Source organism: Arachis hypogaea, chromosome 20 (genome assembly GCF_003086295.3).
Source record: "Arachis hypogaea cultivar Tifrunner chromosome 20, arahy.Tifrunner.gnm2.J5K5, whole genome shotgun sequence".
Lineage (NCBI taxonomy): Eukaryota > Viridiplantae > Streptophyta > Magnoliopsida > Fabales > Fabaceae > Arachis > Arachis hypogaea.
In genome coordinates, this window is record NC_092055.1 from 16,476,802 (window position 1) to 16,548,890 (window position 72,089).

The 72,089-nt window shown below is 35.3% G+C and overlaps 5 protein-coding genes and 1 non-coding gene across 7 annotated transcripts; 3 read left to right on the forward strand and 3 right to left on the reverse strand.

Moving 5' to 3' along the window:
* Nucleotides 1–2,289: 2,289 nt before the first annotated feature.
* LOC140182973 (serine/threonine-protein phosphatase 7 long form homolog) lies at nucleotides 2,290–4,392 on the reverse strand. Its single transcript, XM_072230959.1, has 5 exons — nucleotides 4,324–4,392; nucleotides 3,121–3,816; nucleotides 2,939–3,025; nucleotides 2,597–2,893; nucleotides 2,290–2,295 (listed from the first exon to the last, which is right to left on the reverse strand). Exons 1-5 carry the CDS (start codon nucleotides 4,390–4,392, stop codon nucleotides 2,290–2,292), a joined length of 1,155 nt encoding a protein of 384 aa, XP_072087060.1.
* A 1,143-nt stretch (nucleotides 4,393–5,535) lies between these two features.
* Nucleotides 5,536–15,219, forward strand: LOC112783958 (probable pectate lyase 5). Of its 2 annotated transcripts, none has more exons than XM_072229729.1 (4): nucleotides 5,536–5,738; nucleotides 5,911–6,651; nucleotides 8,454–8,592; nucleotides 14,998–15,219. In XM_072229729.1, the coding sequence occupies exons 1-4, from the start codon at nucleotides 5,623–5,625 to the stop codon at nucleotides 15,217–15,219; spliced, it is 1,218 nt and encodes a 405-aa protein (XP_072085830.1). In that variant the 5' UTR covers nucleotides 5,536–5,622. The 2 variants fall into 2 exon arrangements, with proteins under 2 accessions (XP_072085830.1, XP_025682832.1); XM_025827047.2 differs by having other exon boundaries at nucleotides 5,536–5,729.
* Nucleotides 15,220–19,764: 4,545 nt separating this feature from the next.
* Nucleotides 19,765–20,319, forward strand: LOC140182974 (uncharacterized mitochondrial protein AtMg00860-like). Its single transcript, XM_072230960.1, has one exon. The coding sequence runs from the start codon at nucleotides 19,765–19,767 to the stop codon at nucleotides 20,317–20,319; it is 555 nt and encodes a 184-aa protein (XP_072087061.1).
* A 9,865-nt stretch (nucleotides 20,320–30,184) lies between these two features.
* Nucleotides 30,185–30,291, forward strand: LOC112787788 (small nucleolar RNA R71). Its single transcript, XR_003195180.1, has one exon. It is a non-coding gene; the product is annotated as a small nucleolar RNA R71 (small nucleolar RNA).
* Nucleotides 30,292–51,612: 21,321 nt separating this feature from the next.
* LOC112782377 (T-complex protein 1 subunit epsilon) lies at nucleotides 51,613–55,695 on the reverse strand. Its single transcript, XM_025824734.2, has 9 exons — nucleotides 55,237–55,695; nucleotides 54,225–54,543; nucleotides 53,730–54,078; nucleotides 53,378–53,510; nucleotides 53,112–53,164; nucleotides 52,770–52,872; nucleotides 52,385–52,551; nucleotides 52,086–52,199; nucleotides 51,613–51,987 (listed from the first exon to the last, which is right to left on the reverse strand). Exons 1-9 carry the CDS (start codon nucleotides 55,433–55,435, stop codon nucleotides 51,817–51,819), a joined length of 1,608 nt encoding a protein of 535 aa, XP_025680519.1. The 5' UTR covers nucleotides 55,436–55,695; the 3' UTR covers nucleotides 51,613–51,816.
* Nucleotides 55,696–61,550: 5,855 nt separating this feature from the next.
* On the reverse strand, nucleotides 61,551–62,433 carry LOC140182975 (zinc finger BED domain-containing protein RICESLEEPER 2-like). The gene is made up of 3 exons (XM_072230961.1): nucleotides 62,146–62,433; nucleotides 61,747–62,065; nucleotides 61,551–61,654 (listed from the first exon to the last, which is right to left on the reverse strand). Exons 1-3 carry the CDS (start codon nucleotides 62,431–62,433, stop codon nucleotides 61,551–61,553), a joined length of 711 nt encoding a protein of 236 aa, XP_072087062.1.
* Between the last annotated feature and the right edge of the window lie 9,656 nt (nucleotides 62,434–72,089).

Consider the following 72,089-nt stretch of genomic DNA (forward strand, 5'->3'; position numbering starts at 1 on the left):
AAAGAAGAATGTGATGAGTAGAGGTAGAGTGAGACAAGTTGAATGAGTCTTGCTTCGTATTTATAGGTGGGACTCTTGATTAAAATATTTTTTTTACAAAAAATGCAATCTGTGTTTTTAGTTTTTCAAAAAAAAAAAAAAAGCTGACAGCACATAAAATACAACCTACATTTTATATCTTCTAAAAAAAAGCTGCCACAAAAGAGCAAAACATACTATGCGTTTTGTTATTTCAAAAAAAAAAAATTTACTGCCCATAGCTAAACGCAGGCTGCGTTTAGGCTTAAACGGAATAAAAAAAATCAAAAACTTTGAAAAAAATAAAACTCGTAGACTGCGTTTATTTATTTCCCTAAAAAAAAAAGTAAAATATAACCTACGTTTTGGACAGACACTATAGCAGTGTAAATTTTATTCATATGTCCATTTCATTGCACAACATCAATACTTTTTCCATAACCAAAAAAATCAGCGGTAAGTGTATATCACCCTTATTATTTACGAGCCATAAAGGATACACAAAAGTTTCCTATGGCTCTTAAGTGTTTTGAGAGTGAAAGATGTGAAATGCTGCACCAAATGATTAAGGATTATCAAGAAAGGACATGTTGATGGTAGAATATGTTGCCGTCTCTCTGGTCCATAGGTACCTCTTGAGCTCATAAAATAACACATTAACACCACAAAACTCATTGTGGTTGAAATATTCTAATTCATTTTGTAAAGAACGTTTGATAGTGTATTTTGGTTTTAAATATATTATAATTATCAAATCAGTCGTTTACTATTCATTTCGTTACAAATCAATTTTTATGTCAAATTTTCTGGTCAGAAGTTAATAAATTTAATTGAATCCATTCCTATTATTATTTAAAAAATACATAACTAAGAAAAAATTAAGAACTAATTCAACAACTAAATTTTGTTTTAAATATTAAAGCGTCTCACATGTTTTAAGAACTAATTTGGATACAAAAATACTATTTATACATAAAAAATCAGTTACTAAATTAATTATCATATATTTATATATAATTATATATATAATTTATTTTATTTTAATATATTTTATATTTTAATATATATTTTATATTAGTGATTAATTTTACTATATATTTAGTAGGTCGGATATTATTCCTTATTTATTTGGTTTAATTACACCAAATAATAATAATAATAATAATAATAATAATAATAATAATAATGCATGAATAAAAGGTGGAGACCAAGTATGACAACTATAAATTATTAGAATATGAATATTTCTAGTAATTCCTACTTTTGTTCTACTTTCATGGAATGAAACTTGAAGTAACATCTATCCTTATTCCTGCAAGAAAAATTAAAAAGATAATGTCAAGTAACTAATGATTTTTTTGCACAATATAAAGAATAAATTTTAAAATTGGCTCAATTTAAATAAAACACACTACATTCTAAATTATTCATTTAAATTTTAATATTAGAATAATCATTCACACATTTAATAAATTAAACATCTGATATATCTATTATTCATATTTTTTAATATTTTTTATCGTTTACCTATACTTTTCCAAATTAAAATTAGTTGCTAAGCGTAGCGACTTTATTATTAAAGTAATGTTCTTTTAACAAGCTCCCTCATAGTGTCTGAATTTTGGCTTGAAAGAAGAACCATAGATTCCCCTTAGAGGCAAGCATCTCAGGGCTCATTATTAAATTGCTAATTAAATCCACAAATGAGGGGCATAGTAGTCAACACAGTTTGTTTCAAGAAATGAGAATCTTTCCTGGTTTATACCAAAAGCAAAGCAAAGTTTTGACAACCAAGTCAGTTATTAAATTGATGAAATTAGAAGGGCAATTTATATAAATAAAATGAATGAGAGAAAGTGTTACACAAATACAATATTCTAAAAAGCCAGACGTAAATACAATAAATCTAATTATATGTAATTTGCAACACTCTAATACGGAATTTGAATACACATAATCCGTTATACTCTGTCGCAGATTACGTTAAAAAGCTACAAACACATAAATCGCTACACCCTGTAGTGGTTTATGAACAGATGGGCCCAAAGCGTATTCCACGAGATCCTGTAGTGGATTATAAAGAGAGTGGAACTTTGGAACAAATTCATAAATATCAGTATAATAGTAACAACCCATGATGCAAAATGTACAGGTCATACAAATATACTCGTCATAAGTAATAAGTCGTACAAATATAATAGCCACCAGGTATTAACACTAACACAAAATAAATTACTACATAAGTCATACAAATATAATAGTCACAAGTCATTAACACTAACAGATAATAAATAAGTCATAATTCATACAAATATAACGGTCGGAACTAACATAAGGGGCGCTACTGCTGGTCACCATCATCATCATGCCTCCAAATGGACCAAGTAGGTGCGAGCCTGTGCCACATCGAGTCGGACGCCTAACTCTGGTCACTTGCCGATCTCCGGGTGGAGCATCTTGTAGACCCACTCCCGATCAGTGGCACGTGTACCAATGCGTCGTCTCCACTCCACGCGTCTGTTATCGGGCATATCCGACGCTGGAACTCTAATGGGCGCCTGCGACGACCTCTAAGTACAGCATCCTCCGGAACCTCAACTGGCCTGGGATCTGCGAATGTAATCCCCGGTGACAGAATCCTATGTGCAACACGGTACCACCAGTCCAGGAACTCAGCGGATGGACCAGGATCAGCCACTCTCTGAATACTCAACACAGAGCGAACTCGCTCGTCCCAATGCTCATGCCATGTCCTATAGTAAGTGGAGAACCATCTATCTCCACCCCTGCCGTCCTTATTATGAAGATACTCTATGTTCAGGGTTGGCTCAGGCAGATGTTGTATTCCCCCTAGCTGTGGAAAGATCCTGTCTACCTGATACTACTTAATCACTGCAAAGTATATCAGACTAGTAATTGCCCGCCATAACCGACTGTGCTCCTCAGTTAGTATCTCTGGATGAATGACTGCAAGTACGTCTAGCGAACCATAAGGCTCCCACACAATCTGATAGTGAGGAGACCAGTCAGCATTGTAACAATGTATACAAATAAGTGGGAGAAGAATTAATAAAATATTGAAAATAAAAACAAATGACTTACATCTCGATCACCCAGTCGATCTAATGCCAAGCGATACTGAATAATCTGTTGTTCCTTCCCATCAGACGTGGGTAAATATGTGGCCCATTTGAATGATAGAAATATCACATAAATTTGTAATTTCATATGTAGAACGTTAATAACTTGAAAGAATACGTGTATTAATGAATACCTGGATGCCAACGGAAAAGAAAAAGCGTTAAACCCCTGCGGTCTCAGTGTGGAAAACCGCCAAAAGATCCATGACTGTAGCAACTGTAGGGGCCCGGCTAAGTTGGTGATGTTTCTATTTGCCACCCTACACATGCATCGGTACAACCATGCCAACGCAGCTGTGCCCCAGCTATAGCTGCCTATGTCGTCAAATCTCGCCACAAATGGCAACCACCAAAGGTGGACCCGATTACCACTCTTGTCCATGAACAGTTGTGTCAACAGAAGCATCATAATATATCCATGTGCATATATGCGCACGGTCTCCTCGGAAGCATCAGCCGGTAACACCCTGAACCTCTTATGGAACCATGTGAAGTGGACCGTGTATAACTTTCTCTTATCCGGTGGCGGAAGCTCACCAAATAACTCCTGGAACCACTCCCACGCCGGTCTGGCCCCCTCGATGTGCAGGTGAAAGTCAGTCATGCACCCAGAAACTGGTTGGCCATCCACGGGTAGCCCCAGCTGATATGCCACATCCTAGAGCGTGATAGTACACTCTCCGAACGGCATATGGAAAGTATGGGTCTCAGACCGCCACCTTTCGATAAATGCGTTGACTAGAGGCTCATCCAACCAGAACCAATACGCGTTCAGCCTAGCCAGATGGTACAACCTAGCCCTCTCCAATTAAGGTATGATCCTATCATATAACGGCATATTCTGTTGCCTATGAACGTTATAAATATATCGGGTTGGCGGCATATTCAGAAATAAAGAACACCTGATTAATTTCTAACACTGATATCACCAAACCATAATTTATGTTTCAAGACATAAACTACCTAGGTTTTAAAATTACAAATTTACCATCTACAATTTAAATTTCAAATTCTCTACATTTAAAGTTAAATTTTAAATTTCAAAATTTAATTTTCAAAACCTAAACTAAACTAAGGTTCTATTTTTTTAATTAATAAATAACTTCCTTAAGATTAAATAAAATATACAGATATCATCCAATTGAAAGAGAATAAAGAGACTTACCTCTTCATTGATGGTTCTGGCTACGTGAGCAACGCCGTTGAGCCGGTACAACCGCCTTTCATCTTCCATTGTTCCGCTTAATGGAACTGCTCCAAGAATATCCTCTGCCTTCTCTCTACTTTCTCTCTCTAAGTCCCTATCAAAACTCAACAAATGAAATTCGCTACACCCTCATGCGGTTTTTATAGTGAGCCACTCTCTTCATAATCCGCTACAGGGTCTCGCGGAATACGCTTTGGGCTCATCTGTTCATAAACCGCTTATAGGGTGTAGCAGTTTATGTGTATTTGTAGCTTCTCAATGTAATCCGTGACAGGATGTAGCGAATTACGTGTATTCAGAATCCGCGTTAGAGTGCCGCGGATTACATATAATTAGATTTGTTGCTTTGCGTCTGGTTTTTCAAAATGTTGTATTTGTGTAACACTTTCTCCAATTTATTTTATTTATGTGAATTATCGAAATTTAAAGACTAACTAAATTGAATAATATAATATGTAATAAAATGATATATTTTTTTATAAAATATATCTTTAAAAAAATTAAGTTTTTGAACCGGCTTTTCGAATAGGAAAAAATATCAAATTCAAAAGATCAATTATTGGTTAATTTAGTTGAACCAGTTCAGTCGAGTTCTCAAAATGTTTTTAAATGAATTTTTGTATTTGAAATTAATGATATAAAATAAGAATTAATTTAATTTAAAAAATAATATATAATTTTATTTTATTTTTTTATTTTTTATTTATCATCTAATTTTTTATTACTACCAATACCTGGACCAATGTCATCTGCTCGTTTTGGGCAACCAAAGTTATATTAATATTTAAAGAATAAAAATAACATTTTATATTTCAAGACATCAAATTATTTTAAGAATGGAGATATTTGAGTTTAGTTATAATGTGAATACACGATATTTATAAATAAATTTAATTTTTTTTTTTTATCTATTTCAAACAAAGGATTTGATTTTCAAATTAAATCAATTCCAATTTTATGGGATTCGAAACCCACCTTAAAAAATAATTCCAAAAAATAAAAATAACAAAAGAAAGTATTCAAAAAATTTTAAAAATTGATAACAAGTGACAAATTAAATCGTCAAAAATAGAAAAGCTGAGATAAAATACACAAATTTTATGTGACAAAACGTTTCACCAATTGTATTCGTCCAGTAATAATACTTTCGGGTATTTTATTTTATTTTATTTTTAACTTTGCCCTTTATTTATACTAACTATATAATCTAAACTACTCACTAGCATTCCTCATATTATCATTCCCACGTACACCAATATGGCAGATTGGTTTCTTCTTATGTTCCAGTTCTTGCTTCTTGGCCCAGCTTTAACATCTTCTTCTCCAGTTCAAGATCCTGAATCCGTTGTGCACGAACTACACAAGTATGTTACGCAGTAACTATTCTTTATATTCAACCATTTCACCACATAAACTTATATACCATTCACTTAATTACAATAATAATGGGTTGTTAATTAGTGTATGTGAAACATGAAGCAACATATATAATTTGTTAATATAATGTTAATTTCTTTAATTAATTAATTAATTTTCTCCTTGTAGGATTACCAATGATTCCAGGAGAAATTTGGCATACTTTTCTTGCAGCACAGGTAACCCAATCGACGATTGTTGGAGGTGTGATCCCAATTGGGAAAGAAACCGGAAGCGCCTCGCCGACTGCGCCATTGGCTTCGGGAGGCGCGCAATCGGAGGTAGGGATGGAAAATATTACGTGGTCACTAATCCTAGTGACCACGCAATGGACCCCAAGGCAGGTACTCTAAGACATGCTGTGATCCAAGAAGAGCCCTTATGGATAATCTTCAAGCATGACATGTTTATAAAACTAAAAATGGACCTAATTGTAAATTCTCACAAAACAATTGATGGCAGAGGAGCAAATATTCACATTGGTAGAGGACCCTGCATTGAAATAAGGAATAAGTCCAACATCATAATTCATGGCATACATATCCATGATTGTGTGAGAGGTGGTAGTGGCTATGTTAGGGACTCAAATAGTCATTTCTTTTGGAGATCAAGATCTGATGGAGATGGGGTTTTGATATATGGGAGTAGTTATGTTTGGGTGGACCATTGCTCATTTTCAAATTGCTATGATGGGCTTATTGATGTTGTTCATGGGTCAACGGCTGTTACAATTTCAAATAATTATATGACACACCATAATAAAGTTATGCTTTTAGGACACAGTGATTCCAATGAAGAAGAGGACAAGAATATGCAAGTAACTGTGGCATTCAACCATTTTGGAGAAGGGCTTGGAGGAAGAATGCCAAGGTAATTAATTTAAGTTTGAGTTACGTTGTTACTATATATATATATGCCCGGATTATTTACCATAACTCTACAAAGTCTATGATCTTATCCATTAATATAAAATTACAAATATGTATGTAGATATTATAAAAAGAATAGGACAAGATGATGCTATGTAGAGCATTCATGATGAACTTGAGCCCATAATAATAACGCAACTCCTTAATTTTGTCACACCAAAAGTTTTTTATTTTAACTGCTTAAATTATTTTTTTAGTTTTTATAATTTTTTTATTTATAATTAATTTTTTAAATTTAAAAATTTTAATTAAGTCTCTACATCACTTTTTAATTTATAATTAAATCTTTTTAACAATAAAATTATAAAAATTAACCGAAAATAATTTAACTTTTTAAGTACTACCACTTGTTTTTTTTATTACCTTTCTTGTTTCAATTTAATTATAAAACTATCATATCGTTTTAACTTTAGTAATTTCAACTTTCAAGATTTTCAGAAAGAAAAATAAAACTATAGTGGATATAAACTTTGTGTTATCGTCATACAGTGTTTGCGGCAAAAAATTTTCTTAACTCAGTTCACGCAAGATATTTTCGTAGGTAAATCACACAAACAAATTAAATAAAAATTAATATTATATTAATTTTTTAAAATAAAATATATTATATGCATGTCTTAAGTCTTAATATGAGTTTAATGTAAATTGAATTAATTAAATTTAATTTATGCTCTTTTAACGTACATTCGATTTACTATAGATGCTATATGAATAGTAAATTGAATCTAGTTTATTTAATCTATTATTTTTATAGCATATACATATAAACTAAATTTAGCTGATTTGATTTAGTACTAATACAGATTATTAATTTTAAAACATAAATATTAATAAAAAATATTTTCTATTTAAATTCAAATAAAATATCAAAAATACTAAAACAAATAAATAGTAAATATCAATAATTTATATCAATACTAAATCGAATCAGATAAATTTAATTTATATGTATATGTTGCAAAAATAGTAAATTGAATTAACAAAATTCGATTTATTATTCATATAGTATATATATAGTAAATTGAATCAAATTAATTCGATTTACTAGTATTCCATATAAATCGAATTAGATAGATTCAATTTATATAAAATTAAATATGAATTCAGACATGCATGTAACCATTCTTCATTTAGGATAATTGTATAATATTGAACTACATTTATTTTATCTATGTATTTTATCCTATTTTTGACTTTTTGTATCATTGACATTTTCAATTAATTAAAAATACATGTAACAATATTATAACAATGCGACAGTTTTATTATTAATAATTTTGAAGGAAAAAAAAAACAAAGAAAGCCGGCTAATTGTATGTAATTCGATGTAATAGTTAATTAGTGTGTTTTTTTTTTTATATAAATTTAAAGGTCTGCCGTTAGCCAATGGGTTGCTGCATGCACAAAGCAAGATTCGAACCCCAATACTTGCTTAAGCGGACGAGTGAGCTAACCACTTGACTAACCCAAGTTGGTTGCTGTAAAACAAATTGAAAAATCCAATTTACACATCTAAAAAAATTTTTAATACTAAAATACAAATTTAAGAGCCAAATTTATATATTTAAAGTAAAAAAATAAATTTAACCATTAAATTTGTGATTTTTATATAAAAGAAATACACCATTGGTGGAAAATATTATTAACAACACCAAAATTAAAAAGCGGTTCAACCCCAAACATGTCATATATACTTTGCATTGTAAAAAGAGTCAAAAGTTACCTTGAGGCACAAATTTGCAGGTGCAGGTTTGGGTACTTTCATGTGGTGAATAATTATTATACCCATTGGCAACAGTATGCAATAGGAGGAAGTTCCTCCCCAACTATTTTTAGCCAAGGGAACAGATTTGTTGCTCCTCATGATGTTGATCACAAAGAGGTTAGAGACCATAAACATTGAAGCTGATGTCATTGTTTTATATACAACAGAAGAAATAGTTATTTTTTATTATAAAAGATTTAAGTGTTGACAAAACTAATTATGCATAATTTAAATAAACGATGTGTCCATGAATGATTATATCAATTTAACAGTTCTAACCAAAAGTTAATCTGTAAGATACACCGTTAGTTTTCAATCCTAGCTGGCTATTACTCTTCTTGTGGCAATAATTATCTTTTTGGTAAAATATATTTTTGTTTTTAAAATTTGTTAAAAATTTTAAAAATACTTATAAATTTTATTTGTATTAAATATACTTCTAACAGTTAAATTGTCAAAAAATTTAGGATTAATTCAATAATAATATATGACAACTACTATATCTAGTTTACTTGTGTTAAAGGTTGTTCTTATAAAATTATTATTAAATTAGTTCTAAATTTTTTGAAAAAATTAGTCATTAGAGATATATATTTGATATAAATAAAAAAATTTTGGAACAAAATTAAAACAAAATAAAATTTAAAGATATTTTTAAAACTTTTAACAAACTTCAAAAATAAAAAATATACTTTATCTTTCTATTTATTTTAAAAATTAAAATATTAATAAGTGAAATACAGATCAAACAAACGTTTAGTTATCATTTTTTTTTGAAAGAAAAGCTCAACACATAAAGTGTAGCAAAGAAGACAACAACAAGGATAATCCAAAACAAACAAAGGAATTATAAATAAAGCAAACAAACAATAGTAGATATTTTCTTGTCATTTCCGACATTATCATCAACAACAAAAGAGGTCCGCACCTAACCACTTCTTATACTTGAGAGATGACATGTTTATAATCTTCTCAACCCCTTTTCCTTTATTCTAAAAAATCTTTTTGTTTTTTTCTAATCGGATGTTTCAAATAATCGCACAAAAGTACACCATTCATCTCTTAATCCTCCTTCCTATCTGATATCTCAGTCCAACTTTAAAAATGTTCGTTTAATGTACCTGAACAAGATCATTGTCTACCAACATATGATATTCATGCATTGATGTCCACCATATCTGCCAAAAAAAGTTACAGTCAAGAAATAAGTGGTGAGCATAGTTAATATTTTTGTTACATAAAACACATACAATATCTTCCTGGTTAATAACCCCAAACTGACTCAGTCTCTCTTTTGTATTGACCTTGCCAGTCAAGACAAATCAGACAAACAACTCCACTCTTGATGGAACTAGCCCTTTTCAAATAGTCCTAGTAAAACTGTAGCTTGTTACATCATCCATAATCATTTTCGCCTGCAACACCTGCACAAATGAGTTAGTAGGAAAAAAATACCTTAGTTATCATATTTCCACACAACTCTATCATCTCTGCCATATGCAAGTTTGACCAGCTTTAACGTATCGTGTAACTGGTTCACTAGATCCAACTCCCATTGGAATAGTTTGCGCCTCCATTAGAAGTTCTATATCCAATCTAACCCATCCTAAAACCTACAATCCCCTATGACAGATCTTCTTTAGTTTGTAACTGAGAAGAACCTTGAAAATCGATCTTTGAAAGAACCACCAAGAAGTCAGACATCCTCCAAAAAACGAGTTCTTCTCCCATTACCAACCTTCATAGACAACCCAGTAATCATCTTCTGTCTAACTTGTAGATTCATGAATTGTAATCCTTCCACGGACTCCCGAGCAGGTAATTCCTGAGTGGACAGAAACTCATTTGGATTCAGTTTAGAGGAGTGCTAGGGGGCCAGTAACTTTTGTGTTTTGTAACCATCAATTGGCCATCAATAGTCTTTTTAATGGTGTGAGATTACATCCAATGGTGGGAGATCACTCACTTTTCTTTTGATAGTTAAGTGCTGGTTAGAAAACACAAAAGTTGCTGGCCCCTAGACTTTTTCTTCAGGTTATTATATTAGCAGACCACCTTCTTTCATAATAGATACTCTTCCTTTGAAAAGCGCTACCACCACTGTGTTGCGAACCATTGCATCCTCTACTCCCAACATGCCTATCTTTTTAAGAGCTTGCACCATTTTCCACTTAATTAAAGCCATACTATTTCTCCCATCTTCCTTACCCCTTTCTTTCTTTCAAAAGATTAGAGTGAGAGTGAGTGTGGATTTCACGTGAAGAAGAAAGTGATGAACAAAATAGCTATTTGCAGTCGCTGCTAATCTCAGTGTCTCGAGATTGTTCCCACACCTTCATCATGCGCGAATTTGGACGTCGCTCACTATCACAAGTGCAATCTTGAACTATGGCAGTATCACCACGGAGGAGAAAGACCCAGTGCGATATATTAGCGATTCAATTCTGAAAGGTAAGCACTTGCATAAACTTAGATATTTGAATATTATGGTATGATTCATTATATATGCTGGTTCATTGCTATTTTGAGACTACAGAGTTAAGGTTTGTGTTGTCACTTTTTACAATTCTTTTGATAGTTTTTAAACTATTTTTTTTTTTCTTTTCCCTTTTTCGGTTCAACTAGGTATCCTTTAAAAATCGTACAATATTCAGCCTTTTATTACAATAATTAAAAAAATTAAAACAAACACAACTAAAAATTATGAATAGATTTATTGTCTTTTTAAAATTAAATACACATTCAAAATACAATCTAAAAAAACTAAAATTTAAAATTTAAATTTTAAATTTTTGTTTCAGATTTAATATATTTAATTATTAATATATTATAATTTAAATACATATCTAAAAATCAAATTATTCAAAATTCAAAATTTTGATTTTAAAAATATAAAATAAACCTTAAACTATCAAATTATTAATTAAACTCGTACAAAACACTCAAAGAAGTAGAGAAGTAGATGTGTTACAATTATTTTTTAATGTTTAAATTTAGATTTTAGATTTATGATTTTGGATGTGTTTCAAAAATATTTTCTGTATAACTTCATAATTTTAGATGTGTTACAATTATTTTTTAATGTTTAAATTTAGATTTTAGATTTATGATTTTATATTTTCTGTATAACTTCATAATTTTAGATGTGTTATAATTATTTTTTAATGTTTAAATTTAAATTTTAGATTTATGATTTTGGATGTGTTTTAAAAATATTTTTTGTATAACTTAATATTTTAGATGTGTTACAATTGAAAAAGAAACTACAATTGAAAATATTTTAGTTTATGTATATAATTATATTCGACCATTCATAATTGTATTATTAACATTTATATTGTATTATTAAAGTTGACTGATTTTAGATGTGTTTTAAAAATATTTTGTATAAAATATCATACTATCAGATGTATTATAATCGAAAAATAACAACACAATTTTAAATTAATTGTTGATTATATACTTTATTTGCACAACTTTATTAATAAAATTAAATAAGATCAACCTTGTTCCAATTAAATCAGCAGAGTGTTTTTATATTTAAATTAAAATATAATTAAAAATATTGAACATGATATTTCTTAACAAATTACATAAACACATGTGTGGAAAATAATGATACCTTTCACCAATGCAAAATGAAAGAGTGCTTCAGCTAGAAGGTGGTGATGGTCTTCACCAATGAAGACGAGATGGAGAATTCAGCTGGCAGCGTCCTTTTTGGTTTGGGATTCACTAATGCGTGTGAATATCCCGTAGAATAAGGAATTTAAAAAACTGTATCTGTTACGTGAAGTTACGAAAGTAAAGTAAAGTCACCGTAACTACCAATGAAGTGGGTGGGTTTTAAAATTTAAATTTAAATTAAAATCTAATTATAGATATGTATCTACAAAATAGGAATATATTACACTAAAAAATAATTAAATATTATTTAAATCTGATTAAAGACTGATTAAAGGCTGATTAATATTGTACAACTAGCATTTCTATTTTTTCTTGTGTTGTCACTATGTTCTTTTTTTTTTTTCGCTTTGTCAACGTTTTTTGCATTGAAACTATTTTATTTTTCTATTTGTGTTGTCACTGTTTGAGAGATTAAAAGCTAACAATTTTGTCATTGCTGCGTTGAGACTATATGGGGGGTTTGTGTTGTCACAGTTAGGCTTATTAGGATTAGATGAGATTGTACCAATTAAAAACTAAAAATTGTTATTTATGTGTAGATGGCAACTACTCATATTATCAGGGGCGAAAGTAAGTGTTGGGCAAGGGGGCAATGGCTCCTCAAATTAAAAATTTTAATGTATAAAGATTATTAATTTTTATATTAATCTCCTTTTAATTTTAATTTTTTCTTCTTTTAAAATTATACTTTTATGTTGGCTCCCTCCTAAAAATTACTCTAGCTCCGCCCGTGCATATTATACTTTGTCTCCGTAGGAATATTGGATACACTCTTATCTGTGAGTGTTATGGTCACATATGAGAGTTTACTGTCACGTAGGATTAAAAGCTAACAGCATATCTCACATATTAAGGTTTGGTTAGAATGGTTAAATGGATATAATTATTCATGTATATAATATTTATTTAAAGTATTTTAGTCAATTTTGTTAATATTTAAATTTTTTATAATAAAAAATGACTATTTACTTGATATAGTATCTTTATCTGATTAATAACAATTAATTGCATTTGTCATTATTATATTTTAGCTATTAATTAATTTTTCAATAAAATTATTAGTCATATAAAATATACATTAAAATATTAAATACACATTAAAAATAAATAAAAATATATCTTATATTTTTTATATACACATAATATTTTTTTTTAATTTTTAAAGCGTGTAAATTGATTACTTTATCTTTCTCAAATATAAAGATCGATCATACTCGTAACATTTCATCAATTGTGATGAAAAACCACACCTGCTTCACAAAATTTAAGATATTACAGTTCATATTTAAAGAACTTGTGGAGACAATTTTATTAGCAGGTAATTTTTTTAGAAAAATGATTTTTTTTTTACAAAAATACTATTTGTACACTAAAATTAACCACTAAAATCAGTCACCAATATATATTTGCGTATAAATATATGTGTAGTTTAATTTATTTTCAATGTGTATTTGTATTCTAACATGTATTTTATGCTGATAGCTGATTTTAGTGGCTGATTTTAGTATACACGTAGCATAATTTTTTTCTTTTTTATTGTTTGTAAGACTCTTGACCACTTAAAAAAGGCGAGAGAAAAGAGTTTACAGCCTTTCAACTAATACAAAACAAAAACTCAAGACAAGTATAAAATCCAAAAGTATTAACAACATAAAAACAAAAAGCTAAGCTTAAAACCAGACCAATCGCAAGTAAAACCTCAGAAACACAAAGGGAAAGGGAAACTAATACAATTTGAGTCAGCAGCAAAAAGTCTCCATCTGTAAAGGTAGCAAAACTCTCTTTGTGTCACTAGTTGAAGTCTTATAGGACCCACTTGCTGAAGCAAATTTGTCAATTTATTTCTCTGGAAGTTCAATCTCCATAAGTTGTCCCCACACTTCTTATACCAATTTAGTTTTAATCACCAGTTGGTCTAAAGATGTCAAAGATTCTTCAAGCACAATTTGTATAAGCATCTCCGGTTCATTGACAAGAGCCTTTAACTCTTTAACATGTATCATGAAATTCACATGCAGCGCCAATAGAATATTTTCAGAATTTAAAATATATCCCAACTGTCATACAAAATCCTTTGTTGTTGAGGCACTCCCATTCTTTTCAGGGAAATAAAATCTCCTTCCAAGCCTCATCCACTAAGGTTATCTAATTTTGAATAATAATCTTTTGATTTCTAACTTTTTAAGTTATATATTCAAATGATTGCCATTTTCTTTTACCACATTTGACATTTTCATGGTCACACCAAAATTCAAAGAACTCTCACTCCCCTCGGATTCACCCACTTAAAAAGTTTTAAACCACAAGATAGAAACATAATCACAATGTAAAAACAAATGATTCCCGTCCTCCTCCTCTAAGCCACACAACGTAAGGTTATTTGATTTCCAGCCAAAATATTTATACTGACAAATCTCTTCATAGTGTTCAACTTGTCTAGAACCACCAAGTCATGTGTCTTCCCAAAAATTGTATTAAAGAAATTATCTTTTTGAATATTTTTTATGCGTTTCTTTAATAAAATTTTTTTATGGTATAAAAGATAATTTTTTTTTTATCTTTTCTCCATTCTTATTATCACTTTTAATACTAAAGGTACAAGATATGATGTGTCTACAAAAGTGGTGTATATAATAACATTACTCGTTTGCATATAAGCCGAAGTTTAATGATAAATTGTGCTAGTTTTGAAAAAAAAAATCACCATCATGAATATTCAAATGATAGATTGAAACATTTTTTAAAAGGATTTTGTTCACATGGTAAAATTTGGGGACTAGAGTGCAATTAACGCATTGATAAAAGAACTGAATGTGCATATATGAATGATTTCAGGTTACGAAACACTTTGGTTCATCAAAAGATGAGTGGAAGAGATGGAATTGGAGATCTGAAGGGGATTTAATGTTGAATGGTGCCTTCTTCACAGAATCTGGAGATGGAGCACCTTTCTTTTATGAGAAGGCATCAAGCATGGAAGGAAGACCAGCCATGTTAGTGACTTTAATGACAGCAGGAGCTGGAGCACTTGCTTGCAAAAATGGACAACTCTGCTAGATTGCTATGTTGTTGCTTTTTTGGGCACTTAGGAACTGTTGTGAAATTAAGAACAGTAACTGTAAAATGAATACTAAGGAACATCTAAAATAGTTAATTTTGGGCACTTAGGTAATTCAACTACTTCCTATTAGAGTATTCGCAGTGTAGTGCGGTTTGATTCGGTTTAAAAAAAAAAAAAAACTTATCTGATCCCATTAAAAAAATTTAACAAAAATGCTATACAATTAATTTTTTTAATTAAGTTCAATTAAATCAAATTTATGTCCCTTGGTATGTTCTCCCTCTTCTTCTACTTTCTTTATCATCATTATTATCGTCGTCATTATCATTCCCTTCTTTTATTTTCTTCTCTTCCTCCTTCTTTTTTTTTTCATTTGATTTTTTTTCTTTTTTCTTTTTCTTTCTCCTCATTCTTCATTATCAACATCACCATCATCTTCTTTTTCTTCCTTTTCTTAATTGAATATCACACAATTAGTTTAACAATAACAAAAGTACATCATTTAATTATAAATGATACATGAATTTTGTTTGAATGACAGAAAAAATCTTCGAAGTACTACAAATCTAGAATCTTGACTCACTCAACCAACAAAATACATTGAAATATATTTTAGATTCAAAAGACACATCAAATTATTACAAATGATACAAGAATAGCTAGATCTCTCATATATAGTTCAATATCATGCCATCAATTCAATGATAACAAAAACATATCATTTTGTTAGGAATGACACAAGAATTTTTTATAAATAACATAAGAAGTCTCTAAAGAACCACAAGTCTAAAATCTTAACTCACTCAACGAACAAAATACATTCAAACGTCTTTTGGAACAGAAAAATAAATCAATTTATTACAAATGACACAAGAATACTAGACTACCTCTTATATGTGACTTCGATATCATTCAATTAATTTAATGATAAGAAAAAACACATCATTTAGTAGGAAATGAAACATGAATTTTTGGTGAATGATACAAAAGTCGTCAAATTAAAAGACCACAAGTTAAGAAATATTCTGATAACTTTTAATTAGTTAAAAAATTTAATATGTCATAGTTAAATTTTTTTTGTGTCACATTCAAGAAATTTTGATGCTATTTTTATTTTTGATAACTTCTAATTAGTTAAGAAATTCCTTGTGTCATGTTTAAGAAGTTCATGTGTCAAAATTAAGAAGGTTCATGTGTCACGATGATGAAACTTGGATCAGAAACTATGAAAGCCTTGAGAAAGAGCTTGAATAATACTTCTGTATGCATTGTGCATGAATCAGAAGAAGAGAGCTACAAGAATGAGCAAAATCTTGCACAATAGTTCTGACTCTTACAAAACTCCAAAATAGTGAAAAGTTAGTTATATATACTGCAACTAAAGCTAACTAACCCAAACTCTGTTTTATTGAATGTATGCCTCCTATTTACATATATACAAGTAACATTCCCCCTTTAAGTTGTTAGTTCGGAATAAAATTAGCAACTTACATTGATCAACCTGGAGACTTCCAATCCCTAAGCATGCATTCATCTTACAAACGATACTGACACATGAATTTATATTATTCTAATTAACAACTTTCTATTATTTACAAAGAAAGAAAAGAAATCCCTTTAAGTATACTAATCTCCCAATGAGTCTTCTGTAGGTTGAAATATCTGCGAAAGCTGGTGCTGAATCCTTAGCCAACTTTGCTGCATAGTCCATTGGGGTCGTGGCTGGTTTACACTCTAACATCTTGAACTCAGTGAGCAAATCTAAGACATATTTGCGCTGATGAGCTGAGATGCCATGACTAGCTCTGGCTATTTCAAGTCCCCAATATCTTTTATTTTGAATGCATCATGTAGTTGTTGTTTGGTGGAATTGATTTTGGATACATAATCTCTAGTGAGAATAAGATCATCGACATACACAAGAATAGCTGGGAACTTTCCATGATTAGATTTGGTGAACAAAGAATAGTCGTGCCTTGATTGACACGATCCCAAATTCAAAAATATAGAGGTAAGTTTGACATTCCATTGGTTGCTCGCTCGTTTGAGAAGCTAAGGCCCTTAGGTAAAGTCATGTACACTTCCTCGTCCAAATCCAAATCACCATGAAGAAATATAGTGTTTGCATCAAGTTGTTTAAGGAACCATCCTTTCGATGCTGCCAAGGCAAGAAGGATTCGAAGTGTGGCCATTTTTGCCACTGTGCTGTATGTGTCGAAGAAGTCAAATCCTTTGTCTCTGGTTGTATCCCTTTGCTACCAACCTTGCCTTATGTCTTTCAACACTACCATCAAGCTTGAGCTTCAATTTGAAAATCCATTTACAGCCTATTGGTTTCTTTCCAAGAGGTAAGTCAGTGACTATCCAGCTCTTATTTGCATTTAAGGCTTCGAGCTTAGTTGAGATAGCATATCTCCAACAAGATTCGGTCACTGCTTCTTCATAATGATGTGGCTCAATTGATGATGCAATACTCACAGATAATGCTTTATGTGCAGTTGACAGACTATGATATGACAAATGTTTTGAAATAGGATACCTACAATTGGGTGATGTTGTTGTCTCATTAGAGGTTTGCATGCAATAGAAATTGTCTAAGTAAGCTGGTTTTCTCTTGATCCTTTCTGATCTTCTGAGGTGTTGATATTGTGTGGTGTAGTGGTGTGTGAGGGTGTAATTTTAGTGTTAGAGTGAGGATCTAGGAAAGTATGTGAGGGTTGAAAGTTAGGTACATTATGAGTGTGATTCTGTGATAGGGTATTGTAGTGTGTGAAAATGTTATTAAATATGTATGGTGCATTACAATGTTGAGTGATGTGTGTAGATGGGGATGAATGTGAAACTGCAAATGTAATTTCTTTAAAGGAAAATATATTTTCATAAAATGTATCTCTTGAGACAATTATTTTGTTGGTAAGAATGTCAAGTAAAAGATACCCTTTTGCGCCTTCTTTGAATCCAAGAAAGACACATTTTCTAGCTCTTGCATCAAGCTTTGACCTATGTGTTATCAAAGTGGAAGTGAATGTTAAGCAACCAAAAACTTTGAAATTTTCAAAATCTGAAACCTTGTGATATATAACTTCAAATGGACTTTTGTTATTTATCAAATTGCTAGGAATTTTGTTAATGATATGAGTAGCATGAGCTACTGCTAAATCCCAATAACAATGAGGGACATAAGATTGAAATAATTAAGATAGCCCTTGTGACTTGGAGAAGATGTTGATGCTTTCTTTGCACAATTCTCTTTTGTTGAAGAGTCTACACATAAAGTTTGGTGTAGGATGCCTTGGGTTTTAAAAAAATTTTGGAGTTGAAATTCTTTGTTATTATCGGATCTTATGCATTTGATTTGTTTTTTAAATTAGGTCAAAACAAATTTTGTGAATTACTGCAACAAATCAGCCATTTCAAATTTTTGTGTCATAGGAAAAGTCCATGTGTATCCGAGGGAACTGGTATCTGAGCTTGAGGATCCCGTTGGTGAATGGTGCAATCGAGATCGAGAAAAATGGAGACACGATTTGACACAATCGAGTCACGTATGGAGATGTTCCTATCGATGCAGGAGACGCTGCAGCGCTTTGATTCCAGAATGAAATCGTTCGAAAATCGTGTGCCTAATCGGAACGAGTGTGGTTCACCGAGATCGCACCTGGACACAGGCTCGTCGGTCGGAAGCCGTGGCGTGCCGGAGCAATGGAAGGAAGGGCGTTCACGTGGTTCAAGTGGTGGGAGACATCATCGTAAACTTCAAAAAGTCATGCCTTCGATTTCGGAATGGGGACAACATGGTTACTTTGCAGGGGGATCAGGAGTTGTGCTATGGAAGCATGCACCTTCAGTCTGCAGTTTTGTCCATTCAAGAAGGGGGAGAGGGATTTATGGTCCAGATGTGGCCCATGTCTTTGTAAACAACTACTCTATCGCAGGTGCCACCAGTGATCGAATCAGTGTTAGCTTCTCATGCTAAGGTGTTTTAGACACTACCAGGGCTGCCATCGCCTCGTCGCCATGATCATGCCATTTCATTGAGTGAAGAAGCTTCAGTCCCAAATATAAGACCGTATCGTTACCTGCACCATCAAAAATCAGTGATTGAACAAATGGTGCGAGAAATGCTGGCCTCAGGGATAATTCGGCCAAGCTCCAACCCCTACGCTAGCCCGATATTGTTGGTGAAGAAAAAGGACGGCAGCTGGAGATTTTGTATCGATTATAAGGCGTTAAATGGTATTACGGTGCCGGATAAATTTCCTATCCCTGTCATTGATGAGCTACTCGATGAATTGGCGGGAGCTGCAATTTTTTCTAAGTTGGATTTATAATCGGGGTACCACCAAATTCGGATGAGGGATCAAGACATCCACAAGACCGCCTTCCGCACTCATGAGGGCCATTATGATATTTTAGTCATGCCCTTCAGCTTGACGAACGCCCCTAGCTCCTTCCAAGTCTTGATGAATGACATTCTTAAGCCTCTATTGCAGAAATTCATCTTGGTTTTTTTTTATGATATCCTCATCTATAGTCAGGATATGGCGAGCCATGCCCTTCACCTCCAACATGTTTTCCAAATTTTAATGGAGAACCAGCTGATGTTCAATGAGAAGAAATGTACATTTGCTGTGAGCTCGGTGGAATACTTGGGTCATGTTGTCTTGGCTCAAGGGGTCTCGGTGGATCCTAACACAGCGATGCCAGAGTGGCCGGTGCCTACAGACCAACGGGCTTTACGGGGATTCTTGGGCCTTACCGGCTATTATAGGCATTTTGTGCAAGGCTATGGGGTGATCGCCAAGCCGTTGACGGAGTTGACAAAGCGAAATACATTTGAATGGAATGACAAGGCCCAAGAGGCTTTTGAGAGATTGAAGAGGCTGATGGCAGACCTACCGACTCTAGCAGTTCCGGATTTCAATCAAGACTTTGTGTTGGAAACTGATGCATTGAGTGAGGGGTTGGGTGCGGTTCTATCCCAGCAAGGCAGACCAATAGCATTCCTAAGCCAAGCACTGTCCCCAAGGGCCCAGCAAAAATATGCATATGAGAAGGAGTTGATGGCCATCGTCTTCATGGTGCAGAATTTATAACCCAAAAACTAACCGGCAAGTATCTAGGTCGTTCCAGGTAATACCTCAGGTGAGTGAGGGTCAATCCCACGAGGATTGATGGATCAAGTAACAATGGTCAAGTGATTTGCTTAGTCAGGCAAACAGAAAGTAGTGTTTGGGTCTCAATTGCATTAATAGTAAATCAGAGAATCAGAAAGCAAATAGTAAACAAGTTGTGAAATATATATGGAGAAACAGTTTAAGACTTCAGAGATATCTATCTTCCGGATTGACTTTTATTATTAACTACTTTAATCATACAAGATTATATTCATGGCAAACTATATGTGACTAAACCCTAATTCTTTAGACTTTTTTAGTCTCCTCTAATCTTCATCAACTGCTAATTCCTTGGTCACTTAATTCCAATTAGAGGGTGAAGTTCAATTTTAGTTATATGCCACAGAAACCCTAATTACCCAAATATAAGAGGATTATATGTCACGTATCCGTTAAGTCCAAATAATTAGAAGTTTAGGAAAAATTGTTTTCAACCTGTTGTTCAGGTAAAGAGATTTTCCAAGTTATACAAGAACTCAATTAGAACAAGGGTCATACTTCCGTTCCACCCAGATTCATAAGATAAAGAACGAAAACAATTCTTAAAATAGAAATCAGTACATGAATTAAAATAGAAAAATAATAGTATCAATCCATACAATAGACAGAGCTCATAACCTTAACAGTGGAGGTTTAGTTGATCATGGTTCAGAGAGAAAACTAGGATTCTGTCAAACTGTAAATTGCGAAATGAGGTAGAAGAGAAGAGCCCGAAGTGTTGATTCTTTTTCCCTTTTATATCAAATACTAATTAATGTAAATTATAATTTCTAAAACTAAATAATATTTTTTCCTATTTTAAAATAAAAATTAAAGCTTAATCAGAATAAATAGGAGATTGTGTGCTGGCTTCTTGGAGTGTTGGGGACCACTTGATTCCTTAATAATCCATGCCTAACTTGAGAATGGGCTGCGCCTAACTTAAATGGTGCAGTGTGGAATGGCATGTGGGGCCTGAGCACTGCGCCTTACTTGAAGATATGTTGCGCCTTACTTGAAGAGTCAAGGCTAATGTTGCGTGTTGTTGTTGTGCCTTGCGCCTAAATTGAGAAATCTCAAGTTAGGCACGCGCCAGGATGAGAAAGAGAGGCGTCTAAGACTCTGCCAAGGCTGTGCCTAACTTGAGATTTCTCAAGTTAGGCGCCACCTTGGCTGCATTGGATGAGTGAAGTTAAGTGATCTTGGCGCCTAACTTGAGAATCCTCAAGTTAGGAGCCACCCTTGCAAACTTGGTGGAGAAGAAGTATGAACTATTACCATCATTGGAAAGCTCTAGAAGTTAGCTTTTCAACGCCACTGGAATCATGTCTATTGGACCTCTGTAGCTTGAGTTATTCAGGTTTGAGTGCAGATAGGTCAGGGTTGACAGCATCAATTGCTTTCTTCTCTTTTTCTACAGAAACTCCATTAAATCCATTTGAATGCTACCTAAAATAAACAAAATTTCACACGACTCAAAGTAGCATCCATAGTGGCTAAAAGATAATAAATTCCTTATTAAACTCAAGAAATTAAATGCAAATTCACTAGGAAAAGATAGGAAAGATGCTCACGCATCACAACACCAAACTTGAATTGTTGCTTGTCCTCAAGCAACCAAAACTAGCATAGGCTTAGGATGTGAATTTGCATGAGAGTGAGGGTTCAATTAGCTCATGTCTCTTCTTGAAGTGGGACTTACAACTGCAATCCTGAATAGTTTTGGCATCTCACCCTACTTTGAATCAGAAGGATGTCACTGTCATTCGGAATTAGAATCTGGATAATATTATGAATTCTCTAATCTTTTATACTTCAATTTAATCCTTGAATACAGCAAATACCCTTTAATTCTCTTTTTTTTGGTGCTTTGCACCTTGAGCCTAGCCATGACTTTAAATGTTTTGTCTCAAGCTTCACTTGATACAAAAACACCACAAGTACTTAACTGGGAAACTCTCTTTAAGTTCTAATTTTTCTTTTAGTTACTCCCAGACAGTGGTGCTCAAAGCCTTTGGCATACTCTGTTAAATGCATTTGATCTCGACTCTTAGTGCTCTGTCTCAAGGATTACTTGACACATTCACACCACAAGCATATGACTAGGAAAACAACTCTTTGAGCTTTTAATCATGCCTGACCTCCCTAGTCATTGATGCTCAGAGCCTTGGACCTTACTTTTATTTTTCTTTTGTTGTTTCTTTTGCTTCAAGGACTAAGCTTTCACTAACTTCAGAGAATTCAAAATAGTTCTCTAAATTCCTGTTCCTTATACATCAATATCCTTTGATTCAAATTTAGATATGCATTGTTCATGTCATACATTCAGAATCACAGAAAATACCACCACATTTAAGTAAATAAGACTACTCTTAGTTATAACTCGATTTCTCATGCAATATATCACTTCTTTGTGTTTTTCTTTTTAGATTCAAGCTCAGCGAGCAGTACATGAGACATCTATTCAATTAAAAGATAAATAACTGAAATTTCAAAATAACAGAATTAAACTAGAACCTAGGAATTTGAATGACAAAGGATCATGCAATAACTAAAACAAAATAGCAGAAAACAGGAACATATCAAAGCAATGGCAAACTACTATAGAAAGTGAAAGAAACTAGAGCACCTCAATCTCCATGCTAGGGATCTCTCTCCTCAAGCTGTGCTCCGTATGGTCCTCTCAGGCGGCTGTAATCTTGTCTTAGCTGAGAAATCTCCTGCCGCTGAAATTCCTGAGCAGCTCGCATTTCATCAAGGGTGGTACAGAGATGCTCCCAACGGCTGTTCTGTGTGGCCCTCATCTCCTCTACAGATGCAGTGTACTGCTGCCAGCGGCTGTCCTGCATGATCCTCATCTGCTCAATGGGGGAGGTGAGTTGCTGCCAGTATTCCTGAGGCGGGAAATGCTGTCCCTGAGGCAGTGGTGACTATTCTTCTCTGTGGACCCTGTGCTGTTTCCTATGAGTCTCCATTCTCTTCTTTGTGATTGGTCTCTCAACAGGAATGGGAAAATCATTCTCCACCTTTACCCATGCTGCTTCACACAGGCGGTAAATCAGATATGGGAATCCGAGCCTAGCATTCTTATAGGGGCTGGAGGCAATGCTGTATATCTACTCTGGAATAATATTCTCCACCTCCACCACTTCTCCCTTAATGATGCTGTAAATCATGACAGCCTGGTCCACAGTGCATTCGGACCGGTTATTAGTAGACATCATGGACCTTTGGATGAAGTCCAACCATCCTCTAGCTCAGTGCTCTTTAAGTGGTTCGACTTTTCTTCAGCACCTAGCTTCCACTGAGAATCTGGAATGCATAATTCTTCAATAACTAGATCCAGTTCCTGGTCATTATCCATTCGCCTACTGTAACTGGGAGTTGGCTGAGGTGGATACAGCAGGTGGAGGGCTTGTCTGACGCTTCTTGGGCTGAAGTCAATGACCTTGCCTCTTACATAGCTCTGGTAGCTCTTCTCATTGATTCCCTCGACGTCCTTGTATGTGACCTAGAGGTTCCCATAAAACTCTTGGACCATTAATTGTCCAACCTCTGTGTGCGGGTTGCACAGAAAACTCCATCCCCCCCCCGTGTGCGGTTTCAGTGCAAATATCACTTCTGGAATCACTCCCCTTTTTAAAGTATGCTAAAAAAATGTTCTTCATGGAGCTTGGATCTGAATCTATGTGTATCATGAGAATTGGTGGCCGATTCTTTTTCTTTCCTTTTCTTTGAAGGTGTGCTAGTCTTGGGTGCCATTACAGAAAATAGAGAATACAGAAAAAACAGACAGCAAAGTGACAACATCAAACTTAAAATTTTTGCTCGTCCCCGAGCAAATTAAAGAAATACAAAGGAAAAGAAAAAGGAAAAGTAGAAATTGAAACAGAAAAAAAACAAAAGATAATAAAAAAATTGATGCTAAAGGTTTTATTTTCTGCTCTTTTTTTTATCAGAACGAAAGAAAATACAGGGGGTTAAGGAAGGGGAAGGGCTGGACAGAAGAGGGGTATTTGGAGTTGGGGTCTTGGTGGAAGTGGGGGGAATGTGTTTATAGAAGGAGGGGTTGTGGTGAAAGAGGAAGGGGCTGTGCGTACTTCAAAGAGGGAAGAAGCATGTTGGGTTGGGAAGGGATGTAGGGTATTGTGTGAGGAAGAAGGAGTGTTGGAAGGAAGTGAAGTTGTGGTATGAAGGATAGTAGTGGGCTGTTGTGTGTGACCTGAAGGGGGAAGGTTGTGGCTATATATAGGGAGAGAGGTGTGGTCACGGGGGGTTGGTTTGGTCTTGGGAAAAAGGGAGAGTAACAGGACCTGCTTGGGAGGGGGTGGAGGTTGGCACGGGTGAGGGCTAAAAAAAGGGAGGGGACAAGGTCACGGGTGAAGTTAGTAGGGCTAAGGCTAGGAAAAAAAGGGGGTGTCATTGATTGATTGGACGGGTGGGGACGAATCAGGCAGGATTTGGGGGGATATGGTTTCGAATTGCAGGGGGCAATAAGGTGGGGTGGGGACCTTGGGAGTTAGGCTGCATCTAACTTGATGCACGGGGAGCCTAACTTGGAGTGGATTGCTAAGCCCTGCGCTTAACTTGAGGGGGACCGCGCCTAACTTGGAGCCTCCCGAGTGAATCAACGACCCAGGCGCCTAACTTGAAATTCCTTGCGCCTAACTTGTTCCCTTGGCCTTCAAACCTTGCGCCTAACTTGAGAATTCTCAAGTTAGGCGTGGACTAGGCAGTAAAAATTTTCCTTGGTGTGCATCATTGTGGCGCCTAACTTGAGAAACTTCAAGTTAGACGCCAACCCTCCCGAGAAGAATGCCTCTTTGCACGTCGCATTTGGTGCCTAACTTGAGATTTTCAAGTTAGGCATCACCTCATCCGAATCAATATACTCTCGGGTGTCCAAAACGCTGTATTCAGGAACCTGTTTCTGTTTCAATAACTCTGCATGATCTAAACACACGTAAAACAAAGGAAAAATAGTAAAAACTCAACTAAGACTAAATAAATAACAAAATTAAACCAACAGAAATCAAACTAAAGGATACGAAAATATCAGGTTGCCTCCCGACAAGCGCTTCTTTAACGTCACTAGCTTGACGGTTAGTTCTGCTAGTTTAGCATATGGGTGGAACTTTGGCGATCAATATTACCTCCAAAATAGTGCTTCAATCCATGGCCATTCACTGTAAACTTCCTGTCAGAATTCTCTTTCTGAATTTCCACATGACCATATGGTAAAGCTCTGGTAACCACAAACGGTCCTGACCACCAGGATTTCAGCTTCCCGGGAAAGAGTTTGAGCCTTGAATTCAACAGAAGCACCCTCTGACCTGGCTCAAAGACTCTGATGGTAATCTTCTTGTCATGCCATATCTTGGTTCTGTCCTTATAGAGCTTGGAATTCTCATAGGCTGAATATCTAAATTCATCAAGCTCATTCAACTCAAGCATTCTCTTAATTTCTGTAGCCTGAGCATCAAAGTTCAGATACTTGATTGCCCAGTAAGCTTTATGCTCCAGCTCCACTGGCAAGTGACAGGCTTTACCATAGACCAACTGATAAGGGGACATGCCAATAGGAGTCTTGTAAGCTGTCCGGTATGCCCAGAGAATATCATCAAGCTTCCTAGACCAGTCCTTCCTTGAGACACTAACGGTCTTCTCTAGAATCCTCTTGAGTTCCCTGTTAGAAACCTCAACCTGTCCACTTGTCTGAGGGTGATAAGGGGTTGCCACTTTATTACGGACTCCATATCTCTACAAGAGTGAGTCCAACTATCTGTTACAAAAGTGGCTTCCACCATCACTAATGAGTGTCCTTGGAACAACAAACTGGCTGAAAATATATCTCTGAAGAAAACTCATCACCACTTTGGCATCATTGGTGGGTAGAGCCACAGCTTCTACCCACTTGGACACGTAATCAACTGTCACCAGAATATAGTTGTTGGAATATGAGGGTGGAAAAAGTCCCATGAAGTCAATACCCCACACATCAAACAACTCAATCTCAAGGATCCCCTGCTGTGGCATCTCATGGTTGGCAGGGAGATTTTTAGCTCTTTCACATCTGTCACAATTCTTCACAAATGCTCTTGAATCCCTAAAGAGAGTCGACCAGTAAAACTCGCTCTGAAGGACCTTTGTAGCTGTCCTTTCACACCAAAGCGGCCTCCATAATCAGAGCCATGACAGTGCCAAAGAATCTGCTGTGTCTCCTCATCTGGAACACATCTCTAGATTATACCATCTGAGCATCTTCTAAAAAGGTATGGTTCCTCCCAAAAGTAGTACTTTGCATCAGTCAGCAACTTCTTCACCTGTTGTTTACTATACTCCTTTGGAATGAAATTCATGGCTTTGTAATTTGCAATGTCTGCAAACCATGGAGCCTACTGAATGAGGAATAATTGCTCATCCGAGAATGTCTCAGTCACAGCTATGGGTGGTTGTACTCCTTCTTCAGGCTTAATTCTGGACAGGTGGGTCAGCTACTTGATTTTCTGACCCTTTCCTGTCTTTTATCTCAATATCAAACTCCTGAAGGAGTAACACCCATCTGATTAATCTTGCTTTAGAATCCTGTTTGGTTAGAAGGTACTTCAAAGCAGCATGATCAGTATAAACAATAACCTTAGAACCAATTAAATAGGACCTAAACTTATCAACAACATACACAATAGCTAATAATTCTTTCTCTGTAGTTGTGTAATTCTTTTGAGCATCATTTAACACACGGATAGCATAGTAAATAACATATACAAGCTTGGCATGCCTCTGTCCTAAAACAGCTCCTATAGTAAAATCACTAGCATCACACATCAATTCAAATGGCAAATCCCAGTCAGGGGGAGCTATAATGGGAGCAGAGGTAAGGCTTGCTTTCAGGGTTTCAAAAGCATGCAGGCATTCAGCATCAAATACATAAGGAACATCAGCAACTAATAGGTTGCTTAATGGTTTAGCAATTTTTGAAAAATCCTTTATAAATCTTCTACAAAATCCTACATGGCCCGAGAAACTCCTGACTACCTTAAAATTAGTTGGTGGTGGTAATTTGTCAATTACCTCCACCTTGGCTCTATCAACCTCAATCCCTTTACTTGAAATCCGGTGTCCAAGAATAATACCTTCTGTAACCATAAAATGACATTTTTTCTAATTCAAAACAAGGTTTGATTCTTGACACTGTTTCAAGACCAGAGATAAATGCTTAAGGCAGGATTCAAAAGAATTACCAAAAACAGAGAAATCATCCATAAATACCTCAATGAACTTTTTAACCATATCAGAAAAAATTGAAAGCATGCACCTCTGAAAAGTTGCTGGAGCATTACAGAGTCCAAATGGCATTCTCCTGTAAGCAAATACTCCAAAAGGACATGTGAATGTTGTCTTCTCTTGATCTTGAGGGTCCACTGTAATTTGATTATATCCAGAATATCCATCTAGAAAATAATAAAAAGCATGACCAGCTAACATCTCAAGCATCTGATCAATGAAAGGCAAGAGAAAGTGATCATTTCTTGTAGCAGTGTTGAGCCTCCTGTAGTCTATGCACATTCTCCATCTTGTGACTGTCCTTGTAGAAATTAGCTCATTCTTTTTATTCTTGATCACTGTCATCCCTCCTTTCTTGGGAACTACCTGCACAGGACTCACCCAAGGGCTATCAGAAATAGGGTATATAATATCGGCTTCCCATAGTTTCATTACCTCTTTTTGGACCACCTCTTGGATTGAGTCTCCTCTGTGGTTGCACAACCGGTTTAGCATCATCTTCAAGAAGAATCTTATGCATACACTGGATTGGACTAATCCCCTTTATATCATCAATGGTCCACCCAAGAGCGGTTTTATGGCTCCTGAGCACTGTAATAAGCGCCTCTTCCTCTCCAGGCTTCAAGGAAGAACTAATGATCACTGGATATGAATCATTTTCACCCAAGAACACATATTTCAGAGAAGGATGCAAGGGTTTGAGCTCAAGCTTGGGAACTTCCTCCTCCCTTTTAGGCGTCCTCATCACTTCTTTCTGGGGTGGTGAATCATCAACTTCAACAAATTTATTCTCAGAAATAGGATCCAGAACATCATCAAGTATCTCAGCTTTTAGTACCTCTTGAACAAGTGGTTCAACGACACCAACTCTCATACACCCTTCAGAATCATCAGGGTGTTTGAGAGCTTGAAATACATTAAGGACCATCTGTTCTTCATTGACCCTAAGGGTTAAATCACCCTTTTGCACATCAATTAAAGCTCTACCTGTAGCTAAAAAGGGTCTACCAAGAATAATAGAAGACTTTGTATCCTCTTCCATATTCAATATAACAAAATCATCAGAAAAAATAAATGGTCCTACTTTCACAAGTAAATCCTCAACAACACCCACAGGAAATTTAATAGAAAGATCAGCAAGTTGAAGAGAAATACGAGTGGGTTTTACCTCCTCAATTTGGAGCTTTTTCATCAATGAAAGTGGCATGAGATTGATGCTAGCTCCAAGATCACATAAAGCTCTCTGAATAGTTACATCTCCAATGGTAAAAGGAATGACAAAGCTTTCTGAATCTCACATCTTCTCAGGAAGGTTGTGTTGAATAATAGCACTGCATTCCTTAGTAAGCACCACTGTCTCTTGTTCCTTCCAACTCCTCTTGTTAGTCAACAATTCTTTCATGAATTTAGCATAGAGATGTATTTGCTCAAGAGCCTCTGAACAAGGAATGTTGATCTGCAGCTTCTTGAAGACTTCTAAAAACCTAGAAAATTGCTTGTCCTTGGAAGCCTTCTGAAGCCTTTGAGGGTAAGGCATTTTTGTCTTATACTCAGGAGCCTTGTGCAATGTAGGATAAGTGTCAAGAAAATATGGGAATGAGTTGTCTGCACGCTTTGGAGGGACGTGCTCCACTTCTTCCTTCTTCTCCTCTGGAGCTTCTTTTTCAACTAGCTCCTCATCTCAGAACCAGCTACTTTACCACTTCTCAATTGAATAACCTTACAATCTTCTCTTGGGTTTACCACTGTATCACCAGGAAATGTACTTGAAGACTTCTTAGGTATGTGCTTGCTCAATTGGCCCATTTACACCTCTAAGTTTCTAATGGAAGCTCTGGTTTCCTGCATAAAATTGTTCATCATTGTCTCCCAGTTAATGTTCTGTGGGGGTTGAGAGCATGCTTGCTGAGGTGGTTGTTGTTGATGAGACTGAAACTAGCAGTTATTTTGATTATTCTGCTGAAAACCGCCCTGAGAATTATTGTTAAAATTCTGAGATTTCTGAGGTTGGTCTCTCCATCCAAAATTTGGGTGATTTCTCCACTCCTGATTGTAAGTCATTGAGTATGGATCATTATTGGGGTGTCTAGGAGCATTTCCCATGTAATTGACCTGTTCAAAAGAAGATTGAGCATAATCATAATTCTCATTTTGCATAAAATTACCCGTCATGTCATAAGGGACCTCTTGAGGTGTATTCTGGTTGTTGACAGCTGAAACTTGCATTCCACTCAACTGTTGAGTAATTAGACTTATTTGTTGAGACAAAAGTTTGTTCTGAGCAAGAAGAGCATCAATAGCTTCCACTTCTAAAACACCTTTCTTATGAGGGGTTACAGAGGCCACAGGATTCCTGTTGGAGGAATATAAGTATTGGTTATTAGCAACCAACTCAATAAGTTCAGCGGTCTCCTCTGGTGTCTTCCTCATGTGCCAAGAACCACCTGCAGAATTATCTAAGCGCATCTTGGATATTTTACATAAGCCCTCATAAAAGATATCCAGCTGAGTCTATCTAGAGAACATGTCTGGAGGGCATTGCCTAGTCAGTAGCTTGAATCTCTCCTAAGCTTCATAGAGAGTCTCACCATATTTCTGTTTGAAAGTCTAAACCTCCACCCTTAGCTTAGTCAGCTTTTGAGGTGGGAAAAATTTAGTCAAAAATCCAGTGACAACCTTTTCTCAAGTATCCAGACTCTCCTTGGGTTGAGAGTCTAACCACAGCTTTGCTCTATCCCTCACAGCAAATGGGAAGAGCATGAGTTTATATATCTCAGGATTCACTCCATTGGTCTTCACATTATTACAAATCTACAGGAAATCAGAAATAAATTGATTGGGATTTTCCTGAGGAAGTCCATAAAACTGACAATTTTGTTGTACAAGAGTAACTAGCTGTGACTTCAGTTCAAAGTTGTTTGCAGCTATAGGAGGCACCACGATGCTTTTTCCATAAAGATCTGTATTAGAGCAGTGTATGAGCCAAGCACTCTTCTAGGTTGCTCATTCTCAATTGGATTTTCCACATTGGCATTAGCAGCATGATTATGATCCATAGTGGACTCTGCAGCCTTGTAAAGTCTTACGTGTTGCAAACGCCGCCTTAAAGTCCTTTCAGGTTCAGGATCAAAGTCTAACAGAGGTTCCTTGTCCATGTTCCTACTCATAAACAGACAGAAGACAATAAAAGATGGGACTCTCTACGTCAGAGTGTAGAGAATTCCCAGTAAGGTAACCTGTGTAACAAAGTAAAAAAAATACTAAATAAAATAAACAGTAAAATTCAAAAATTACTAGAAAAATTAGGACAAGAATTTCAAAATTTTTAAGGAAAATTAAACAGAAAAATTAAAATAAAATTAACTAGGTAACACCAAACTTAATTTCAGAAATTAAGAAAAAATAAAGCTAGAAAAATTTGAAAAATTAAGGTGTAAAATTAAATAAATTTAAAGCTAAAACACCTAATCTAAGCAATCAAACAACTAATAATTGTCAATCACAGTCAATCCCCGATAACGGCGCCAAAAACTTGGTGCGGAATTTATAACCCACAAACTAACCGGCAAGTGTACCGAATCATTCCAAGTAATACCTCAGGTGAGTGAGGGTCGATCCCACGAAGATTGATGGATCAAGCAACAATGGTCAAGTGATTTGCTTAGTCAGACAAACAGAAAGTAGTGTTTGGGTCTCAATTGCATTATCAGTAAATCAGAGAATCAGAAAGCAAACAGTAAACAAGTTGTGAAATATATATGGAGAAACAGTTAAGGCTTCAAAGATATCTATCTTTCGGATTGACTTTTATTATTAACTACTTTAATCATACAAGATTCTATTCATGGCAAACTCAATGTGACTAAACCCTAATTCTTTAGACCTTTTTAGTCTCCTCTAACCTTCATCAACCGCCAATTCCTTGGTCACTTAATTCCAATTAGAGGGTGAAATTCAATTCTAGTTGTATGCCACAGAAACCCTAATTACCTAAATATAAGAGGATTATATGTCATGTATCCCGTTAAGTCCAGATAATTAGAAGTTTAGGAGAAATTGTTTTCAAGCTGTTGTTCAGGTAAAGAGCTTTTCCAAGTTATACAAGAACTCAATTAGAACAAGGGTCATACTTCCGTTCCACCCAGATTCATAAGATAAAGAACGAAAACAATTCTTGAAATAGAAATCAGTACATGAATTAAAATAGAAAAATAATAGTATCAATCCATACAATAGACAGAACTCCTAACCTTAATAGTGGAGGTTTAGTTGATCATGGTTCAGAGAGAAAACTAGGATTCTGTCAAACTGTAAATTGTGAAATGAGGTAGAAGAGAAGAGCCCAAAGGACTGGTTCTTTTTTCCTTTTATATCTAATCCTAATTAATGTAAATTATAATTTCTAAAACTAAATAATATCTTTTCCTATTTTAAAATAAAAATTAAAGCTTAATCAGAATAAATAGGAGATTGTGTGCTGGCTTCTTGGAGTGTTGGGGACCACTTGATTTCATAATAATCCACGCCTAACTTGAGAATGGGCTGCGCCTAACTTGAATGGTACAGTGAGAAATGGCGTGCTGGGCTTGAGCGCTATGCCTTGCTTGAAGATATGTTGCGCCTTAGTTGAAGAGTCAAGGCTAATGTTGCATGTTGTTGTGCCTTACACCTAACTTGAGATTTCTCAAGTTAGGCGCCACCTTGGCTGCATTGGATGAGTGAAGTTAAGTGATCTTGGCGCCTAACTTGAGAATCCTCAAGTTAGGCACCACCCTTACAAACTTGGTGGAGAAGAAGTATGGACTATTATACATCGTTGGAAAGTTCTAGAAGTTAGCTTTTCAATGCCACTGAAATCACGTCCATTGGACTCTTGAGCTTGAGTTATTTAGGTTTGAGTGTAGAGAGGTCAGGGTTGACAGCATCAATCGCTTTCTTCTCTTTTTCTACAGAAACTCCATTAAATCCATTCGAATGCTACCTAAAATAAACAGAATTTCACACGACTCAAAGTAGCATCCATAGTGGCTAAAAGATAATAAATTCCTGATTAAACTCAACAAATTAAATACAAATTCACTAGAAAAAGATAGGAAAGATGCTCACGCATCACTTTGCTGTCCAAAAGTGGCGGCATTACTTGTTGGGTTGCCATTTTATTGTTCTCACAAATCAGCGAAGTCTGAAGTTCCTCATGGACTAGCGACTCATGGACGCAGCTTACTTGAAGTAGACCACTAAATTAGTAGGCTTAGATTTTGAGATCCGGAACTGGCCAGGCCTTGAGAATAAGGCAGCAGATGCGTTGTCACGACAAATGATGGCAAGGGCAATCTCAGTGGTGCACATGAACTTCTGGGAAATAGTGGAAGAAGAGGTCGCTCACGACCTATGGTCTCCCTGCAGCAGGGGCTGGATGACTATCCGGGGTATTCCCTACACAAGGGTCGGCTGTTTTATCAAGGGAGAGCAGTGTTACCCGCAAATTCTTCTCAGATCCCACTTTTGTTGGATGAATCCCATGATAGTGGGGCGGGTGGACATTCAGGCTTCTTTCGAACCTATAAGAGGCTAGCAGTAGCGGTCCATTGGCACGAAATGAGGCAATGAGTCAGGAATTATGTTGCGGGCTGCCACACTTGCCAGCAAAACAAGCATGCAACGATGAAACCGGTGGGGCTGTTGCAACCCCTACCAGTCTCGGAGAGAGTTTGGGAGCACGTTACGATGGATTTTATGGCAGTATTGCCAAAATCCAAAGGCATGGATACTATCCTGGTGGTGTTTGATCGGTTAACCAAATATGCTCACTTCATCCCCCTAGCTCATCCATTTTCAGCCAAGGAGGTGGCACTAGCCTTTATTGAGGAGGTGGTTAAACTACACGGGTTTTCCAAGTCAATCATATCAGATAGGGATAGGGTGTTCATGAGTAAGTTTTGGTCCAAACTATTCCAAGCCGCAGAGACAAAATTGAAGTACAACACGGCATTTCATCTGCAAATCGATGGCCAAACCAAAGTGGTGAATAGCTGTTTGGAGACTTATTTACGATGCCTTGTGGAGGGCTACCCGAAGAAATGGTTGGAGTGGCTACCATGGGCGGAGTTTTGATTTAACACTTCCTACAATGCCTCAGTCCAAACTACTCCATTTCAAGCACTTTATGGCATTCCAGCACCTGTTCTTTTCCGTGGAAAGATATTTCCATCGCATGTTGAGGAGGTGGCAGTATTGACCGCAGCCAGGGATGCGGTGTTGGCAGAGCTGAAGATGCACTTAGTACAGGCGCAACAGCGGATGAAACAAGCAGCAAATAGGCATCGAAGGGATGTCGAGTTCAAGTAAGGTGAGTGGGTTTATTTGAAAATTCAACCTTATCAGATGCGGACACTAGCGCGGAGGGTTAATGAGAAGCTAAGCCCTCGTTACTATGGACCATTTGAGGTGGTTGAGAGGATAGGGGCAGTGGCATACAGGTTAGCCATGCCCCAAGGGAGGCTCCACCCGGTCTTTCACATTAGCAAGTTGAAAAAGGCCATTCCGCCGTAGCAGCAAGTACAGATGTTTCCACCAGGGCTGGCTGAGAATAGTGAGCTGGTGATGCTTCCATCTCAGATCGTGGCATCACGAACCACAGAGGATGCGGCTTTGGAGTATTTGGTGTGCTGGGTGGGCCTATCTCCTTGTGAGGACAGCTGGGAACGAGCGGCGACATTACGGGTCATCCTTCTGAAGTTCCACCATAAGGATAAGGTGGTTGTCCGAGGGGGGAGTATTGATAGAGAGGCGCCTACTACTAACAGGTTTGGGTTGTGTTACAAAAGGAGAGGTAAGTAAAGGTCAAGTAGGAGTTATTTTAGGAGCCGTTGGCATGCCCAGCTGGCTGATAGGTTGTTAGACCCTATTACTCACTGCCTATAAATAGCTAGGTTATAGTTAGTTAATGATGGATATTTTTCTGTTTTTGAATTCTATTAGAAGTTGGAGAGAATCTCTCTCTCTGAGTTGGTAGTTCCAACTATGTAGAACTTTTTAGGGAGAGCTAATTGGCCATTTCTGTGTATCAATAAAGCTTGATCATTCTGCTATTGATGGTCCTATCAGTATCTACTGTGATAATCAACTATTATTAGAAAATACTTATATCCTTTGATAGATGGGCTGTTAATATGTACCCAAATATTAACATGAATGAGATCAAAGAAAGACTCGGTTTTAGATAGACTAATTGAAAAGTTCTTCATTTTATGTCTAGAAAAATGACAAGAGTCATAAGGAAGAGCCACTGCACTTGTATTCATATTGAAATTCAAAATAGATGGATATGATTGTTCCATGAAATACAATTTTTTGAGTGGTATGTGACCTAATCTATTGTGCCATAGCTCTTGTGTAGTATGTTGAGTGTGTAGTGAGGCTGATGCAGTAGTGTGCATAGGCTTGTATGTGGTGCATTTTCCATTTCTAGTGCTGATTGCATACAAACCATTATTGAGTTCAGCTGCTCCAATCGTCTTCATTGTATAGTAATCATATATCTCACACCCAAATTTACTAAACACAAATTGACAATCAATAGACTCTATTAATTTTGATACTAAAATTAGATTTAATGCAAATGATGAAATGTGAAGCACATTGGTGAGATACAAAGTGTTAGAAATTTTGACAATACCTGACACTGAAGCAGTAACTATGCACTTGTTTGGCAGCTTAACTCTAACTAGATTAATGGTTTGGTGTGAATGAAATGCAGCAAAGTTATGAGTGACATGAATGGTGGCTCCGGTGTCAATGACCCATGAGTTACAGTCCTGTGATAAAGAAATTGACATGATCACAGAATTACCTTCATTAGAAGACTTGCTGTCTATGGTAATGGAAGGATCATGTTGTAACACCCTATCATACAGAGTCTTATGCTTAAATCATAATTCAGAGATGGCAAGGTATTACGACCTCTAAAAATTAAAATTTAGTACATATAGTAGTGTGAATAAAGATTATAACTAGGAGCCTTTGAAGAAAAAGGGGTAAAATAAAATCGCAACTCGAAAGCGCAAGACTCCAATCGAAAACGTGACAAACAAAGGATAAACCAACGCGAGATTATATATATACAAAGGAGTGTCAAAAACATGAATATCAAAACTCATAATCCGGTTGCGAAGATAACTGGTCCGAGCATAGCAATATATACAAGTAAATAAAATAGGAAACCCCAAAGGAAACCCAAAGGGACATAAATACAAGAAAACCTATTCTCCAAAATCTCCTCAAAGAGGAGTCATCACAGTTTGTATTATTTAATGGAGATAAAAGTATCTAAGTAAAACATATAAACCAAAATAGAATCCGAGAACAAGGATCTTCGCTAATCCAGAAGTCTCCAGCATGCTTCAGCGAGAAGCCTCACGTCCTGCATCTGAAAACCACAAAATCCACATGGGTGAGAATCGGGGGTTCTCAGTATGGTAATAGTACCCATATATCTAACATGTAATGTCCTGGAAAAGCCAAAGGCAATCCTAGAACTTCCACCAGATAAAATCAAAGATTATAAACAGGCTAAACCATAAATGGCAACTGACTAAAGATTCTTCAGTCTAGCTACATATTCCCTTTCCAAATCCTTCAAACCTCGCAACCACCAGCAGGAGTATAATATGGTAAACACAGTTATATCAGACAAGAGATATACAAATAGGAACAGATAAGAAATTTAGACAATTAGCAAGTAATATGCAGTTAATTAGGCAATCTTAAACAAATCACGTAGTATGCAATATTTTGAATGCCTGTCCCTAATAGCTGATGATATCATCTGTCGGTTATATAGCCAACCCGACAAGTCCTGGTAGCTAACCATTGGACTGTCCCTCTGTCGCACATCCCCAACTCGAGTTATACTCAACATAATCATGATCATAATCATGATCCATATTCAACACCCTCACTGGTGTATATTCATGGGGTGAGCTCATCCGGAACTTTCACAGTGTCCGGCCACACTTACGACATAGGGTCAGTAGAGTATCGAGTCTCCACATGGAGCACGTGGTGGCTAGCCACTGCTTTCACCCAGGGAAACTCGTATCTCAGATAGTGGAAGTGCAACATTCACATTTTCATTCAATAGCATATATGCATTTATACTCGGCCATAATCAATAATGGCTCCACTGAAATCCAGCTATAACTCAGCCATCCGGCTCACGGTTCAATCCAGAACCAGCCAATTTATCAATAATTACAGCCTTTCGACTCATGGCAGATAAAGCACTTCGATCGCCATCCTCCGCATCTCATATAATCATCTTTGATCATCATTGATCATAAACTTTCCCCATACTTCATTCACAAGTTACCAGATCCCCTAGCTTCTTCCTCATGGCTAGGCATATCATAATGATTTAAGACATAAGGGGTGAGATCGGAGGCTTAAAAGTATGAGATTTGACTTTAAAAAACTCAAATATCAATTTTGGGATAAAAACAGAGCCACGCGTACGCGTCCTCCACGCGCATGCGTGGATGGCCAAAAAGTTCATCGACGCGTATGCGTCGCCCACGCGCACACGTGGATGGGAAAACAGTCAAGGGACGCCTACGCGTCAGCCACGCGCATGCGTGGGTGCGTTTGTGTCCCCACGCACAGAACTAGCACAGTGCTCGCACAACTCTCGGAAATTTTGGCTGGGCAACCATTTTAGCACACCGACGTGTACGCGTGAGCCACGCGCACGCGTGGATGGCGTTTTTCTGAAAATTGACGCATACGCGTCAAGCACGCCTACGCGTGGGGGTCATTCTGCCAAAAATTTTTCTAAGTTAAAAGCTGCAGAATTCACAGATTAAACCCCCAATCTTCCAAGGGACATAACTCCTCTATTTTAAATCATTTTTCACCCGTTCTTCGAACGGTATAACCACCCCAGATCCAATTTTAGTTTTAAACAGATTTGGCATAAAATGGGGATCCAGAGTTCAAGTTATGTCCCGTCAAAGTATGCCCAAAAACTACATTTTCATTCAAAACCACAAGGTGCCATTTTCAAAATATCTCAATTCCAACCCTTTTCAAAATCAGGGAAAGTGCACCAAAATCAACTCAAGCCTCTTCAACTTATACATTAGCATTTTTAACATATTACAAGCCAACATCTCACCATTTCATTCCATCTCAATCAATTAGCCAAATATTAAATACATTAACATGGCATATACCCTTCCTCATCACAATTTTCAATCACATCATTACCAATTAACCAACATTACACTTAATCACTACCATGCTCACTCTCACATGGTTCCATCCATAATTCAACCTCAAACATTCATCAAGCATATATCACAACATGCATTTTCATCATATATCACACCATCAAGGCATCAATATTCATAATCACGTATATGACCACATCATATATCTCAACCATTCAATAACATCAACAATTCAATGCCTATCTTAGGGCCTCTAGCCTAAGTTTTCACACCACATTACATTTTAGATACAGGAAACTGAGACCATACCTTGGCCGATTTCTCCCACTCAACCGGAGCACTTCCAAACTACTTTTTCACAAGCTCTCAAGGTCTCTACACCTTCAAGAACAGATTTTTGTCATCAAATCCATTTTTAAGCTTTCCAAAATCCCAAATTGAGCTTCAATATTCACATATACACAACCTAAGCCACAATCATCATACCCATACACAACATTTCAATATCCAAACATCATAGAACAATAAATTACACTAGGATTGAGAATCGTACCACACTCAAGGTCCAAAGAGACAAGACTAATCTTCTCCTTCAAGAGAGTTGGGTCCTATAACATCAAAGAGCCCAAAATCTCAACATTTTCACCCATAAAATTCGAAAATTAGAGATGAAGAACTGAAATTATTTCGTGGCTTACCTCAAGAATAAAATAGTGGGTTTTGTAGAGCTCTCCGCGGTGAACGTGTGGCCATAAACGGTGCGGTAATCGGAGCTCTAGATCAAAAGTTATGGGGGTTTGAAGATCAAATGAGAGAAAGAACTTGAGAGAGTGTTCTTTCCTCTTGTGCCTCCATTTCAGCGTGTTTAGTGTCTTAGAGAGGGGAGAGAGAGTGCTGAAATGAGTGTATTAGGTTTAGTTTAGTTGGGCCAAGGGCCCACTATGGGTCCGGTTGGCCCGGTTTGGCCCGTTCGGTCCAATCTTGGTCCGATTTCTACAAAATTGGTATCGACATTCTCGTCTCAATCTCTTCTATCATATTTAGCCATAAAAATCACATTTTTGGCTTTCTAGAATAAATTTTCATTTATGAGTTAATTAGCCGTTAATTAACCGGATTTTACACATGTGCATTATGGGAAGTAATAACTCCATGATGTTGAAGTAGTGATAACAAAGCCTGCTTTTTCTCGTGTAAATAAGACTTGAGAGTCACCATTAGCCTCTTTGTAAAGGTCAATAGGTGTATTGAATTTGTCATCTTGAATTTCAATCATGATGTTGTTGATGTTGTGAGTTGATGGCTTTGAGGTGTGGAGGCAGCCCGTGTTTTCTATAGCAATTGTCCACCAAATGTCCTTCTTTGCCACAAAAGGAACATTGTCTATGAGGAGTTATACCGCCATAGCCTCTGCCTCTGCTACTTCGGTTGTCTCTTTCACGACCTCTACCTCTAAAAGATGTGAATGTAGTTTGATGATTGACTGCAGTGATCAGCATGTTTAGATCAGCCGCCTCTGGCCTGGTTAATTGCCTCTCTTGTTGCATGAGTAATGAAAACGTGGTGTCAATTGAAGGAAGAGGTTTCATCAACATTATGTTTGATCTAACTGCAGAATATTGTTCATTTAGGCCACGCAAGAATCTCACAACAAATGTATCTTTCCTGTAGCTTCGAACCATTGATGTGCACGCACAATCTGAGGCACAAATACACACTAGCAGTGGTTTATAGTCCTCAAGTTCCTCCCAAAATTCCTTTAAGTTTTGTGAAGTAAGGTGTTGCAAAATCACCTTGTTTGATTGAGAATAAGTCTTCTTCTAATTCAGCAATTCTAAAAACATCTCCCTGATAAAATCGTTTCTTTAAATCTTTCCACAAGTTTTGAGCTATACCATTCCATAGCATACTATTTCGAATTTCTGGGCTAAGGGACGAGTTGATCCAGGAAACAACCATTGTGTTGCACCTTACCCATGCACTATACATGGGATCATTCTCCATTGGTTTTGGAAGAGAACCATCAATGCATGCAAGTTTATTTTTTGATACCAAAGCCAATTGCATAAGCTGAGACTAAGAATTATAGTTCTTATGGTTGAGAACTTCAGATATTAGAGGATTGCTTGGACTTTCTCCAGGGTGAAGGAAGAACAGACTTGAAGGGCCCATTATAGGGTTTGTGGGAGGGCGCGGAGATACAGCTTGAAACATATTGATCTGAGCAACCAAATAAGCAAGAGTGTTGAGGTCAATGTTGTTCATTGCTATTTGTGTATTGATTGGTGTAGGTTCCATGATCTTGGAAAATCTTTGACAACTGCAGAATGAAAATTAATGGATCTTGAAGAATGTAGATCCAAACCTTCTTTTCTTGATTTAGTTGCTCGAAAATATTGTATTTTAATTGAAGAAAGTGTGAAACAAAACAAATTTCATCAATCTCTATTGTTTGAGTCCAAAGAAAGAGAAGAAAGAAAGGAGATTAAGAAGATGAGCAGATTCAAGAACAAATTGAAGAAGATGAGATGAAAAATTGACAAATTTATTAAAAGAAGAAAGAGAAATTGAAGTTGCTAAACTGAAAATTGGACTAAGAGATGGTGTTCAAATGGATTGCAAGTAGCAATCGATCACCGCACCATAATGAAACTTGGATCAGAAACCATGAAAGCTTTGAGAAAGAGTTTGAATAAAACCTCTGCATGCATTGTGCATGAATCAGAGAAAGAGAACTCCAAAAATGAGTAGAACCTTGCACAATAGTTCTGACTCTTACAAAACTCTAAAATAGCGGAAAGTTAGTTATATATACTGCAACTAAAGCTAACCTATGAAGCATGGATACTTTATTGAGCTGTCATGTCCACATGTCGAACACATTTTGGACACGACACTCATCGACACGCGTGTCTATTGTGTCCAACCGTGTTTTAATAAAAAATAAAAAAATTTTTCAAACATGCTTAGACACACCTAAATACCATCACGTGTTAGCATGTCTAGTCTTATTCTAAATATATATTCTTGAAATAAATTTAGATATAGTATATATTATTATTTATTAAAATAAAAAATATTTTAAATACCTGATATAATTAAAATAAGATATTAAAAATAATTAAAAATTTAATTTATATTTTAGTATCAATAAAATATCAAAATATCATTACGATTTATCTAAAAAATACTATATATTTTATATGTATGCATGTCTTCGTATCTTATAAGATTTTAAAATTCGCGTATCGACGTGTCCCGTATCATGTCGTATCCCATGTCCGTACATCATAGAAGCTAACTAACCCAAACTCTACTTTACTGAATGTATGCCTCTTATTTACGTATATGCAAGTAACACACGATTAAAACCTTTAGCTGCTAATTTTTTTTTATAAATTTTGTATAATTTAATACTCTTTTTTCTCTTATTTCTCCTTTTTTTTCTTTTTTTTTTTTATTATTATCTTTTTTTTTTGTTTCACCCGTTTAACAAAAGCCTATGTCACAATTAACAAATTTCTCTGTCAAAATTTACAAATTTTGTGTTATGATTAAAAAATTTAATAAATTTTGCACAATTTAAAACTTTCTCTTTTTCTCTTCTTCTTCTTTATCATTTTTTTTTTATCTTCTCTATCTTATTTTACCTTCTCATATTTCTTTTTATTTCACTTTTTTAACGAGAATTAAAACAAAACAAAAAAATTGGATTTAAGTTTATATGTAATACACTAATACATTCCAAACTTCTATTGCATATCTTTGACAACAATCCGGATAAATAAACATTTCATAATATTAAACAATAACGTTTAAGGATTTTAATAATCTTTTTAAGTAGTGAAAAATAATTTGATAATGACCGTTTTTGATAAATTTGATGACAAAATAGAGGAAAGAAACTTGGTACACTCTCAAAGACTGAATATAATAGTAGAGATGCAGAGATGTTATGAAGTGAATATTAAAGTACATTTAGTTTATGTTCTCATTTTTAGTTTTATTTTATTATTAGTAATTTTACCCGTAATAATATTATAGAAATATAAATTTTTTAAAATTACAGTTAACTTTGTTTTGACAGCATAAATTATGCATGATACAAAAGATTTATAAAATCAAACTATTTTTACAAAAAATTCGTAGATTGACAAAAGTCTCTGGCTAAGAAGATCAAGGTATCTGTAAATAAAAAAAAATCAAATAATAAGATTTTTAGTTATTATTTTTATATGAAAAAGTCTAATTTTTTATTAATAATTAATTTTAACATTCGTTATTTAAAATTTAAAATAATTTAACGTGTATACCTTTACATTTAATTAGGTGTTAACTGTTAAGTCTATTACAAAAATAAAAATAAATAATTTTTATATTTACTATTTAAAAATAATATATTTTTTCTCTCAATGTATATAAAAATATAATTGGATATTAGCATAAAAAAATTATATTGATAGTTATAAAATTAAATCAAAATTATTTTTTTTAAAATAATTGAATCTTGATTCTAAATTTTATTTATGACATTAGCATTCTCTCCAAATTATATGTAATAAATATTTGAAAGAAGAGAAATGAAAATATAAATTAGAAATATAAGTGGTGAAAATTTAAAACTAAATAAAAAACTAAAAAATTATGTATATAATAATAATAATAATATTTTTATTTAATTCATATTATTTTGTTAATTTTATTTTCTGTAGAAGAGAAAGATGGAAAAAATAGAGAATAAGAGAAAAGAGAGAGAAAGATAAAGACGAACAATGAGAGTGAGAGTGAGAGTGAGAGTGAGAGGGGGAGTTTGTTAATTTTAGAAGAAAAAATTTATTTTAATTGTAAAAAAATATCGGATGACATATTTTGATTTGTCAAATTACTAATATAAAATATAAATTATATATAGAGTAAAAATAGTAGAGAGAAATAGAAAATTGGAGAGAGGTAGATGAGAGAATTTAGGAAGGGAGTTTATTAATTTTGAAAAAAAAAATATTTTCTCCCAATTTTAATAAGAGAGTGTCATGTGACACATTTGATTATTAAATTAGATAGTAATATATGATACATAATATATGTATATTTTAATTTTAATTTTAATATTTCAATTTTAATTTTAATACAATTAAAGAATGTCATATTGCACATTTTGATTGTCAAATTAGTAATTAGTCATTGATATTAATGATATATAAAATAGATAGAGTGGTTTAAGTAATGAGAGAAATAGAGAAAGGAAGAGGGAGGAGGGGAGAACTATTTAATTTTAGAGAAAAAAATTTGATTTCAATTACAATGAGAGAGTAACATGTGGCATATTTTGGTTGTAAAAAATTAGTAAAAAAAAGGGAATAATTCTTTAATTTTGGAGGAAAAGATTTAATTTCAATTATAATGAGAAAGTGACATGTGGTACAATGAGAGAGTGACATGTGGTACATTTTGGTTGTAAAATTAGTAAGGAAGAAAAGAGAATTTCTTAATTTTGGAGGGAAAAATTTGATTCCGATTGCAATGAGAAAATGATATGTGGCACATTTTGATTGTAAAATTAGAGATATAATATAAATATAAATATAATAGATTGTTCGTTTAAAAAAATTTGTTGAAAAAGAAAATAATAAAATAAATTACGTTATATATTAGAATATTTAGACATCTTAAATAAAAAATGATAGACAAATAGACAGTGGAAAAAATAATAAAAATGCATAAGTAAAAAGTTACACAAATGATTGTGATTAATTATAAAATAAAAAAAATAACTTGAAAGCATAATTTATCCAGATATAAAAAAATAAAAATAAAAATAAAATCCAAAGAAATAATGTAATGAGTCTTCAAATAATAAATTTACATGTAAACCTTTTTTTAATATATTTAATGTTATAAAAAAATTGTGAATATCTTATATTCTTGATTGTTTCTATATAGTATATACTTTCTTATCTAGCATGTTTCATGCTTGTGAACTGAAATTTTTTATTTTATTATTGGTGAGAAGATAAAATTTTACTTAAAAATTTTTATAAACAATGTTTAACAAGAGACTAGAAGTACTGTTTCGTTAGAATAAGAATTTGTCTCTTTTGTATTATTTTTGACAATTCGCTCTCCATAAAATGTTTGTGTGGTCGATACGTGGTAATACATTTTTTTTGTATTGTGTTTTTGTATTAAAAAAAATCTACCGAAAATAAATTCGTCTCCTGTGAATTGTTAGTCTCCAAAACCTTGCAAAATACCACAACATCCAATAACAAAGCATTACACCAACAATTACTTAATATCCAAAAATATGATCCTGTGAACTGTTCTATCAATAAAATATATTTTACATTCCATCTAGAGTATACAAAATTTAATAACAAAGATTGTAAATAATGTTTATAAATCTTTATATTAATTATTACACATACTAACTTAATGATATTTAAACATGTTATTTACTACAAAATTTTTTATTTTATACCTTCTACGTATTAAACATCTGATGAAATTTGTATTTTAGATAATTTATTATTTTTAATTTTTTAAATTATTTATATCAAATTAACAATTATAGAAATATAAACTTAAAATTAATTTTGTAAAAACAAGAAAAGCAATTGAACTGAACAAATTTAGTAATTTCTGTTGAGCCGTTAATTAATATAACATAAATGTATTTATTTATTTTAGAAAAAAGTCTTTTTCGATCCTTAACCATTTATCCAATAGACATTGTGCCCCCTAACAACTATAAAAGTACAATTGGTCTTCATCTACTTTTGTATTTGTTTAATCCAGTCTTTGGAATTGATTGACAGCAGGTCAACACTGACGTGTCAGATAATAAAAGACAGGAATTTCTCCCAGAAATCCCTCAATCTGAATACTGGGAGTATCTTGAGACGTCTGTTACCAAGATACGGGAAGCTATGGAACAAATAATAAAAGAACAGAAGGAACACAGTCAAATTCTTACCTATATGTGTCAGATAACGTCCCCTTCGTAATAGAACAAATCGCCCCTTGAGCCCTTCAACCATCTCCCTCCTTCGAAACTCTTTCTTCCTCCTCTCCTTTCCTACCGCCACCACACTCACACTCATTCCTTTCCCTCCGATCCTTCCTCTTTGCTACCGCCACCGTACTCACAATCAGCACCATCATTAATAATATCATCACCACCGCTTATGCATGATGATTAATGAAAATTTTATATTTTTCTAAACTCTTTCTCTCTCCTTTCCTTCCTCTCTTCCCTCTGCATTTTTTTCACTTTTTTCACTTTCTCATTTCTCTTTACTTCTCATCACTACTACCACCACCACAACATCATGAGTTTTATTTATTTTAACATTCAAACTTTTTTTTTTCTTTTTTAGTCTTTATTTTTCAGGTAATTTTTTTAAAAAAATAAATAGATTTTCCCCCAAATAACCCATGTGGTGTGATTATATTTTTAGTTTTTAAATTTTTGAATTCTAATGATAACATTATTGATGGCGATGATGATTGTGATAAAAATGAGGAGGAGTGAGTGCGGTGATTTTGATGATAGTTGTGGTGGTGATAATTTTAATGATTCCGAGAAGGAGGTGAGACGGATTGGGGGTGTTGGGATTAGGATTTTGGAGTTAAGGGAGGCAATAGAGAAGAGGGAGAAGAGGAGGGAGAGAGAGTTTCAGAAAGAGAGAGAGGAGGCGGCGGTAGAGAGGGAGCGGCAGAAGCAGAGAAGGGAGATGGTTGAGAGGCTCAAGGGGCAATTTATCACCATTATGAAAGAAACAAAGCCACATAAATATATTACTTGTTGTCAATCTGTTTCAGGGACTAAATTGAACAAATATAAAAATTAGATAGAAACCGATTTTGTGTTTTTATAATTGTTAGAATAAACACTGTCTATTGAATAAATAATTAACGACCGAAAAAGGCTTACTCTTTTGATAGAAGAAAATGTAGAATAATATGAAAATGTAACGATTAAGTTGTAGAAGAGAAGTGTATAGATTATTATTATTACTGAATGAAAATGGAAATAGATGGAAGAGAGAGTGTCAAAGATAATTCCCTTTTCGAGTTAGTGATGAACTCCTGAAGTATCTCGAGAGTACATATCACAATACTTTTCTCTTTAACAGAATTGATTCTTCTTCTCTATAAAATCCCTCTAACTAATTCTCCAGCTCAGCCTTGAGATATAATCCTCTGTTTTGCACCCTATTTCTCACTTACTAACAAAATTTTTCATCCAAGTTAGGGCTTTTCTGGTTCTTATTAGTTTGGACTCTGCTGTGTGCACTAGTTCACTTTCATGAGTTGGCCCAATTTTTTCAATTACAGCCTCATCAATAATTAGGCTTATTGTGGAGCTATCAACTAACCCACCCTCCAACACAACCTTGTCCTCAAGGTTGATCTCAGGAAACAACCTCGTCAACTCCTCCAAGTCTTCTCACGTGGTCTCGTCCCTGGAAGCCCCTTCCCAATCCACCAAGGCTTGAGTTCGCACACCCTCATCAGAAGCTATGGAACGACTACTGAGTATGGCGACCAGACGCGATTGCAGCGAGGATGGGAGATCCGACACCGTCACTGGCTCAACTGGAGGCTCCCCGTGGAACTGCTTCAACACCGCAACATGGAACACTGGGTGCAAGGCACAGCCAGCTAGCAAGGCCAAACGGTATGCGACTTTCCCAATCTTCTGACTAACATGGAATAGACCATAGAAACGCTTCTGTGATTTGTTGTGGGTATTGTGGGTTAAGGATTTCTGACGATAAGGACGAACTTTCAACAAAACCCAATCGCCAATCTCGAAGCTTTTCTCCCGGCAGTGTTGATCTACTTGTTTCTTCATTTTTTCTTGTGCACGTTGAAGAGAATAACGCAGTTCCCGATGCAATGCTTCATGTACTCTCAAAAATTCATCCACGGTAAGGACCGTGGTGGCCCCGGGTGGTATCCGGGTAGGGTTCTCATCGGAAATTCATAGAGTGCCTCATGTGGTGACATATTAAGAGAGGAGTGGTGAGAGCTATTGTAACAGAGTTCAGCCCACACGAGAAAAAAGGACCACTGATTCGGGTAAGAGTGCGTGAAGACTTTAAGATATTGCTCCAATGTTCGATTCACTACCTCGGTTTGACCGTCACTCTGTGGATGATAGGCAGTGTTATAGCTGAGCTTGGTACCACTAAATTAGAACAAAGTTTTCCAAAACTTGCTTAGGAAAATAGGGTCTCTATCCGAAACCACAGTGATCGAAAATCTATGTAACTTGACCACAGAATTGATGAATGCCTTGGCTGCATCCTTCACTGTATATCCTGGTTTAAGAGCAGTAAAATATCCCACTTTAGTAAATCTGTCCACCACCACTAATATCGCAGTATACCCAGCAAATTTCGGTAATTGCACAATGAAATCGAGAGAGATCTCCACCCACGGTTGTTCTGGCACTGGGAGTGGTTGCAATAGTCCCTGAGGACGTGCAGAACATACTTGGTAACTTGATAATCCCAGCATTGTTCAACAAATTTATGGACAGCAGTCCACATTCTAAGCCGAAAGAATAATTCTGCCATGGATTTATACATTTTTAGTAGTCCGCCATGACTCCCACGTACTGACTTGTGAAGCTCATGTAAGAGTAATTCTTGTAACCCATTATAATCAGGAACCCAAAGCTTTTCCCGATATAGGAGCAGTCCATCCCGTTCTCCATAATCCGCGCTAAGCTTGCCCTCTTTAAGTTGCTGATGTAATTGTACCATGATGGGGCAGTGAGCATTAGCCCTCCTGAGAGAATCCCATAGATCTGTTTGAACCGTAGTGAGGCTGCGGAATACAAATTCAGAGTCTGAATTAGGGTGACGAGAGAGGGCATCGGCAACCTGATTCATTCTGCCAGCTCTGTATTCAATATCGAACTCATAGCCCAACAACTTTGCCAAATAGTATTGTTGCTCTTGTGTTAAAACCACCTGCAACATGAGTTCCTTTAACCCCTGGTGGTCAGTTTTAATAATAAACTTCTTTCCCAATAAATAGTGGTGCCAATTAGCCATAGATTGTGTAATTGCATAAAGCTCCCTGATATAAGCTAAAGCAAGACTCATTTTCTGTGTCAGTTTCTTACTAAAAAAGGCTAGGGGATGTCCGTTATGCATTAATACTGCACCAATACCCTTATGGGATGCATTTGTCTCTACCGTAAAAGGCATAAAAAAATCTGGTAACGCTAAGACTGGGGTATGAATCATTGCAACCTTCAACTGCTCGAAGGCTCTATTTGCTTCTTCACCCGAATGAAAAATATTTTTCTTGAGTAACTCAATCAAGGGATGAGCAATTTGGGCATACTTAGCGACAAACTTGCGATAATACCCTGTTAACCCAAGAAAGCCCCTAAGTTGTTTGAGAGAACTTGGCTTTGGCCATACTTGAATTGCTTCTATTTTAGACGGGTCAACTTTCACTCCATCTGCCCCAACAATATTGGCCCAAATACTCCACTGGCCTTTGACCAAAGAGGCACTTTGATCTCTTAGCGAACAGCTGGTGCTAGGATAGGACAGTGAGGGTAAGCCTGAGGTGGTGCAAGTGATCCTCCCAAATCTTGCTATAGAGAAGAATATCATCGAAGAAAACAGCAACAAACCTTCTCAAATAAGGCTGAAAAACCTTATTTATAGTAGCATGAAAAGTTGAAGGGGCATTAGTGAGACCGAAAGGCATGACTACAAACTCATAATGCCCTTGGTGGGTGCAAAAAGCCGTCATGTGAACCGAATCCTCATTCATTCGAGTTTGGTGTAACCCGATTTCAAATCAATCTTAGAGAAGTATTCCGCACCAAAGAGTTCATCAAGTATCTCATCAATGGTCGGAATGAAAAACTTATCCCAAATAGTAATAGCGTTTAATTCTCTATAATCGACACAGAATCTCCAGCTCCCGTCCTTCTTCTTGACTAGTAAAACAGGGCTGAAAATGCACTTTGACTCTCCTGGATTACTCCTGTCTCGAGCATCTCTGCTACCAAACGTTCAATTTCCTCCTTCTGAAAATGAGGGTACCGATATGGTCGAACACACACTAGTTGTGAACCTGGTAGTATGGTGATAGCATGGTCTATGTCTCGGTTGGGTGGCAGCTGAGTTGGTTCGTTGAAAACATCTCCAAATTCTTCTAAAACTCATAATTCTGGCTGCACCAAAGTGTCTCCCTTCTCGTCCTCTGTTAGCACCTTAAGATGGTAGAGAGTGGTGACAACCTCCGATGAGAGCATCTTTTGAAATATTTTGTTACTCATAACGTCAGCTTGAAGCAACCGTTCACCCTGTAGCTTTACCGCAACATCATTCACCACAAATTCATAGTAAGGAATCCATAATGTGTGGTAACATAGCCGAGGCACATCAGCCACTGAACTCCGAGAACTACATCAGCCCCTTGAAGATCCAACATAAAAGTGTTAATGGAGAATTGGTACCCCTATGTTACCAAGGGAATATTCTCGCAGTACGCCTTGCAACCAATCACATCTCCATTGCCTAGGAGTACCTGAAAGTGCGTGGTCTGCTGAATCGGAAAGTGGAGTCTCTCCGCCACACTTGCCTTCACAAAATTATGGAAACTTCCCCGTCAATCAACACCATAACCGGCTGCCCATGTGGTAACATAGCCGAGGCACATCAGCCACTGAACTCCGAGAACTACATCAGCCCCTTGAAGATCCAACACAAAAATGTTAATGGAGAATTGGTACCCCTGTGTTACCAAGGGAATATTCTCGCAGTACGCCTTGCAACCAATCACATCTCCATTGCCTAGGAGTACCTGAAGTGTGTGGTCTGCTGAATCGGAAAGTGGAGTTTCTCCGCCACACTTGCCTTCACAAAATTATGGAAACTTCCCTGTCAATCAACACCATAACCGGCTGCCCATTATACGTGCCCTTCACGCGAAAGGTGGTGGGCTGGTATTGACCTACCATGGCATTCAAACTAATTTCTAGTTGTACAACATCCACTACAATCGGCGCCTAAGCACCCAGAGGTTGAATCAATTCAGGCTCGGGTTCCTTCAGGATCTCGTGCATTTCTTCCTCTCCAATCAACAAGTAACAAGAAGTTTTACATTTATGTCATGGTGACCACTTTTCTCGTAATAGTAACAGACCCCCTTGTCTCTCTTCATCTTAATTTCAGCTACCAACAATTTCTTAAAAAGGGGGTTTGATGTGGAGTTTCTAGTATTAGTGTTTGGCTGTGTGTGGGAGAAAGAAATGGGACTAAGGTTGGATGGTTTGTTTGTCGAGTATCAATTAGGGAGGGATTATTGGGGCTAGTTTGGATAGGTTTGGTGAGGTTTGGTGCAATGTGATTGATAGATTTCATATTTGAATTGGTTGCATACTTCTGCTCATATATCTTTGCTAATAAAACGGCATGAATATACGATGTCGGTTTACCTAACAATAATTCGCATTTCAGGTACTCTTGAAGGCCAGCCATGAATAATGACACCACCCAGTCCTCACAAAGTCCAGTAACATGATTGGTAAGATCTTCAAACTGTTCTTGATATTCTGCTACGATACTAGTTTGCTTCAACTCTTTGAGGGCGGCCTTAGGGTCATAGTACTAGTTCTATCCAAACCTGATAAGTAAGGTATCCAAAAAAGACTCTCAAGTATATGCAATGTTATTATAGACCCCCAACGATACCAGGCATAAGCAGTTCCAGACAAATGGAAGGAAATCATTCTTAGTCTCATCTCCTCAGGTACCACAAACCATTCAAAATACTCTTTCACTTTAGAAACCCATTCATCCATATTACTATCACCATCAAAAACGGGTAAAATCAACTTTTTTACCTCTAGATTGGTAGAATTGTTGCTGATGTCGAGGATGTGAAGAGCCATCACCGATCGGTGTTACTTGCTTCAATTTTAGTGCTTCAGACAGCATGCTTCGGATTTCTCTCACTGAGTCCTCCAGTCCTTCCATACGCAATGCCGTCAGTCCGTGACTTGCAACCTCCACGTGATTCCGTTGCAAAGCGACGACCAAAGTTCATGGAAGCCATACTTCCTCTCAACAAGAGCACCAAATGATAAAAGAAAATGCAGAATAATATGAAAATGTAACGATTAAACTGTAGAAGAAAAATGTATAGATTATTATTAGTACTGAATGAAAATGGAAATAGATGAAAGAGAAAGTGTCAAAAATAATTTCCTTTTCAGAGTCAAGGATGAACTCCTAAAATACCTCGAGAGTCCATATCACAATACATTCCTCTCTAACAACATTAATTCTTCTTTTCTATAAAACCCCTCTAACTAATTCTCCAACTCGGACCTTGAGAAATAATCCTAGCTCGACCTTGAGAAATAATCCTCTGTTTTGCACCCTATTTCTCACTTGCTAACAAAATCTTACTTCTCTGGTTCTCATTGGTTTAAACTCTGCTGTGTGCCTAATTCACTTGGTCCAATTTTCTCAATTACAGCCTTATCCATAATTGGATTTATTGTGGAGCTATCAACTTTTATTTTATACCTTCTACATATTAAACATCTAATGAAATTTGTATTTTAAATAATTATTTTTAATTTTTTTAAATTATTTATATTAAATTAACAATTATAAAAATAAAAATTTGAAATTAATTTTGTAAAAACATGAAAAGCAGCTGAACTGAACAGACTCGGTAATCCTGTTGAACCGCTAGTTAATATGACATAAATGCATCAAACAAAATAAGTCACTCAACTCAGAATATAAAATCATGTCAAATTCTTAAATTCTTAACGGTAAACTGTGAACATACCAACTCTGACTAATACCAAATAAAAAACAAAACTATCAGCAATCCATGATCTTGATGTGGAAAACATCAGTTGAAAACTTTAGTTTCAGAACTCTGATGGGGAAATAACATCATCAATTTTCAAAATCATCTTGACAACTTGAGTAGCAAGCAAGATCTGTTGCTGCTTTCCAATCAAAGTTTCAAATACGTTTTGCTCACGCATGTCATTGGTGCCAACATCATTGCAGTCGATGCCAAAGTTAGGATTATTGTCCTGAAAGCAAATTTAAGGTTATTGCCATTATATTTGGGAGTATAATTTTTTGAAATTAAGTACAGATATAAAACAGCAGCCAGTTTAGTTCAATCTACCTTTATTTGCTGGGACTTCACAGCAGATAACGTTTCAATAGGTTGAAGGCCGCTATTTTCAGCAAGGGCCATCGGAATGGCCTCCAACGCATCTCCAAATGCTCTGATAGCATACTGCATGGTAAAGAAAAACCAGCCATCAATAAAATTATTACATTTGATCCACTATAAGTACTGAAAGTGACTGTTTAATACAGTTTCTAAAGTGCTCTGGCATCATTACCATACACTGAGAATATCTGTACATTGGCCATGCATAAAAAAATACAATACCTACATGATTCGAATAATATTCATACCTGCTCTACTCCAGGGTATCTATCAGCAGCAGCTTCCACAGCAATAGAGCAGGAAATTTCAGCAGAACCACCACCATATACTATAGAATTGTTGCGGATGAGATTCCTAGCCACACACAAGGCATCATGAAGACTGCGCTTTGTCTCCTCTATGATCATTTTGTTACCTAACAAAAGAGACAACACCATTTAATTAAGCCCTATACTATATCCACGGGTTAACACATGTAAAATCATTGATACAGGCAATAATTAAAATAGTTTATTATTCAGATCCAGATTCAATCAAGACCAGCTTAGGAGATAATCTTCATAAAAAGATAACTAATTCGAGAAAATGCGATGCAAACCAATCAAAAGAGGGTCAAAGAGTACATGATCTCACCTCCACGAGTGAATATTGTCACAGCCCTCGAGTTTGCACAATGCTCAATGTACAGCATCCGGTCTTTTGTTGTACCAAAGGATTTTTCTCGAACCAAACCAGCCTTAATAAAAAATATAATTACGTCACTAATTCCAAATGTACAATAAAGAGAGCACATGAGTCCATAGCATATGGAATGCCACCCTATCAACGAATACAACAAGCATGGAACCACATCCAAATGCCTTAAATCAAACACGATTGCAATAATAAAGAGTAGCCAAGTGTCCTAAATCAAACTCAATTGTAATAATAAAAATAAGAAGGTTTTGAAAACCACTAAAAAGAGTAGCATCATACCTTTCCCAGCTTTTCAGGACTCAACTCTTGGAACCTAGGCACAATTCTTCCACCTGTATTTACAAGTAGATATTTACACTGTTAATAAGAATAAAAAGCATGTTGGAGAGTAGTGACAAAAGCGAGAAGTTGTAATTCATATATTCATATATATTACTAAAGCCTGGTTATTAGAGTTGATCAATTTGAAGCCTATCATTTTACTCTTCATAGGAAAGGAAGAGATTTTTTAGACAAAAAAAGAGAATGTATTACTAAAGACATACCTGTTGCAATTGCGATCAATTCCAACTCTACACCACCAACCCATCTGACAGCAGGCAAGTTCCTGTGCATTAAGAGATGATTTGCTTCATCGTCAAAGCCCCACTGGCAGATAACCAGGGTTGCACCAACATCCTGCAAATCAAAATAAAAATTTCCTTTCAATTAAATCCAAAATTCACTTTGGCAAGAACACAAGGGTTATATAACTAGCCCATTTTAAAATTTAAATCCCAATAATATCATCTGCCAAAATATAAGATGGCCAAGCATTCTAGTTCCCTTATAGGAAAAGACCAACGGTAGGCTGGACATTAGTAATAGAAATTTGATTATGCTCAAATAAAATCATACCTTGCATTTTTGAACCATGTCATCAAAATACTGTTGCTCTTGTTTCCTTAATGTCTGGAACTTCTCAACGGTATCAATGTCCACCTTATGCTTAGTCTTTGGCTTTGGAGGCTCAAAGGGGCAAGTCAAGATTGCAATTTTAGCATCTTCAATTCGCTTTGGCATTTGTGGATGGCTCATATCCTTGTCAACAACAATTCCATATATTAACTCAGTATCCTCCAATTTACCACCAACTTTCCCTTCTACTTTAATTAGATCTAAGTTAACATCTTTCCTTTCTAGATCAGCAACAGCAAGAACTGCTTTGACAGCAATCTCAGCCAAGCTGCGCTTGCACCGATTCACACTGGAAAATTAAACAAAAAAGGACATTATAATGCCAAGAATTATCTTAAATTTTGAAATTCTGAATTGAACACAATTCAAAATCCCAAGGTGTGACATCCATCATAACAAGACAAATTATTAGAACCTGGATTATATTACACTCACATTTTAGAGGACAAAGTAGTCATACAAGTTTGAATCAAAGGCTCCAAATCCGTAGGCCCAAATTCAAACTTTTTAGCAATATTCTCCAGGTGATCAACAGCAATCCTGGATGCCATTTCATAGCCCTCGGCAACCCTAATTGGATGAATTCCACGTTCCAAGAGCCGCTCAGCTTGCTCCAGAAGAGCTCCAGCCATAACAACAACTCCAGTAGTTCCATCCCCAATTTCATAATCCTGACTCCGGGACAGCTCAACCATCAGTTTAGCAATCTGGTTGTCAACGTCCATCTGCTCCAAGATTGTTGCTCCATCATTCGCTGCAAACAAGAAATGTCACTAGTTAGTGGAAGCAACAAATAAAAATTCTACCAATAACCATATCTCAACAAAACATCACAAAGCTTCTAAAGATAAAATTGCAAAAAAGTGTCTATTTCCCAATCTGAGTTTCAAATTAACAAAACAAGTGTCGATTTCAGGTCTCAAGGCACTTCAATCACACCTACACTTAGTTCGTAAAACCTTAAAAAGCAACCACATTTACAAAATCCAAAATTTTCTACTCAAAACTTCACCGGCTCCGGGAAGTTACTACACAGTACACACAACATGCCTTTTACTTCAAAATTTAAAGTCATCCAACACAAACTGCACCCAAATCTACAAGAATTAATTGCATTTCGCTCAATCAAAAACACTGCACAGTTCAAAGTAAAACCAAAAATAACTTTCCATATATTTAACACTTCATGCCTAACCTAAAGTACAAAATGGTTAAATTTTCGCTTCCTAGTTCCTAGAGCTCATGGATCACTATCAAAACAAGAAAAAAAAAACAGAGAGCAAAAATGGAAAGCAAAAGTGTCTAAAACAGAAACTCGAAAAAAAAACAAATCAGAGCAGGAAAAAGAAAAGGCGGCACGATTAATTATTTTTGAAAAAAAAAAGGTAAAAAATCTGAAAGAAATAAACAGAAAAGAAAAAAGGTGGTTATGGTTGTTAGAACTGACTGATGATGACGTCGCCGTCGGGGCTCTGGAGCATCTTGTCCATGCCTTTAGGGCCAAGGGAGGTGCGAAGGATGCGGGCGACGGCTTTGCCGGCGGAGATGTTGGCCTTCTGTGCATCGAGTCCTCTCAGTCTGCTCTTCTGTTCTTGCTCCTTCAGTATAATGAACGGCCTCCCGAACTCGTCGAAAGCCAGCGCCATTTCTCAACTATCTCTCTCTCTCACGATCTTCTTTGAATCTTCGAGATTTGGCGGAGAGAGTGAAGAGACGCAAACAGTGCAGAAGGTTACTCTGTGTGTGTGTGTGTGAAGTTGCTTTTGGTGGTTCTTGTGTTTCTCTCTCCGTTTTTGGAGGAAAAAAAGCCCTAACCCTCTCTTGACTCGTTGCTGCTGCAGATGTTATATGTATGCTTCCCATTTCTAAATTTTCAATTATTTCTCTACGTTGTATGTTTTTCATTTTTTTACTTATGTTTTTGGTGTGGAATGGATACAGCAAATGAGGGACGTGTGAGCCCCATGAATAGAGAGACGTAAAAGCCCAATGGGCTTACGACCGGTATTTATCCATGTGATTATGTTTTAATATACTAGCCGATCAAAAAATCATAAGATTTATATATATTATACTAGCGTTGCATGTTAGAGTATAATTAAGGTCGATTAACATTATTTAACATATCTGAATATTTATTATAAGATATTATATTTTTATTATTTCGATTCTCTTAACATTTATAAATATTTTTTATATTATATTATTTTATACCTACAAACTATTTCTTTAGTGTTCTCTCTTATATTTGTTTAACATGGTATCAGAAAATTCTCCTTAAAAAAGATAAATTTTTCTTCTGATAAAATTATCATATTTTTTTTAGAGAAAAGATCATGTATATGAATAACAAAATATTACAGAAACACAATCTAATTTGCCAGATATAAAGAAGAAACAAACTTTAATATAGAATAGAAAGATAAGTGATGCATCACTACTACAAAACATGTATCCAAACTCCCACTACCACTTAACCTCTATATCCCAAGACCAAAGCAAGAAAATAAGGTTAATAAATATTTTTATCATCAGCTTTCCTCAAAAGATATTACTAATTACAGTCTTCAATGTAGGAGAACACACTTATGTACCATATAGCATAATGCAATAAGTAGAGAGATATCAGCTTAGTACTTCATATAAACACTTCATATCACATTTGATTATCAAGATCCTCTTCTTCATCTTCATACTCTCTTTCATGGACAATTGCATCCTGATATTGTTGATATTTAGAGGCAAAATCATTCATGTTGTTCTTTGTTTTTGTGAATTTTATTTTATATTGTATTATTTCACACAACTTTTTTTTTTTTGAAAGGAAGAGCTCAACACAACAAGTGGAGCATAGAAATAACAAACAAAACTACAATTATAAAAGAGTACATTATAAGAATACTAAATGATGCCCGCTGTCATCTTCGGCATTGTCATCAACAACAGAAGGGATCCACACCTATCCACTCCTTATAGTTCATGGAGGACTGGTAGATGATATCTTCAACCCCTTTCCCTTTATTCTGAAAAATTCGCCTATTCCTTTCCAGCCAAATATTCCAGATAATGGTACAGAAACATACCATCCACCGCTTGCGCTCCTGTTTACTAGTTGATAACTCAGTCCAACTTTGAAAATGCTCCTTCAGCGTTCCGGGCACGACCATGGCCTTCCAACAAAAAACAGCCATGCACACCACACCTGTCAAGAAAATCCACAACTAAGAAACAAGTGGTATCCAGATTCAACACTTTCATTACACAACACACAGATAACATCCTCCTGGTTAACCACTTCCAACCGACTCAGCCTATCCTTCGTATTAACCCTTCCAGTCAAGACAAATCATATGAACAATTCGACTCTAGGTGGGACTAAACCTTTCCAAACTGTCCTAGTAAAGCTGTAGCTCACTATATTCTCTGGAAACATTTCCACCTGCATAACCTGCACAAAGGAGTTAGTAGAAAATACACCCTGTTTATCAAATTTTCACACAACTCTGTCCTCTCTCCCATATACTAGATTAACCAGTTTTAACGTTTATATCATTTTATTTATAATTTATTAATCTAAAATTTTTATAAATTTATGATGATAAACAATTCAACTAAAATTATATAGGTTTATGTTTGATATTTTCGTTTTTTCACAAAATAATAATAATAATAATAATAATAAGATAGTCATTAATAATAAATATTTTATTATCTTAAAACTTCTCAACCTTAGTCTAAATATATACTAAACACAGAATGATAAATAATTTGGTAAAAATATAAAATAACATTTTTCTATAAAAATAGAACAAAAATGCACCTAAAATTAAAAAAAAAAAACTCCTCTCTAGTAGTAATTAAAACAATTTTAATGACTTGTTCTTCTATAGAAAGAATTTTAAAAATCAAATCTCCTTTTTTTAGTTCACACATTTTACAAAAAAAAATTTTAAGCAGAGTCAAGTTTATGTTTTCTCTCTACTTTTGTTTTTAAAAACAGAGACTAAATTTATTCACATTAAATAAGCAGATTTTTTTATAAAATAAGTATAATAATCTGTGCCATATATGTGATCAAATTGAAATTATAATTTTAAGCTATTATGTTAACATTAATTTCAATTATAATAATTTAATTAATAAAAAATTAACTTTTTCTTAATATAGTGTTAATTGTATTAACTATAAAATAGTTATTTAATATACTTTTTTCAATAAATCAGACATATATACTCAATGTGACCATAAATAATCTAGTAATACTTAAATCCACCAACAAAATTTTATATGTTGGTTTACTGTGAAGTAAGAACATATCAAAATCAGCTCAAAATGAAGAATAAACTAATAGAGAATCCTAATGAAAAAAGTTCGGCAATAAACAATAAATAATTTAAACCTACTGAATAACAATTCAACGTTATCCTTTGATACCTGCAAAATATATACCTGAAACAACGCTATATCAATGTTAGTATATAAAATTATATGATTAACGTAATTATAAAATTGTTTATCAGGAGAATAAAATAATACAAATTTTTATGATAATTTTAATATTCTCAAGCTATTGATGTACAATAAGAATGCATTATCCATTAGCTCCTAGAATTGCTAAATTTTTTTAATTGATAGTAATAAATTTTAATAAATAAATAAATTTAAGTAAGACATTTTGTTATTACCTTTTCATTATAGACCCTCAAAAACTTCTCTATATACCACATTTATCGTGCAGTTATCTTCCAAGTGCCCATGATCTTGCAACAGCACTCGCAGACCATCTTTACTCGTTACCCTTGATAACGCAACATACAATTGACCATGGGTGAAAACTGGCCTTGGAAGGTAAATTCCAACTTTCGATAGAGTTTGTCCTTGGGACTTATTTATTGTCATTGCAAATGACATGATAATTGGAAATTGTCTTCTTTAAAACCTGACCGGTAATGTTTCCTTATTTGGAATTAGATTCAGTCTTGGGATAAGAACAATACTTCCAGCTTTGTTACCGATTAAAGTCTTGCATTCTATCACATGATTTCCCATTCTTCTATCTTGCATTCTCGTTCCATTGCACAAACTATTAGTTTGGTCTATATTCCACAGCAACATAACAGGAGCGCCAACCTTCACAACCAACTTGTGTGGTAGTAGACCTGAACAATTTATTCCATTTAGAATCTCCGGCGAGAAAGCATCTAACTCAAATTCCATATTTCCCTCCTCAGCACACACAGAGTCTGAACTTAAGTAGACTCTTTCTTGTCCAGGTAATCCTGCAGTCATCTTGTAGTTAACATCAGTGACACAATCTAGAGTTGGTGCAAGAATTGCTTTATCCTTGAAATAATTTTCAACGGATAAATTGGATAATATATCTGGATACACAAAATCAATGAGGTCATCCAAAGTTGTCTCAGAGTTCTTAACCAAAATGTCAAATGGTATATGAACGATCGATTCACCATCTGTTGTATCACCAGCCAAACCATCACCAATTTTGAGTAGCCATTCTGCAAAATTTCTGAGTTCTTGTATGTTGTTGTTTTCACCTAGTGACAATCTCATATTTTTTTGTAAGCTTCAAAACCATACAGTTATGCCACAAATATGAAGAATTAATAGAAGACTGGATTATATCTTGCCTTGAGCCTCTAGGAATCATAGATAAAATTTGTCTAAAATCTCCTCCGAGAACAACAACTTTACCTCCAAATGGCAAATGAGCATTATACGGATCTGAGCACCTTAAGATGTCTCTGAGGCATTTGTCTAAAGTTTCGTAACAATACTTACTTATCATTGGAGCTTCATCCCATATGATTAATTTGGCCTTGGATATTAACCTTGCAAGAGGACTTCCCTGTTTAATGCTACACAAAGAATCTTCAATTATGGTCAAAGAAATTTTAAACCTTGAATGTGCAGTTCTTCCGTTAGGCAACAGAAGTGCAGCAATCCCACTTGAAGCAATATTTAAAACTATACCTCCTTTAGACCTAATTGAGCATGATATAGTTGACCAAGGTTGTGAGAACCGGACCGGTTAATAAACCAGTGAAGTGACTGATTCACTAGTTTACTGGTTCAACCAGAGTTCAACCGGAGTTCAACCGGTTTAATTAAATATTAAATAAAATTATTAAAAATTTAATATATAAACACATTAAACACAATACGAGTTCCATAATGCATTGAAGAGGAAATTATCCCATAGCTATTAAATGTACAATGATGATGCCTATACCAAAATGAATTATGTAAATGGAACACAAACTTAAAAAACAATCTACAACCTCTAGAGCTCTTGGTGGCTTCAGTTCCCTTTGAACTTTTTCATCTGCATTACTCATTGACTCCCCTGCCCTATTGCATTCTTCATTGCTCTTGACATGCTCCTCTGCTGTGTTGCACGGTTCATCAAGAGCCATTCCATTCCCGTCTTCACATTTACCATTCTCTCTATAATCTTCAAGTAGAGATGCATGAGGGACATCCTCCTGGGGTTCAGAAGCATCACTTTCAGATACTTTCACCACCAACACAATATAACAAAAATCAAGCACATAAAATACACCAAAATTAGATAAAATTCAAACTTGATAAATTCAGATGATACAACAATGAAGTGATTAAACTATAGCAAAATTCAGAATGACAACAATTCAGAATCCAGACGATTATATCAATTCATACAATTCATACAACATTCAATATAATTAAATTCAGCATTTCATACAGTTAATTCACCAAAATTCAATATAGCAGAATTCAATAGAGCACAATTGAACTTATATAGCAAAATTCAAAAACCAGAGTCCCAAAATTGAACTTTTATCAAACTTATATTCGGTAAAATTCAGAATTACAAAATGATTAATCCATATCATTAACAAAATAAAAAAAATTGAAAAGCAGAAGAACTCAAAATAAGAACTCTGCATCTGAAGTTATGAACTCAAATCTGCCCTAAATTTCTCACTGAATAAAAAATTAATTGAAAAAAACAAAATCCAATAACTCAAAAACCGCAGGAGAGCATAGAAGGCCAGACGACGAAGATGACAGAAGCCGATGAATCTAACATATGAAGTACTAAAATAGCAAATAAAAAAATAATTCAGAGGGAGCTCAATTATAAGTAACAAAACTCCACAGTAAAACCAGCAACACAATTATTAGTTGGAGTAAAGGGACACAGGGCCACAGAGGAGAAAGGGGACACAGCAAAAATTATTAACAAAACTACACAGCATAACTAATTAGCTATTATCAATTTATCACAGTACTTACCGGCGGCGAAGAGGAAGGAGAATGACGGCGATGACAAAGGAGACAGCACAACACGGCAAAAACAGAGAGAGAGAGAGAGAGCGCTCGAACAGAGCAGAGGAGATGCGGTGGCTGTGGGTAGGGGTGGCAGGCGGGGAAGTCCGGCCCGTCCTGCCCGGGCTGGCCCGCCCCTCCCCGCCTATTCAAGCAGTCCCAAAATCCTAGCCCGCCCCACCTAATGGCGGGCTGGCGGGCTAAGCCCGCCTAAATTTCTTTTTTTTTTTAAATATTTATAAGGACATATCTTATATTTAAATCAATATAAATACAAATATTAAATATAAATAGTCTCCAAAATAAATAAATATAATCCAAAATACAAAAACATAGTTATAAATAGTCCCATAGACAAAATAAATATAATCCAAAATCCAAAAACATAATTATAAATAGTCTTCAAAGCAAATTAAACATAATTCGAAACACTTAATTTTCATCTTCATCTTCATGTAAGTCAATAACATCATTGGAACCAACTCCTGAAGAATAGCCTTCTCCTTTTGCAATATCTTCCTCATCTTTATCTTCCTCTAGAAAAAAGTAAATAAATATATTAGAAAAATAGTACATAATAATGTTCAAAATCACTCAAGTATGTTGTATCTCATAAATATAATTATACCAAAATCATCATATCCACGTATCCAATTTCTGGTGCAAATCATCGCTTCAACATTATCTGGCAACAAACGACTTCTATACTTATTCAAAACATGAGAACCCATGCTAAATGCAGATTCTGAAGCCACGGTAGTAATAGGAATGCTCAACAAATCTCGTGCCATTAGTGATAGTGTTGGAAAACGATGATGGTTGTCTTTCCACCATTGCAAAACATCAATGATTGCATCATTGCAAAATAATATTGCCTCACTCAAATAAATATCAAGTTGGTTCTTTCCACTTTTCACTTCAGCTTCTTGATTACGGGACATCAAATCCTTTGCATTGCAAACAATATATGAATCAAAAAGCATGAAAAATAAAAAATACATATAACCAAGTAGATAAAAATACTTACACCAACAATTTTAATAAGTTGAGTTCCAATTGCAGAAGATGTTGCTTGAGAAAAATTACTTGAAAGTTGGGAAGAACTCTCTACAGTTGTAGAGGAATTGTGGTTATAAACCTCAAAGAGCTTGTATAACTTACTCTTCACATGCTCCACTTTGTCTATAGCACTAATAGGATCAATCTCATTATAGCAATGAACCAAAGTGTTGAGTTTAAATCTAGGATCAAGAACTGCCCCAAATGCAAGAACAACACTGTATTCCTCCCAATATTTCTTGAACTTAATCGTCATTTTTTCTCCCATGTTCCTTATAAGAACTTCATCATTCTTCAAACTATTCATTAAAATAAGCTGGATTTGCCAAACTTGTAAAAAATACAAGTTGGATGTTGGGTAAGAAGTTCCAGACATCAACTTGGTAGTTTCGTAAAATGGTAACAAGAAATCACATATCTTTTCAGTTCTTCTCCACTCATCTGATGAAGACAATACTCCCTAAATCCAGCATCTTTTACTTTATACATTTCAAAAGCTTTCTTATAAGGAATAGCACTTGCAAGCATTACATAAAGTGAATTCCACCTAGTAGGAACATCTAAACATAATGCAGTCGTATACTCAAGTCCCTCAATATCTTCAAAATATTCTTTAAATTTAACCATTCGACTTTCAGATTTTCTCAGATACTTAATAGAATCTCTAATCTTATGCACTGCATCACCACATATTTTCATTCCATCTTGGACAATAAGATTTAAAATATGAGCAGAGCAACGAACATGAAAGAATTCACCACCACACAACAATGAACCATGCACATCCAAAGTACTTTTCAAGTGTTCAACACAAGTATCATTAGAAGAAGCATTATCCAAAGTAACGGAAAAAATCTTTTTATCAATTTTCCACTCAGTCAAAAGCGTAAAGATTTTAGAAGACAACTCAAATCTTGTGTGAGGAGGAGGCATATGACAAAAATTGAGAATTTTACTCTGTAATTTTCAGTTCTCATCAACAAAATGTGCAGTCAAACATATAAACCCCTCATTGGTATTGGAAGTCCAAAGATCAGATGTTAAGCAAATTCTATTTGGAATGGAAACTAAAATTTTTTTAAGTTTCGCAACTTCTCTCTTGTGAACTATCACTATGTCAGCCTTAACCGTATTCCTAGAAGGAAGTTTCAAAGTTGGACTAATATATTTCACCCAATTTCTAAATCTCCTATCATCAACCATATTAAAAGGCTTATCCCCAGCAATTACATAAGAAGCAAACATATCTCTAGCCACTCCTGAATCAATCTTAAGTGAACCCATTTTAAGTTGCAATTCTGCTATAGTTTGACCAATATCTTCATGCTTAATTTGAGTACAACTATTAAGATATCGTTTTATAGTAGAAGTGCCATATCGCTTAACTCCAGCTTTAAACACCTTCTTGCATCCTTTACACTCAGCACGTTCTACTACATCCTTATCTGGACCGAGCTTTTTGAAAAAAATCCAAACATCGGATGTTGCTGGTCTCAGCCTTTTCGAACTAGGTTCATCAACCTCGACCGGAGCAGCCTCAGAACCAACTCCAGTAGTAACAAGGTTACTCACAGTTTCAGAATTCATATTTTCTGAAATAAAAGCAAATGTAAATTGTTTATATGAATAAAAAGATTGTTTATATGAACCAAATATAAACCAAATATCAACCATTACTCACAGTTTCAGAATTCATATTTTCTGAATCCGCATCAGATTCAAGTATTCAACCAAATATCAACCATTATCAACCATAATCAAAACTCAACCATTATCAAACAACATAAAAAATAGGAAACAATTTCTGAATCTGCATCAGATTTAACAAAATATCAACCATTATCAACCATAATCAAAACTCAACCATAATCAGATTTAACCAAATATCAACCATAATCAAAACTCAACCAAATATCAACCATTATCAACCATAAACCCTAATTTACCTATATCAAACAGCACAAAATACAACAAACAAACCTAAATTGATGAATCTCAAACCCTAAGCCAGAAAACTAACCAGAGGAGGCGATGACCAGGACAGAGGAGGCGAGGAGCAGCCGTGTCGCAGACTCGCAGCGATGAAGATAAACAAGGAGACCCAGAGTCCCAGAGAGCGAGACCAGCAGCGAGAGGACAAAACCCAGGAGCCTAGGACCGAGACTAGTAGCGACGACGGCTAGACGGAGCAGCAGCGGTGGCTAGAACCCACGAGGCCACGAGGACCGAAGATCGACGGTGACTCAGTGAGGACGGAACTCTGAAGTGCGAGCTTGACGACTGAGGTCGATGGAAGTGCGAGACGGCGGGTGTGAGGTGTGACCGTGTGAGAGACTGAGAGCGACGGTGAGGATTGAAGACCTTGGGGATGAAGCTGAAGGCTGAACGCTGGAGACTGGAGAAGCTGAAGGCTGAAGGCTGAAGCTCTGTCCTCTGTGTTGACTGTTGAGGACCGAGGGAGTGACCGAGTGAGAGACTGAGAGTGACAGTGAGGAACTGAGGATTGTGGTCGAGGAGACGAGGAAGCTGCAAATCTCAAAATTGGAATTAGGGATTCATTAGGGTTTCGTTGGAGATTCGGGTCGAGTCGGGTCGGTGGGTGAGTGGGTTCATGGGTTCTGAATCTGGGCTGAAAAATCAGCCTTTTAACCAAAAAAAATGCCTCAGCCCGCCGGGGAAGCCCGCCCAGGCCCCGCCAAAGCCCACGGTTTGAGCGGTGTGGGTTAGGCGGGCTTTTGTCTTTCGGCAGTCCCAAATTTCCAGCCCGGCCCGCCTTTTTTGGCGGGTTACGCGGACCGACCCGGCGGGTTTAGGCCCGTTTGCCACCCCTAGTTGTGGGTTCTGCGGGGCTGTGGGAGCTGCGGGGGTTGGGGCTACGCCACTAGGGTTCTTCGAATCTTTTCTTTCAATTTTGAGAGAGGAAATGACATGAGAAATTAAAAAATTTAGTTTGAAGCTGCGGGCGATTGTTAAACCTTATTTATGAGTTAAGTTTTTGAATTGAGTTGCTTTCATAGAATTCCCTCGCCTTTGTTGCTTAAGATTTTATTTTATAAAGAGGGATAGGAGTTGTATCTAAGTTACACTTGAATTTGTTTGTATAATATTTACCAATAATTATATTATTATTATTATTATTATTTGGTGATGCTTGATATATGATTTGATAAATAAAAACAAAATTTTCTGGTATTTTTACTAAAACTGGATCGCGATATCGAACTAGAGGCTCAATAGTAAATAATAAAGGAAAGTAGGTTGGTAACGCCTTACTTTCGGTACGATCATGACGTTCTGGAAGTTGGATCGTTACAAATGGTATCAGAGCAGTTCGTTCCTGTTAGAGCCTTGGGAATGGACTGATTATGCTTCATTGCATACTCTGAGTGTCTGTCATGCTTTGTGACTTGTTCTGATAACAAGAGTTTGAGTTCTATATGCATGACTGTCTGATGATTAACGCTGTTAGTCTACCGTTGCATGCCTCATGGTATTAGGTCTGGCCAACTTAATACTTATAATTTATGTACATGGCAACACTAACAGGTTATCATAGACGAAATAGAAGTAATAGGTAATGCGATTCACGGGATTTGGGAGCGTTAAGAGGTTATAAAATTAGCTTCGATTTGACGTATAATCTTTATTCGTGCCACATGAACTCGTGCCATGTCTTTCTTAGTTGCTTTCATTGGAATTCTCTAGTTTGAATTTTCTCCTTAGGATGTGATTTGATTGTTTCCCAACCATACCTTGTCATTTTTGTATACTTTTGCCTGCCTTTGAATCTGATTGCTTACTTGAGTCTTTCTGAATATTCATCCTTGACAATGCCTATACTTCGGTTCACATATTTTGTTTTCATTGATTTCAGTTTGAACTTATTTTATTATATCAATTTTCGAGGGCGAAAATTTTTCTAAGGTGGGTAGAATGTAACAACCCTAGTTTTTGAAAATTAAAATAATTAGTTGTTTGTGATTTATCTTATTTGTTGATAATTTTATTTTAAGAAAAATTATTTTACTAAAGGTAATTAAATGTAGTTTCATGATAATTGAAGTTTAAATTAATTAGAATTTTTATATAATCTTTATTAGATATTTGATATAATTGAAATTATAATTTTGATAATTGAAAAATAAGAAGAATTGTATAATTTAATTTAAATAAATTCTATTTTGAATGAATTATGTTATTAATTTGAACTCCTAGAAATTATTTTATTAGAAATGATTAGATTGATATTTATAAATACCTTAAGTTTAAGTTAATTAATATGTATGTACAATTTTTATTATAATTAGTTATCTTATAAATTAAAATTAAATTTTTGGTAATAGAAAAATAATGAAAAGTTATATCATTTAATTTGAATAACTAATATTGAGCTAAACCATATTTTATAAAAATGTGATTAATATATTTATTTTATATATTAAATTAGAAATAATTGATTGAACTTAGCAATATGATGATAAATAATGTTCCTAAATATTTTTAATAGAGTACATTTGATTTTAAAATTTCTCTACCCTCCAATTTTATCAAAATATCTATTCATGTTTATCCATATTCTTTTATAAAATCCCTAATTCCTAAACCTAAATTCCCAAATTGAATCAGAAACCCTAATTTTCCAAATTGGAAACCCTAACCCTAGAGACCCCATCCCTCACCCACGGAAACCTCATAGCAAGAAAAGGGGGAAATGGAAACAGGGGAAGATGGGAATCAGAGAAGAGAAAAGAGAATCAGAGAGGAAGGGACGGCGCTACGGCTAGGGCTCGCCGCCGTCGCAGTCACCGTCGCGCCTTGCTGCGCCGTCACCACCGTTCCATGGAGCTGCCGCCGTCATCCACGCGTTGTTGAGGGAAGCCCGAGACGGAGATGAGGGAGATGCCGTCGCCGCCACCGCCGTCCTTGTCGCTGTTTGTGGAGCAGCGAGGAGCGTCGTCGTCGAGGCCACGTCGTTCGTCACTGCCCAGTCGCCGTTCTGTCTTCCGTGAAGCCCGTTCTGTCGCCTGAGAACCACCACGAAGAGGAGAGAGCTCGTGCGCGAAAGGTAACACCGTTGTGCCTTCGTCGCGCCTCCATCACCATCGAACTGCCTTGCGGTTTCTAGTCCCGTCGCGTCTGGTCGCCGTCGAGGGAACAGTCAATGTCGCGGTTGTGAGCATGGTCTTCGAAGAGAAGAGAACGCAATGAGAAGAGTTGTGTCACATTTCTGCCACCGTTGTTGCACTCTGCTGCTGCTGCCGCGTCTCACTAAGCTGTTGCTGGAGGAGGAGGGCTCGCCAGTTCTGCCTCTGCTTCTAGTTTTTGGAATTTGGAAAAACGCCACTATCACTACTGTTTGTTGGGTTCAAGATCGTTGTTGCTATTCTTGCTCTGTTCTGCCACCATCAAGTTTGGAGGAGGACGCTGCCACTGTCACCATTGAAGCTTGCCAGGGAAGGAGCTATTGACAGAAGAAACTGCTGCTGCAAGTAGTTATTGTTGTCGCTGAGAACCATTTTGTGGCTACTGGAACCACCATCGGAGCTGCTGTTCAGTTAATGCCGCTGCTTGGGTCGCTGCGGTACAAGACGCCGTTGATGGAGCTGCTCTGTTTATTGATTCCCGCAAGTTGCGATAATGAGGTAGGGGATTTAACGTTTTTAATTTAGAATGCCTACAAAGTTATTTGGATAAGTGCAAATGGTTAACAATGGTTAAGAATTTCTTAATCGACGTGAATGACTTGAAATACATTTGAAATTGGTTGGTTGTTATGATTATTCTGAGCTGTGTCTGAAATTAGATGCTGTTGTGAATAATGATTAATTTAGTGTAATTTATTAAATTGAAATATGCTGAGCTAATTATTGAAAAGCTGTCGAATGAATAATTAATGAATTGAGTTTGGATTGTTGCTGTGAATGTATGGTTTTCTTATGAGAAAGTGGTTGGTGGAATTAAGTTTGGAATGAGGTTGTGGGAGTAAGATTTGTGTGGTATTAAAAATGATTTTGATTTGAGGCTGTGAATTGTGATTTGTGAGCCATGATTGAATTGTTTGAAAGTGACTAATTATTCGAATTCCTGGTTATGCTGATTTCTTGATTTAGTTGTGAAATTGAAATGTAATTGATGATGGTGGATATTGTTGCAAGCTTGTTTGAGAAATTATTGGTTACTGGATATGTTAATTTGATTGGATAATATTGTACTGAGTATTGAACTGATTCAAGCTTGTACTCGGTTTGGAATTGTTGTGATAATGATTTAATTGTGACTGCCTTCTGATTATTTCAGAGTTGTTGGAAATTCAGATTTTAGTTGATTATGTTGAGTTGGTTGTTATTGTTAATTTAAGGTTAACCAGAGTTGATTTTGAGAACGGTTAAAGGATTGAAGGTTGATTACTAAAGTATTTTCTTAAAGTATGATCTTTTGAATAAATTGATAACTTTGCTAATAACTAAATAACTTTAAAAATAATTGGAAATGTGAAAGGATGGTGTTTGGAATATTAGTTATGAATTTTCGAAGCTGGATTGATTTACTTTTAAAGAATGGTTTATGAAAACTCTGATTTTAATTGATGTTAGAATGTCGATTGTTAAACTGATTTATGATGAAATGATTATTGAGATTTTGTTGTTATGATAACTACTGATAAAAGGGCTGGTGATTTGTTGAGAAAGAAGGAACCCGTAAGGGTGGCTAAGTCCGAATTTTAGGGGAGGTGCTGCCGAAATTTTATAAAATCTGAGGTTTTATTTGAGAAGTTATTTTAGAAGACTTGGATTTGGAAAATGATATTATTTAAGTTTTATTTAGTTAAGAAAGGAATTACTCTATTTTAAATTTGATTTACCAAAGAAAGGTCTATGTTTCAAAATTAAATTATTTAAGAAAGAAGCTATATCTTGAGATTGATTCAATATGAAAAGAATTATGTTTTAAGCTTGAAATAAAGGATTACTTTTCAGAAGTTTGGTGAATTTATAAGGTTTGAATCCGAATGATAAAGAGAAATGGTTTGAGCCAAGATGTTGTAAAAGTGAGAGATGTAAAGTTTGTATAGCATGATTGAATAGAGAAAGAAAGTGGTACTGCATAAGAATGTGAAAGTAATGATGAATAATGAGAATGATAATGAATGATGATAATGAGAATGATTATGTAATGATCTGCTGCGTGAAGGCAGCCAGATAGATGGTGGTATGACCACTAAGAGCGCTTCCCTGGGATACTTAGCTATAATGCTATTCTGTAAGTCAGAGGACTCTTACAGAGGTATCGAGAAAATACATGACTAGCATATGCTCCTGTAAGTCAAAGGACTCTTACAGTGAGTGTATGTGAGTGTGCTCCTGTAAGTCAAAGGACTCTTACAATGAGTGTGTTGGGCAGACTAGCTCCGCCCTGCAAGTCAAAGGACTCTTGCAGTGGGTTGTTAGTGCCGCCATGCAAGTCAAAGGACTCTTGCGATGGGTGTTGCCAATAGGGAAGCCTTACCTGGTCAAAGGACTCCGGGTAACGTCGGGAGCGGGTATGTAACCGACAAATGAGCTCATTACCTACACTAAGGCTAGACATGCATCATCCTTGTGTGTGCATTTGCATTTGATTGGGTTTGCTCGTTGTACTTCCCTATGATTGTGTTGTTTGCCTTGCTGTGACTTGTTTGTGTGCTGAATTGAATCTCTTGTTAGTGCTATTAGTTGGTGAATGTATGATGATGATTAAGAATTGACGTTGTGATTGAAAATTAACTATGTGGTTGAGAAATGCTTAATGTGACCAGTTTTATATTTTAGAATTTGTTTTGAGCTTAGATTTTTGAAAGAGGTAAATAATTAGTTAAAGTAAAACCAAGAATAGTATTTTAAAAAAGGTTTGATAAAAATATAGTTTCCTTGAGTATGTTAATTATTTGCATATTAATCATTACTTTTACAGCATTCCCATTCCCTACTGAGAACGTGTGGTTTGTTCTCACCCCAAAATCTTCCACCCTTTCAGTGATACAGGTTCGAAGACTCAGTTTGAAGCTGCGGGCGATTGTTAAACCTTATTTATGAGTTAAGTTTTTGAATTGAGTTACTTTCATAGAATTCCCTCGCCTTTGTTGCTTAAGATTTTATTTTATAAAGAGGGATAGGAGTTGTATCTAAGTTACACTTGAATTTGTTTGTATAATATTTACCAATAATTATATTATTATTATTATTTGGTGATGCTTGATATATGATTTGATAAATAAAAACAAAATTTTCTGGTATTTTTACTAAAACTGGATCGCGATATTGAACTAGAGGCTCAATAGTAAATAGTTAATAAAGGAAAGTAGGTTGGTAACGCCTTACTTTCGGTACGATCATGACGTTCTGGAAGTTGGGTCGTTACAAATAGCTGTTCCGAAATGTCGAAAGGGCGCACACGGAGATGGAGCAGTAAGACGCAATGACAGTGGTTCTAGAACGGGACAGCGATGGCAAGCACACGCAACGGGCTTCTTCTTCAAGTAATTGATTAGCCGCTAAGTTTCTCATAGTAAGTGAGGGGAATTGCTACCTAATAACGTGACTTTTCAAGGAAGGCGGGGAAGGTAGAATTATAAGGGTAGGTGAGGGAGTTGAATCACTGAATGGTTAGGTTAGAGAGTGTTTGCTTTGTTTGTGATTGGGCTTGGGTGGGTTAGCGAGTTTTTGGGGTAAATAGAGTTTAGTTGGATTGTGTCCCGTATAAGAAAAAAAAACAAATCAGCTGTATAGATATATTTTTTGCAAAATTTATTTACGTTAATTTTTATTTTTTTATAGGCTACTATTAGTTTTAAAATATCTATTTAATACATCATATGTTAATATTAATGATATTTTTTAAAAAGGTATTTTTAAAAATAATTATAACATGATTATAAATATAATATAAATAAATATGTCAAATAAAATGTTAAATCAATATGCTTACCAATGCCCTTGTTGAATTTTGCAAATTGGATAATTAGTATATATTCGGTTGCTTGGTGATCATGTAAATAATTGAGTAGTTGAGTTGCAAATTGATCCCACAATGTGCATCTAATTTTTTCCTCATTTCTAAATAAAAGCGAAAATTAAGAGAAATAAGTAATAATATATAATAAAAAAAGATTTTACATATGAATAGATAATTGTTACAAAATAAATTATAATTGTAAAATTTTAAATCTTCACATACTGCAAATCATGGAGATCAACCACAATGTAATGGCCATTTTTTCCTACTTTTGACCATGATATAAGTTCTTCTTTTCCTGTCAAGAGTCCAATAACATCTAATTAAAAAAAACGAATTAAAAGCATGAAATTAAAGACAAATAAATGAACAACACAATAATAATAATAATAATAATACAAATTAACTACGTACCAAATAAGTTAGCTTTTCATTTGTTTGTCTCAATATATCAGCATGATCGAGAAAACTAAAATGATTGTCAGGAATATTATGATCATCGATCATATTTACTATACGTGACTCCTTCTTAAAAGTTATTCTACACACATGTGTAGTTGAAAGATAAATTCCGCTTGATTCCTCAATCAGAAAATTTGAGAAGACATAAACCTTCCCCTCGATCAAATCATTCTCAAACATCTTTGCCAAATAATTCTTGATTGAACAATGAATTTTATCACACTGTAAAACAAATTAAAAATGAAGACTATTAGCACTTATAACTCTATTAAATCGCGCTGTCATTGATTCGTCCAAGGGTTTACTTATCAAATAAATTTAAAATATGAACAAAAAATATCTATAAACGGGACCTAGCATCACTTGAAGAAATCATAGAGGATAATTAACCTACCTTATCATCCATGAGAACCATTTTTAGGTAAGCTATTTTACTCTTGTCAAATTTGGATGAGACTT

Coding starts and splice junctions, on each gene's coding strand:
- LOC140182973 (XM_072230959.1), bottom strand. CDS start 4,392: ATGGAAGATGAAAGGCGGTTGTACCGGCTCAACGGCGTTGCTCACGTA. Junction 3,817..4,323: donor CCAGAACCATCAATGAAGAG/GTAAGTCTCTTT, acceptor ATCACGCTCTAG/GATGTGGCATATCAGCTGGG. Junction 3,026..3,120: donor ATCGACTGGGTGATCGAGAT/GTAAGTCATTTG, acceptor CCTCACTATCAG/ATTGTGTGGGAGCCTTATGG.
- LOC112783958 (XM_072229729.1), top strand. CDS start 5,623: ATGGCAGATTGGTTTCTTCTTATGTTCCAGTTCTTGCTTCTTGGCCCA. Junction 6,652..8,453: donor CTTGGAGGAAGAATGCCAAG/GTAATTAATTTA, acceptor ACAAATTTGCAG/GTGCAGGTTTGGGTACTTTC. Junction 8,593..14,997: donor ATGATGTTGATCACAAAGAG/GTTAGAGACCAT, acceptor GAATGATTTCAG/GTTACGAAACACTTTGGTTC.
- LOC140182974 (XM_072230960.1), top strand. CDS start 19,765: ATGGCGAGCCATGCCCTTCACCTCCAACATGTTTTCCAAATTTTAATG.
- LOC112782377 (XM_025824734.2), bottom strand. CDS start 55,435: ATGGCGCTGGCTTTCGACGAGTTCGGGAGGCCGTTCATTATACTGAAG. Junction 54,544..55,236: donor CGACGGCGACGTCATCATCA/GTCAGTTCTAAC, acceptor TCTTGTTTGCAG/CGAATGATGGAGCAACAATC. Junction 53,165..53,377: donor ATTGATCGCAATTGCAACAG/GTATGTCTTTAG, acceptor TTGTAAATACAG/GTGGAAGAATTGTGCCTAGG.
- LOC140182975 (XM_072230961.1), bottom strand. CDS start 62,433: ATGACGATTAAGTTCAAGAAATATTGGGAGGAATACAGTGTTGTTCTT. Junction 62,066..62,145: donor AACTTATTAAAATTGTTGGT/GTAAGTATTTTT, acceptor TGCAATGCAAAG/GATTTGATGTCCCGTAATCA. Junction 61,655..61,746: donor ACGTGGATATGATGATTTTG/GTATAATTATAT, acceptor ACTTTTTTCTAG/AGGAAGATAAAGATGAGGAA.